This window comes from Fragaria vesca, linkage group LG2, assembly GCF_000184155.1.
Source record: "Fragaria vesca subsp. vesca linkage group LG2, FraVesHawaii_1.0, whole genome shotgun sequence".
Taxonomy (NCBI): Eukaryota; Viridiplantae; Streptophyta; class Magnoliopsida; order Rosales; family Rosaceae; genus Fragaria; species Fragaria vesca.
Window position 1 is genome coordinate 7,456,776 of NC_020492.1, and position 72,089 is coordinate 7,528,864.

General features: G+C 40.1%; 2 non-coding genes across 2 annotated transcripts; one reads left to right on the forward strand and one right to left on the reverse strand.

The window, feature by feature from the left end:
• The first annotated feature begins 38,906 nt into the window (after window positions 1-38,906).
• Window positions 38,907-40,240, forward strand: LOC101293830. Its single transcript, XR_183914.1, has 2 exons — window positions 38,907-38,984; window positions 39,693-40,240. It is a non-coding gene; the product is annotated as an uncharacterized LOC101293830 (transcript).
• A 1,220-nt stretch (window positions 40,241-41,460) lies between these two features.
• LOC101294122 lies at window positions 41,461-43,661 on the reverse strand. The gene is made up of 3 exons (XR_183915.1): window positions 42,958-43,661; window positions 41,876-41,966; window positions 41,461-41,666 (listed from the first exon to the last, which is right to left on the reverse strand). It is a non-coding gene; the product is annotated as an uncharacterized LOC101294122 (transcript).
• Window positions 43,662-72,089: the final 28,428 nt, after the last annotated feature.

The following is a 72,089-nucleotide window of genomic DNA, read 5'->3' on the forward strand; positions in this document are numbered from 1 at the left end:
ATATTGTAAATCATGGTTTAGCAAGGTTAAAAAAAAAACACGTGTCATTCAACTGGGTGGGTGGGCATATAAATGGTAAGTAAGGGGTTGTCGGCAAATTTGCATCCAAACTGATCACGCCACCGAAAGATCGATTTTTTCTCAACATTACAGTGTGGGGGTGGGGCTTCCTTCCAAAATTGTTAAAAGGGATCAAAAACCCTAAATAATTATTGGTGGCTGGTGATCAGTATCTTTCTCATCGCCCGAGTATGATGCTCTTCTCAAGTTCCCATAACATAGATTTTGTCCTCTAGGGTGAAAACTATACAATCAGTCAGTCTCGGATCAATTATACTCCTCGGAATGGTCGTACGTCATTGAGACTGATCGTTGGACCCTCAGAAGCATCAGGATCAAAAGCAAAAGCATCTATATTGGCCACATGAGTATCATGCCATTGCCGACGACGTACCATTTTAGGGTTAACACAGGAATCATCATCTTCAGAAATATTTGTTTCACCGTCACCGGAATCTTCATCATGATCAGAACCATTGCTTTGAGAGTCAGACGTTGTTGTACCCCCAAGCATGTACACTTGGGAACCCACAACAATAGGTTACATTCGCTCCGGAATAGTTGTGTTTGGAAGAGGAATAGTTGTGTTAGGAATAAAGCGCGGTCATCAAGATAATAATCATCATGCACAACTTCAAACTGAGGCTTTGGAGAGTTCTTTTTGCAGAAATCGATATTTAGACGGCATATTCGATCATAGATCATCAGGTACTAATAACTTTGACGTCATGGGTTCAAATCTCATTGACATATGTAAGGTATTTGGACCGATCGTTAATTAACGCAGTGATCGAGGAGATCGAAGAAAGCTGTAGCTAGGGCGCCCTAACAAAAAGAATCGACGTAATATATATAAGTCAAGGTTGAACAGACACTCAAAGCAGTTACCATGCATACACTAGGAAATATGAGTTGTAGACTAATTTGTAACATGTAAACTAATTTTGTGTTATAAGCAATAAACTTGTAGTTGAGCCTCAATGGGTACGTACATGCTTTTATGATTTATGTTTTATTCACGGTTAATTCAAATTTTATAATCTTAAGTATTTTCTGTAACCTAGTTGACAACTCTGATTTAACAATATTTTATCTACCTTCAAGTAAAATGTAGCTACAGTAAGCTAACAAAAGTGCAATGATTTCACAATCTGGGTTCACTCGCCAGCAATCTGGTTAATTTCGCTGTCTTTGTTGTGTTCGAGCGTTCTATTTGGATTAGCTAAGATGAGATATTCTGAGAGCTTTCGTGTTTTAGTTTCTTCGTGTTTTAGTTTCTTGAACAATGTCAAAGCACATCTCTAAAGTAGTAACAAGAAAGTCCCAAAAACAGTCGGTTTGTCATCGGTGATGAAGAATTAGAGAATTAACAACAAACCATTGAAGCTGGATGAAACAGAATCTCAACAGACAAGACTCCGAAAACTTGTTACACCTTATGGGACAAAATAATCGAGCTTTCCCAATGTTTGAGACAAAATCACAACAAACCTCTTGCTTGTCACCAGTGGCGTAGGGAGGGTAGGGCGAGAAGGGTCAATTGACCCTTCTAGCTATTTGAATTAAGCAGCCATTGATTGAAATATCTGGTAATCACATATATAAATTATGATTAATGACCCTCTTCACATAAGAAAATCTGTAAAATTGAAAAGGAACATGATCAAAAGTTTTGATCTTATGGCCCATTCACGCCACAAGTCCAGTGTTTGGACGGGTGTCCACCATGATTTAACTTTTTACTGCATTTTATTATTAAGTGTGGCCAATTAACAATGATTCTGTCTCATAAATCAACACGGTTAAACAATATATATTTAGATTTATACACCCTTTTTTCACTCATGGTCTCTAGCAAATCAAGTCAAAATTAGAAGAATGAAATATAAAGTAATATATCTAGTATTTTTTTTAACAATGGATGTAATTTATGTTATTTGATGAAGTTCATCTTTGTCCAAACCCCACCAATAACCAAGATTAATTGGGTTAAATAATTTATCAAATGCTGATTTAGTGTGAATGATATAGGTTGCTTAAGAAGAGTTAAGTTTTGACCATTCTAAATAATATTTTTGGCTACGCCACTGCTTGCTTATGTACCAAAATTTTGATGGAGTACTCTTTACACATCAAGTAAAAATCCTGTTGTGTAACTATTCTCAATTCTACAGGCTTAATTTGCACAGAACATCCACTGCCATCTGCATTACTATAAACAATTAAGGAGTAAATACTTATGACACCCTGTAGTTTACACTTAAAATCAGTTTTGTCCCTCACTTTTTTTTTAAACTGGTATACCCCTATACTTTGAATTCTCGACTGATTTGCCATTTTCCCAGCTGATTATGACTGTGACATGCTCATTAACAGTCTAAATAACCCTTCACTCTTATCTCTTCTAGCATAGTAATAGGGGGCTTAGACCTTGCTCTCAAAACCCAACCATTGAAGCTCTCACAAGCATTGTTAATGAGCATGTCACAGTCATAACCAGCTGAGAAAAGGGTAAATCAGTCGAGAATTCAAAGTATAGGGGTATACCAGTTTAAAAAAAAAGTGAGGGACAAAACTGATTTTAGGTGTAAACTATAAGGTGTCACAAACATTTACTCCAACAATTAACGAGAAACTTGATTCAGATCCCGGACATGAGCTAGAAGCCTAGAAGCATCCTAGTACTTCAATAAACTAAACACCATCAACAAATAACTCAATGCATCAAACAATAGGCTTGCTCGAAAACTATTAATTCAAGACAACTTTAAAATGATCCAAAGAGCTTTTAACATTGAATGTTATCATGATATGCAACTACAACATCAAATAACGAACTGATGCTAAGGTGTTGGAATTTTGTAGTCATAGTGCATTCTAAACATTCTGCTAAAGAGGCCTGCATAATCGGTGGAAGACATTAAACAAAAGATGACTCAAATTGTTGGCGACATGAACAATTTTCAACCTAGAGCAATTGTGCAGATCATGTTCTTTGTAGTTTGGTCGGGGGAGAAGATGAGATAACTTGCTAACTGTATATAAGATATAATCTGTACTTGTTTGCTTGGTAATGGACTAACATAACTTCAATATGATCCAAAAACGAGAAAAGAAAAACGATTGTTAACTTGGAAGTGATCAAATCATTGGTTATACTCTTCTCTTTATTAGATGAAAAATCTAGTATATATAGTAACTTACATGTTTCTGTTTGGCCGGTGTTTTTGAGATGCTGGCGTGCCAATGCTTCTGGGTTCAGGGTAACCTTCTTGATCTGCTGCTCCATGCTCTTTCTTCTAACTTCTGCTCCAAGCGAACTGCTGGGGCCTTTTACCAAACCTAAGATTGCTCTTAGGGTGCTTAAACAACAAAAATAAAAAAGGATATTTGCTAAGGATTTCTCCTTAACAATAGGGGCGGACTTTTGCTCGCGATGAGGCTTTATGAACTGGGAATGGACTTTTTGCTCGCGATGAAGCTGGTGAGTGAAGCGGGATTTTCTCGCGGTGGTGCTCCCTGAAGAGGCTTTTTTGGTAGATTGGGTGCTCCTGGGGAGGCGTCCAATTCGCAGTGATGCAGAGTTTTGTTGAATTGTCGATGGATCTTGTCTCATTCGCCTTGACCTCCTTATATAGAGAACTGAGCGGCTAGGGTTCGCGAATGACTTGTATACCAAGGCAATCAAATCTCTAATTGAATTGGGAAAGATACTTTCCTAACGGAGTCTTTTGACAATATATCTTCGAGATATCCTGCAAATCTTCTGCCAGTAATTACCCAATGGGAAAGAAAGATATTTATTGAATTAAACCGAATGTATATGTTCGCGTATTAGACTAGATACGATGTTTAGGTAAAGATATTGACCTCAAATATAATTCTTCGAGATCTGCTAGAGACACACGTCTTCTGGGTAATATAATGGAACCTTGCATGCATCTAGACATCTCATATGCTCATATGTATTCCTTAATGGATTAATCAAAAATGATAAGAGCCTTATTGACTACACCACGTTTCTTCCTTACTTGCAAAGGTAACAACACCTTCCTTACTTAGCATGGCACACGTCTAGGACTCCTTCTTGAATGCAAATCCTTCATTCTGGTTCACTTTGTAGGCAAATATCATCTATTAATTACCGAATTCTTGATAACCAATATCTAATCGATAACTTGCCCGATTTACCTCCAAAGATTCCTTAACCTCCAAGTAGGCTTGGCTTAGCCTCGATAGCGAATATCTCCAAAGATACTCGATCATATCCACGACGAATCACATAACTGGTTCGATACGCTACAAATCCAAGGGGTGTAAATTTACCCTCAAACAGTTTCTTGGTTCTACTCCATTGTACAAGCGCATGTTTCTCGATCATAATGGTCCATCACATGTATTTCAAATCTTCATACTTATCTGCCTTCGTTCATATCGTGTTGCTTCATAGTTCTAACGACCGGTGAGAATGTCTGTTTATAGTCCCACATCGACAAAACTGTAGGATATAAAACAAAAAAAACTTATAAATTGAGAGCTAGGGTCTTCTTGAAAAGTTACGCTTAGGGCAATGATGCAGCTAATGAGGTTCTAACTGAGGCGCGCACTGCTAGAATAAAGGATTTAAGTGACGAATAGGTTTCGTCCCTTAACTTAAATTTTCACGCGACAAAAGGTTCGTGGCCTAACAGTCGTCGTATTAGCATGGACCCGTACGAACTTAGGCGACGAATAAAAAAAAATGGTTGCCTGAGTATCCATTTAGGCGACTATTTATGTATCGTCGCACAAGTCTAAGATGAGGGTTGAAAACGAACACATTCAAGCGTCGAAAGTAAACGACGGACAATGATATTCTGTCGCCTAAGAAACCCTTAGCCGACAAAAGAAGTTTCATCTCTTAAGTTCTTAGTCGACGAAAGTTAAAGTATTTAAAATAATTTAATATTTTTTTAAATAATTTAAAATTAATTAATTAAATTTCATTTTTAATATTTAAGTTTCATTTTTTACTTTCAATTTCTTTGCTTTTCCTTTTTATTTATTTTCCTTTTAATTCTTTTTTGATCTGAAACCCATCACGGCACCACCCCTTCCACCACCGCCCCAAATTTCACCACAGAACTCAGTCCTACCTAGAATTTGCTCTGGGCACCCAACTTCCCATATCCGGCAAGCTTACCCAAATTCCACCACACCAAATCCGGCAAGCTTACCCAGTTTACACGCATAAAACCCTCCACCAACCCAATGCCTCCAACCTTGAGCGTTGCCCCGACCGCGCCCCGACGACCCGGTTCTCTTTAGATCCCAAAGCCACCGGTAGCGAACTCAACCGGCGCGTCTCCACCTACACAGCCCTTCTTTCCCCGATCCAGCGCATCTCCACCTTCGTCCACCTTCGATCTAGCAGTGGCGCTCCAACTCCGCGCCTCTAATCCAGCTCTATCGACCCCCTGCTAACCCTCCACCGGCTACAGCCCCAATTCTGATCCACTCTGATCTGCTCCTATTCGGTCCAATCCAGCAGCCCAACCCCGCCTCCACTGAACAAGCGCAACGTCTCCAACCACCACTGACCTTGCTCGCCACTCCTGCTCGGACCTGACCCGGCTTCTCTATCCCCAAGCTGTGCTGCCCTAGCTTCCATGCCGATTGCCGACCCAGAGCTTCGATGGCTTCTCTACGAAATCTGTGGTGACGGTGGTGGTGGGTGGCTTCTCACCCACGGTTGGGGTGTGCATGGCCAGATTTCGGGTTTCTGTGATGACGGTGGAGGTGGGTGGTGACACAGATGGTTTGATGAAAGGGAGAAGAGGAGATGGGTTGTGTTTGTGGTGGGAAGGAAGAAGTAATTAAAGAGGAAAGAGAGAAAGTTTTAGGGATAAGATAATAGAGATCGTTAGATCTAACCATTTAGGTGACAATCAACGGCTTAAAAGTCGATCCGCGCCTTGCAATTCTATTGGATGCTAACTTAGGCGACGAAACTGACTTCTTTCGTCTCGTAAGTATCGTGCCAATTAATTCAGTAATTTAATTATATTCATTATCAGTTTTATTTATAGAATTATATAACTATAGTATTGAATTAATTAGGTAGTTAATCAAGTTAATAATGATATTTTGTCATTAATTATAAGCTAAATTAATTTGGAAATGAAAAAGATTATAGAAGTTTAGAAGATGTTATATGTAGACTAAAGTGGTATAACATTAGTAGGCACGTTGTGGTTCCGATGACTAAATTTCACAAAATGAAAATTCAACCGTATGATATGATCAGTATACTTAAATACGGCTATGGAAAAAAATTCACCTATTTTCGATAAGGTTTGGGTCTCGATCCACACGGTCAAACCTAAACCAACACCATTTATTACGTGAAAACGCTCTTACCTACCCCTATATGGTCTGGTTTGGTTGATTCTTCCACACACAAAACTCTCACATTGATGAGATCTAATCACCCATGTAAAAATTTAGGAAACATGGGTAAAAATTAGATCTCACATTGATGAGATCTAATCACTCACGTTGATTCTTCACCTCCCGACGATAAAACTCCCCATAGGGAAACATGAACGTAAATAGGGTTGACCGCTTCTATCGGAGACCAAATGTTATCGGAAATATGTGATTTTTCAACCATAGTCGTATTTAATCATACCGATCACATCCTATTTCACATGATTTTTGAAAATATTTCTTCCTATATATAGTTGGTTCACAAAGATATACACTTGCATATAACTTACTAAACAAGTTATGCCACATTAGTAGGCACGTTGTGGTTCCGATGGTTAAATTTCATAAAATGAAAATTCAACCGTACGATATGATCAGTATACTTAAATACCGTTATGGAAAAAAATTCACTTGTTTTCGATAAGGTTTGGGTCTCGATCCACATAGTCAAACTTAAACCAACGCCACTTATTACACGAAAACGCTCTTACATACCTCTATATGGCCTGGTTTGGTTGATTCTTCCACACACAAAACTCTCACATTGATAAGATCTAACCACCTATGTAAAAATTTAGGGACGTTCATCTCCCGACGATAAGGCTCCCCATAAGGAGGCTTAAGCATAAATGAGGTTGACCGCTTCTATCGGGGACTAAACGTTACCGGAAATATATGATTTTTCAACTATAGCCGTATTTCATCATATTGATCACATCTTATTTCATAATATTTTTGAAAATATTGCTTCCTATATATAGTTGGTTCATAAAGATAAGATTATAAAGTGAGTTTACTTAGGCGAAAAACTACTTTAGTCGCCTAAGATAAACTTGTGACGAAACAATATGTTCGTCGCCTTAGTGGTTGATAGTTTAGGCAGCGAAACCATATTCGTCACCTTAATGTCTACCAAGGCGACGAAAATAGTATGAGTCATTCTTTTGTCTCTTTGATAATCTAAGGTGACGAACTATTATTTGGTTCGTCACCTAAGTGATTTTAGACGACGAATGAAGTTTTCGACGCCTAACTACTTACCTAGGCGACGAAAATGTTTTCGTCGCCTATGTCCTTTATTCTAGTAGTGGCGTCTATTGCTGGTTGAGAACTATTTAGTTTTCAGCCCCGTCCTGGGCAGTGCCCTCGAGAATTTTTGGAGGACTCCCTCCGGGGTAAAGCCCTACAAATCTAGTTCTAAACTTTTGTTTTTGCATATTAGTACAAGCAACTCATAAACCTCGTCAGCCTGGGTGATGTATTGAACTTTTTTTTTTTTTTTTTTTCTGTTTTGAAAAAACTGATTCTGAAGGTCGTTGAAACAATGTTTATTAGATCTGATTTGATGGACGTTTGAAACAATGTTCAGATATGATGAGTGTGTCGTAGAATCCAGTTTCTGCTTTCTAAATAGAGAACAATGTACTAAATAGAGATGGGAATGGCAGTCTACGTAACTGGTAGAAAATTTTGGTGTAAGAATAGTATTTGGTGATCTAATCTGCATCTTTAAGTTTGAATAGTCTTCAACAATTAACGGCTTCCATCCCATCATTCCCATGCCATTCTTAAGTGATTCATCGCAAACATACTAGGGTACATAGTCCGTACTCCTACATTGTCGAACTTGTACCATGTTTGAATGAAAAATTTCTTGGTCGTCAAGCTTCTGGTTATTGAATTTTCGTTATTGTTGTGGTAGGTAACCTTAACTTACCCTATGATACGAGTATATAAAAAGTGGAGTTTATACTTTAGATCATGATATAATATCATTTTATATAAATGTTGTACATTTGTACAGAATGCATGATAACCATAATTCGGCTGGATATGAGGTAAGGCTCGTACGTCAAGATAATGTGTTCTACTTTTTCTTTCCTATGTTTGATCTGTAGGAAAGCAAGTAAGATTAATATTCCATATAGCCATTTGATGAAGCTGGCAAAGATGTAAGAGGGGCCGATGAAGTTGGCGAAGATGTAAGAGGAGCCTGCAGCCTGACTATAAACCCTAGCTGAGCTAGGTCGATGCACAACCACCCAAGCTTAGCAAAAGCCTCCACCTCCATAAACTGATCGTACTACAAAGCCACCGGTCGCCAACCGTGGAATTTTGACGAGGAGAAGATGGTCCTTTATTGCTCATAGTGTTACAAACTCACCACCAAACAGTAGAAAATAATGATTCAATATGGTTTGATATGTTTTAATGTATTATTCTTCTCTGAATAGGAGCTTTATATAAAGATACAATCATTACGTTACTAGAAAAATATTTCGTACATCTACACCTACACATACAAGGAAAATAAATATATACAAAATATTCTACACTCCCCCTCAAGTTGGTGCATAGATATCGATCATGCCCAACTTGTCAACCGAGTTGTTATTGTCAAACACTTTCCTTGACACTCCTTTTGTGAGAACATCTGCTAATTGATCTTCCGTATACACGAAAGGGAAACGAATGATTTTCATGTCCACGTTTTCCTTAATGAAACGCTGATCTACCTCCACATGCTTTGTCCGGTCATGCTGAGCAAGATTATGAGCAATTTCAATAGCAGACATGTTATCACAATGCAAGTCTATTGGTTTCTTGAGTTTGAAACCCAATTATTTCAATACATTACGAATCCATAGCATCTCACAAACTCCATATGTCATACACTACTAGAAAAAGGTTCTAAGGTGATGAAATATTTTTAATTCGTCACCTAAGAAAACACTTTAATGACAAAACCGGTTTCGTCACCTCAGTGACAATTTTCGTAGTCTAGGTAAGGTAAGGTGACGAAATATTATTTCGTCACTATGTTCGTCATCTTAGAGCTAACTTAGGTGATGAAAATACATTTCGTCATGTAAGTGATAGGATAGGTGACGAAATATATTTTCGTCACCAAAGTTTTGAGCACATAGGTGACGAAAATACATTTCGTGATGTAAGTGATAGGTTAGGTGACGAAATATATTTTCGTCACCAAAGTTTTGAGCACTTAGGTGACGAAAATGCATTTCGTCGCCTTTAGCCAAAAATTACATATACATTAACTGTGAGACCAGTCATCAGTAATTAGGCAGTACATTGATAAGTTAATACTACTGTTATGATATATATCAGAACAAATTTAGGAATGTAGATTAAGTGGATATATGTGTGTTTATGGTATTGTGAAGGCAATTGAGCTTGAAGACAAACATTAACGGGGAGTACATGATTATGCCTAGGCCTAATCTGAATGGACATGTCCAAAAGACGATTCAAGGTGAACCTTTCCTATACACAGCCACTTCCCAAAGCAGGTATAATACTGATGCTTTCTAAATTAGATTGAACGTGACTTACATTATTATGTAAATACCAAGCAATGAAAATTTAAATTCCTCTTTCAAATGCAGTTGGTGTATAATTCTTGGTGACTTGGTTGTTGGCCTAGATGGAACAAAAAGAGGAGCAAATTTTGGTCATGCAGGAGTGTCATTTCCGGGTTGCTCATTTACTGACAATAGAAGAACAAGAAGGTATAGTTATCTTGATCATGCTTTCTTTCAGTCTTGCTATTATACATTATTTACCTGATAGATACTATATCTTTTCCATTTTAAAAATGTTCTCAGAGCTTGCTGCACTCCATTGTATTGTAATGTCTAACTTCTTATTGTGTTATGAATTCAGACAGGTAGCTGCACTTCATTTTTATGAATGCAGCAGAACCTTTTTACAGTCATCAGTATTTTACAGCAACAAACTCTTGCAAACCAAAATTCAGCCACCAAGGGTCATGATTCAAAAGATTCATAAGTTGGCACTCAGACTCCCAAAAGGACAACCGGCTAGTGTGTTGTGCAAAATTTGCAAAAGCTCTTTACCATATCTCATAGCTTTTCGCATTCATTATCGCTACAAAATCAGAATCCATAGGATACTATCTCAAGTCTCAACAGGATAAAATGACTTTTCATCAGATATTAACAAAATTCCTATTTTTTGTAGGTTCCAATTGAGCAGCTAGAAGGCAATTTCTTTGTTCAACTTATTTTCCGTCTACTTAATTGAAGGGTATGTATTTACACTCCCTTTTCTTTTATTTTTAAAAGTTGTGCTCCACTATTTGTAGTTCCATTGTATTATCACAAGTAAAAATATTTACCATAAATAATACTAAGTTACTAACACTGGGCTGTTTTTATCACAAATAAAAACAATGATTCTGTAAAAAGTGGAGGAACTTATGAAAGTCATGAAACTGGTGGTTTATTAGTAAGAGGAACATAATTCAATCTTCAGGTACAGTGAATAAGCTTATTTTGCAACCTGGTGGTGAAAAGTACTTCCTTCTTTTAACACTGTTTTGTCTCACAACCTGCTTGATTTTTGTATGCAGAAACAGATCGAGAAGAAGCTGAATTTTTGCAAGCTGGCAACATAAAATCATCATTGTAATTCAGATAAACATTGATTAGTGTTAGATTGCTCCATTTCACACGTATCAAGCAAGTAGTATCACTCAGGTACTGTCTCCTTCCCAATTGAGCAGCACCATTATTCATTGTTCATTCAACTTTTGTTCACCTTTATAATAACAAACAGGAGAAAGAAGTAGCATCATCATCTTTACCAATGAACAACTAGTTGGAGAAAATGAGAAAGGAGTAATGTTGATGGACAACTCTTACTTTTATGGTTTTTATGATAGCTTCTGCGGGTATACACATTTTTTGTAAAGATTATCACTCTTCAGCAGCAGTCCAGCAAGAAGTGATGGTTTAAACTATTTTTTGTCACAATGATAATGCAGTGCACCTACATTAGGTATTGCAGGGCAACAACCTACATCTATTTCTTGCAGTCCATGTAAATATGCTGCTATTACAAATACACTACAAAAAAACTGTGCATTACCCACGTTTGGTTTTCGTGGGCATAGCTTAGTCCGCCAAGAATATATGTGCCCATTGCTAGACAGCGACGTTGCAGCGACATGTTTACTAAACGTGTCGATTAATCTCGTGGCCATTGGCTGATTATCTCACATCTGCAGTACATTTGTGGGTTAAAGGGACCCACCATGTTTGATGTTTACTATCCCACGTTTGTGTTCTTTCGTGGTTTGACCAAAGGTATGGGACCCACTGACGTCTATGTACATGTATACGTATACAGTGGGTTTATTCCAATATTTCACCAAATGGTATAATCCTTTTCCATACAAAATACCTCATTCTAATCAGTAAAATATCTTTTTTACTTTTACCAGCTAAATAAAATATTACTAAATCTCTCTTTATTTGTTACTTCTCAACCCGTGCTATGCAAACAAATGTAAATAAACTGAATGTATAATTGAACACTATTAAATAAATATGAAAATAACCATTTTACATATAGATGAAGAATTCAACATTTGTCTCTGATTACGTCTTCTCCTGATCACTTAATTACATAAAAAGATTGCTAACCTAAGAGATAAATCCAAGTAGATTCACCAGCAGCAAATAAGGGCACTCTGGAAAGTATCAAACAACTCATGAACTTTGCTGAGTATCAAACATTGAAACCTGTATCAAGAATTCCAGTTTAAGATGAAAGATGTATATGGAACCAGAATATAACTGTTAAAATGATTCACCATCAGGAACAATACTAACTCATGATACTGAAAAAGAATACAAAAATGTACACATGCAATGAGAAGCATGACCGTTGCAGCACCCTATTAGCTTCTGATCAACACCAATACCCTTTTCATTACTTTTGAAACATCACCAGTTCACCACCTGAAACAAATGATTAAGCTGTGTAATTCAAAATTTGTCTAAATCGACTGTAATTACAGAGGAATCTATGTCGTAGAGAGATTTAACACACAATGGGAATTTCAAGTTCCATAACAAATTATGGCAAAGCTTGACCAAGCTTCCAATTCAATTAATGTTGAAGAGGACTCTAGTCACTGATATGGCCGATGAGTTCCATAGAGGTTTCTTCGTTGAATAAGCTAGCCTCAACTCTCAAGCTACTTCACATGTAGTAGCAGAAACAGATAAATATGAAATAATACAGTTAAGGCATACTTGGTTTTGTATGTATAAGAATTACAGGTAGCCAGCTAGGTCCCAACTTCAATAAATAATCATTGCAGCCATTTTGGAAAAAAAAAATTTGATTGCACATACACCACTTGCTCCATGTTTTGGTTTAACAAGTGTTGCTACTGGTAGTCATTCTGCTCTGATCTTAGAGAAAAGAAATGAAATCAGACAGCAGCTACAATGGTAAAAGACTAATAGAACTCAAGCTCCATAGTTCAATGTCAATATGTCATATAGTTAAGACCAATAACACAAACCTTTTAGTAGAACTGAAAAGCAAAGTACCGGCAGCGATACTTGCACTCATAGGTTGCCTATCTGTTACCAGTTGTTCCTCGTCATATATATAAGAACACAACATTAGAAGAATTGAGAACTCACGTTTTAAGGGGCTGTTCATGCCTAACATGTAAAGTCAAATTAGCAAGTATAAGATATGGAAGCATGATACTCAAAAGAAACTTTTAGTACAGTAATGCAAGTAATAAAGGGTGGAGGCAGCTTTAGTTGAAAGAAATAGATACCTTTTCATCATTGCAATCCATATCCCAAGCTTGCGTCAGGTAATTCATATCAGTGTCAATTCCATTGCTTTTTTATGATATTTGTGAATGGCTACTCACGAATAGTATGAATTTTAACACAAAGACAAAAATGTTGATAATACAAAAAAACTTAAATGTTTAAATAAAAAATAGATGGACTCATTGCAGTAGCTTGTGCAAAACAAACTTGAGAAACAATTACCTCTGCTATCCACTTGGTTCTGTTATGCCTTTTTTGTTGTTCTCGCCAAAAATCGTTGCGGCAAACGAAGCAAATAGGCCCTAATCAGCAAACAAAGCCTTCAATGAATCAAATTGATCGATGATCAATCAAGTGTTCATATCAGAGCACACCTCACCACCTACATAACAATACAGATAAAAGAAAACTAAAAGTGGATTTATCATGCACTTTTAGTAGCTTCTATTAATCTGATATGGTTTCCTCCATACAAAGTTCTTTTACATACATCCATCCATTTGTTCTTCCCGGAAAAAAATATATACTAACTCAAATACATGAAACCCAGATGCAAAAAATGATCATATGAGAGACCAATCAGAAGACAGCCCAACCATACAAAGAAAAAAAGAAACAACATTAATCAAATTCTCTAAAAGAGAAAACCCGTTCAAGGGTTTAGCTCCGTTAAGGGGATACGAATTGGTAGTAATTAACCAAATAAGAAGCTTACCTGGAGCTGAATCCTCAAAGATATTGTTAATAAAAAAAAACCCTCAAAGATACCTGATTGCGAATCCCCCGATTGCTCAATCCCAATGAATGAACATATGCGGGTTGAGAAATCTGAAATCGAATAATCAAGGATTGGGGCTGAGAAAGATCGGGGCAGAGCGCAGAGTTACCAGAGGGTAAGGAAGATCAAGAAGGAGGGGATGGAGGAGAAGAGAAAGAAACGAGAGCTTTCCCTCTCAGATTATTGATAAAGTGCATCTCTGAAAACCAAAATCAAAACCAAAGTGCATCGATGGAAATACGTATACCTAATGAATATAATCCAATATGAGTACTCTTCAATAAGAGATCCCACGTTTAAGGTATATTGTGACATACTTGTGGTCTAAATATTGAATACAATTCTCCAAAAGGAATCTCAGAACTGTTTGTATGTTGTGCCACGTTTAGGTTATATGCCTTATATTTTATAATTAAAATTTGACACATTTGTTAAACAAATAATTAAAATCACTGTAGATAGCTCACTACTCACAAATCACGAAAATGTGGGCAAAAAAATCGTGGGCTCTGGCAACATTTTTTGTAGTGATATAAATACATATATATATATATATATATATTATTTTTTTTTGCTACTGCCCAGGTGCCTTTGGCCAATAGTGGGTTTTTGAAATATTGAGTCTTTTTTTTTTAAATTTATTTATGTTAATATTAAATGTGATATTAATATTTTTTAATGATTAAATTTATTAAAAATAAATAGCACTAAGGTGACGAAAGTTAAACTTTCGTGGCCTTAGCCGGATGAAAGAATTGTCAGCAAACTGACCATTTCGTAGTGTTGGTGTTTTGGTAACGACGGATTTCGTCACCTTAGCTGGTCACACTACGTCACAATAGATCATAGACCATGAATGATATTTCGTTACCTAAGTACTATGACGACGAAACATTTTTCGTCAGCTAACCAACTTGGCGACGAAATAACTTTCGTCAGCTAACTAACTTGGCGATGAAATAACTTCGTCAGCTAACCAACCTGGCGACGAAAAAGTTTTCGTCATCTAAGTAATGACTAAGACAAACGAAATACATATTTTCATCACCTAAGTGCTCACACCACCGCCCTTAGGTGACGAAATTTTCGTCATTTTAGTGCTTACATGACGACAGAAGCTCTTAGGTGACGAAAATATTTCATCACTTAAGAACTTTTTCTAGTAGTGATACCTCAAAACTCTGCTTCGGCACTTGATCTGGCAACGACTTTTTGTTTCTTACTACTCCAAGTTACAAGATTTTCTTCAACAAATGTAAAATACCCAGATGTAGATCGTCTGTCAGTCCTACAACTTCCAATTCACCCTTCTATTCAAACAACAAGCCTTTTCCAGGTGTCATCTTAAGATACTTCAGAATACGATACACTGCATCCATATGCTTTTCGCTGGGACAATACATAAATTGACTAACCACACTCACAGCATAAGCAATATCAGGTCTAGTATGAGAAAGATAAATAAGTCTCCCTACTAGACATTGGTACCTTCCTTTATTAGTTGGAACTTGATTCGGATAGATGGCAAGGTTGTGATTCATCTCAATTGGTGTCTCAACAGGCTTGTAGTCAAGCATTTCGATCTCAGCTAACAAGTCAAGTACATACTTTTGCTGGGATAAAGAAATCCCCTTCTTTCACCTTGCAACTTCAATTCCGAGAAAATACTTCAACTGTCTAAGGTCCTTCATCTCAAACTCCTTTGAAAGGTACTTCTGTAGAGCCTCCATCTCTTTTGGGTCATCTCTTGTAACAATCATATCATCAACATACACAATCAGAGCGATGATCTTACCCTGATTACATTTGATGAACAAAGTGTGATCTGAGTTGCTTTATCTATAACCAAATGTCTTTATTGATTTGGAGAATCTTCCAAATCAAGCTCTAGGAGACTGCTTCAAACCATACAGAGACTTCTTCAATTTACAAATATTTCTAACATCGCAAGGTCTACATTTGACTCTTGGGGGCATGTCCATATACACATCTTCTTCCAAGTTTCCATTGAGGAAAGCATTTTTCACATCAAATTGTTTTAGAGGCCAATATTTAGTTGCTGTAAGTGAAATCAAGATTCGAATGGTGTTGATCTTTGCTACAGGCGCAAACGTTTCTTCATAATCAATCCCATAACGTTGGGTGTATCCTTTGACAACTAATCTGGCTTTATACCTGTCAATGCTCTCATCGGCTTTGAGTTTAACCGTAAATACCCAACGGTCTTCTTTCCAATAGGTTTATGAATAATATCCCAGGTCGAGTTTTTTTGGAAGGCTTCTAGTTCTTTATTCATCGCTTGAGTCCACTTCGGATTCGCCATTGCATCTTGTACAGTACTAGGAATAGAAACACTGGATTATTGATTAATGCAAGAGCATGTGACCCAGCTAACCTATGGTTAGACATGTAATTAGCTATACGATATTTAACTTTGGCTTTTATGTCTTGTTCATATTTTTTCTTTGGAATACCCTTGGTAACCCTTTGTGATTTCCTAGTTACAATATTATCTACCCTATATGATTGGTTTGAATTTAAAGGTACATGAGCAAGGACATTCGCAGCAGATTGTTGGGTTGATGGTGTAGAGAAAGGGAAACTATCTGACCCAGAAGAATTCTGAATTACAGTGACGACATCTGAAGGCTCAGCAGTTAAATTGATGGGTTTGTCATGTGGGTCCCCCTGTAAAGACACTGTTTCGTTTCTACCTACACCATCTGTAGCACAAGGCGTGCCAACTAGTGGCTACACGACACGTGGCGAGTTCAGAGTGCCTTCCAACTGTGGTCCAACACATATGTCGCCATCCTCCTTAAGCTGCACGACACATGGTGCCTGTGTCTCTCCTCTGACGCGGCTCGTCTGGCTCGACTGGTTTGACTGGCTCGGCTGGGCATCATGTGCCTGCGCCTGCGTCAGCACGTGGGCCTGTGTCAGCGTCAGCAGCTTCTGTCTCTTTGTCCTTTTCTTGCGTCTCTTTGTTTTTTGTGGTTTCTTCGACTCTAAATCTCGACTCCAATGCTTCTAATTCTTCAAATTCTTTGAATTCAAATAATTCATGAATTCCCTTCATATGCTCTCTCCCCCTGAAGGGAAGACTCTCATACTCCCCCTGAGTAGTAAGACTCAGATTCATGAAAAGAAACATCAAGGGATACATACATGGTGTCTGTAAGAGGATCATACCATCTATATCCCTTCTGAAAATCTGCATAACCCACAAAAATACATTTCCTTGCACGGGGCTCAAGCTTACTTCGTTGTGGTTTTAGAATATGAACATACACTGTACATCCAAATACACGAGGCTTTAAGTTAGGCAACGAAAGAATCCAGAGAAGTTTCTAAAGCTGTTGTAGAGGAATTGACATTCAATAACCCGAGACGGAGTACGATTAATGAGGTAAGCAGCAGATGTCACAGCTTCTCCCCAATATTCTACAAGTACATTCATGCCAAACAAAGACGCACAGACAACTTCAAGCAACTGTTGATTTTTTCTCTCTGCCACTCCATTTTGCTGAGGAGTATAAGTATTTGAAGTCTGATGTTGAATTACATGTAACTGCATAAACTCTTGCATAGGACCATTAATATATTCTCCCCCATTGTCAGACTCAAAAACTCGAACCACCTGTTGATACTGTGTGGACATCATCTTGTGAAATTCTTTGAATCTAGAATAAACATCGCTCTTGTTCTTCAATAGAGACACCTAAGTCGTACGGGTACAATTATCAATAAATGTCACAAAATACCGGGCGCCAGAGAGAGCAGGAATTTCTGCAGGACCTCACACATCAGAGTGAATCTTCATAAATGGAACATGACTTTTATTTAGGCTTGGTGAATATGAAATACGGTGACTCTTGGCCAGTTCACATATGTCGCAATGAAAATCTGAATAATCGACACCCGAAAATAATTGTGGTTGCAGCTTCTTAAGATAACCGAAGTTTAGATGACCCAACCTGTGGTGCCAAAGCCACACATCTTTCTTAGCACTCTCAGCTCTATTGACCTGATTAGCTTGACCCAAAGACTACATATGTTTCTCTCATGTCTCTGTTAGATCTAGGTAGTACAATTTCCCTTTTCTCACACCATAACCCAAAATCTGCCACGTCAGAATGTCCTGAAATACATAGAAAGACGGATAAAATGTGACAATACATGATAATTCTTGAATGATTTGGCCAACTGAAAGAAGATTGTATGACAATGAAGGGACGACTAATACAGAATCAAGGGTTAATGTGTTTGATAGGACAATAGAGCCTTCTCCGGTAACAAGAGTTGGAGTACCATTAGCGGTAGAAACAATATTTTGATAGGAGGGTTTTAATTTTTTCAAGAGGCTAGGATCATTACACATGTGATCAGATTCTCCTGTATCAATAATCCAGGACCTATTCATAGATACCTTACCACTCATACCTGACTGTGCGACGTTGGAGGCATTGGACAGTTGGTCTTCCTCTATTGTGGTTATTTCAGCTTTTGCTTGATTCTTTCAGGGTTTCTTGGTGAAATCCCACCAATCCGGGTACCCAATTGTTTCAAAGCAACGTTGCTTGCTATGACCTAATACTCCACATAACGGACATTTTGAGTTCACATATGAATTTGGTTTGCATGGAGACCGGCATGGTGCGGTGGTATGGTAGTTGATTTGGTGTGCCATTTTGGAGGTTTGGTTTTTGAGATTTAAAGATTCGGGAATTATGATTTTGATGTATGTAACGATTTGTTTATGGTGTGATTCAGGATTCAGTTTTGGTTTTGGAATTTGTGAATTTGTATGTTTTTATAGTGATTTGTGGGGTTTTTGGTACACAACGATTTATGGTGTTTGGGTGTAAATTCAAAAGGATCAAACCTGGCAAGCTCTGATGCCAAATAGAAAATAATGATTCAATATGGTTTGGTATGCTTCAATGTATTATTATTCTCCGAATAGAAACTTAATATAGAGATACAATCATAACGCTACTAGAAAAATATTTCCTACATCTACACCTATACATACAAGGAAAGTAAATATATACAAAATATTCTACACAAACTTATTGTTTTTCGTAATTATATCATGTATGTAATCAACGGGCATTTTTTCCCAAGAGGTAGGAGTTGAATGTGGTAGAAGTGGGCAATATTGATGCGTACGTACGTGATCATAATCGATCCTTTGTGTTATAATGGGTATCTTGATACTCCTCCAGCTCATGTTGAGGCCAATGGCACTCGAAGATATTCAAATTAACTAGAATTAAGGAAGGGTCGAATCCTCTTAATAATTGGAAACGAAAACTAAGATTGGTAATATTGATACAATTCAAGTGAAGCAACATTGGACCAAAAACATAGTAGCTAGAGGCAGCAACAATGGCCAAACTAGCATTACCCTCGAGGATGATCATGTTTTATAATTGTCCCGCACAACTTTGTCTCCTCAATCTCACGATTGTTTGCGTGATGGTACATGGAAAAACCATAGTCAAGATAACATTGTCTCAGCGTTCATAAATAACATTATTGTTCTGTTGTTTGTTACACCATGCCAAGTGAAAATATTTTCCTGTGAAAAGCAGAGAAACTAAAGCAGCATTATTTAAGAAGGTATAAAATCACCCATTTTAAGCCAAGGCGAACCAGAACTAGGTTTACTTACCCATAACGGTAAGGTGATTAAGCATTTAAAGCATATGGTTCATTCTGTGGAGAAGTATAAGTGACATTTTGGCGTCTTCTAGGCACTGATAACCTTGTTTTTCTGTTTCCTGTAGGTATTTGATGCCATAATCTGTGACCCTCCTTGCGGTGTAGGATTGAATTTCAGACTACTGGTGGTCAGTCTGAATTTCAGTATATGGAAATCCATCAACAACAGTTCCAATACCAACTCCAACACCAATCAATGACTCGAATCCCTCAAATATCCCTTTGCAGCACTCGTCCTCCTCGTCATCACACATTCACGCTGGTGACCAACTGAGCATCGCGCCATGGCATAATTGAAGAAATGAGCGACACTTGGCTGATGGTTGCCTTACTTGCCTATCCCAAATGTCATCCCATGAGCTGTGTCAAATGGCTTAGAGCAAATGCAGCAGAAGACTAATTGTAGGGGTTAGACCAAGAGTGCAACAAAAAACAGCTTCCAACGGAGAGAAACTGATCTGGGTTGATTGCTGGCCTCACGGGGGACCTACCAAGTTGGACTGTGATCTAGGTTAATCCTCAACCCAAGTCTCACTCTGGACTGATTTATGAATGGGGCCCACTAACACCAACTTGCACATGGAGGAAGAGATCATGCACATGAGCAGTCAGCTTTTCTTCAACGGGACTTTAATTTAATTTGACGGACCAAATTAAGTACCAATGACATTTTTGAAACAGAAAAAAAACAAATCCATAAAGAATAACGGGAAAATGTTAAGGGCCGTAAGATTGAGATCTGATGGCTTCAAATCCATCCCAACGGATTTATTCCATTATGCAGACAAAACTGAAATTAAAAAAAAAATATAACAAAATTTTTCTATAAATGTCTTACTACTCTTCTTCACATTTCACACTCTTTACCTATCATATCTCTTCCTTCATAAAAAAATAAAAAATAAAAAAATCTCTTCCTTCTCTTCTTCTTTTTCATTTTCCGTTCAACAAATGGGAGAGGCAGGTAGTTCTTGGACCACCGAGGAGGAAATTCAATTGTGTGAATCTGCATATGGTGATATTGGGCAACCAATGTAGCGACTTGAGCATTGTTGGACCGAATCTGCATAATGTGCTCTTCATCTTCTTCATCTCTTGCTCTTAAATAATTTATAATACTATCCATGAAAAATGTGAGAAGTGAAATAGATGATGATATCTAAGTTTAGAAGGAGGAGATGAATGTGTGAATGTAGAATGAGTTTAAAGTTTATTTATTGTGATGACCTAACTAGGCAAGCAAGCTAGTAGGTGCATCCGTTCCACATCGCCCAGGGGAGACAAGTTGCTATGCTTATATGTGCAGAGCTAGCACTTTACATTGAGATGCGTTTTAGGGTAAAACCTCAAGAACAAATCCGTGAGGGCCGGTGGGCCCAAAGCAGACAATATCTCAATGGACTGGGCCGGGCTGTTACAGATGGTATCAGAGCTTGTCTCCGGCCGGAAGTGTGCCGACACGGACATTGGGCCCTAAAAGGGGGTGGATTGTGATGTCCTAACTAGGCAAGCAAGCTAGTAGGTGCATCCGTCCCACATCGCCTGGAGGAGACAAGTTGCTATGCTTATATGTACAGAGCTAGCACCTTACATTGAGACGCGTTTTGGGGTGAAACCTCAAGAACAAATCCGTGAGGACCGGTGGGCCCAAAACGGACAATATCTCAATGGACTGGGCCGGGCTGTTACATTTATTGACGTTTTTAGGAGACAAACTATTATCGTCTACACACGTGGCATGTCGTGGTTTGCTTGAAATCCTATTCGAAATCATCTCCATTATTTCTAAAGATAACAATATCTGAAAAGGACAGATGTCGTTTATTCATTGGTATAACCTTATCGGAAATTTTAGATATTTATGAAAGATAATGATATTGATATGAGCACGTGTCATTTCCACATTGGTCATTGATATCTTATATAAATAATTGCAGTTTAATTTCTTTCCATATATTACATGAGCATCTTGTTTATAAATAAATAATTATTGAATTCAATAATAAAGTAAAAAACAATAATTATTTATCAATAAAAAACATTTTTATAAAAGGTGAATAGTAATTGGTCCTCAGATTGGTCTCGTTGTTGTATCGTTGAACTAAGGACCAAAGACTGATTTGGATGAATAGTGGATTAGCCCGGGTTAAGAATTGGTCCAACCCACCTAAAATGGGTGCATTTGCTCTTAGGGCCATTGTTCTGGAACCAAGTGCTCAAGTAATATCATGGTTTGGTCAAAAAGGGTTTTGCATATAGCCCAGGGTGAGGCTTAGAGCAAGTCCACCGGTGAGAAAAAAATCCAACCCAGGTTGGATCCACATAGACAAAGTGACACAGCCCAAATTTTTTTGCTTCCACCCATGAAAGGGGTTATCTCATTTTCTAGCCCAGGTTAGATTTTTCGGGGGATATCTAGCCCAGGTGAGAGGAGAAGAGTGACCCAGGTGAGTTCTTTCCACTTCAGCCCGAGCCCACACACGTGACTGACGTTAGCGGCCTGCTTCCCTCTCTGCAACGCGCCTGCATGGAGCGTCTCTCCCACGGATGAACGCTAGCCATTCATTTGCACGTGTTCAGTGACATTTTGTCGCGACATGCAAGCTGCCAACCCCACTGACACGCGTCGTCCACTTGTGCGGCTTGGCTCTTCGTTTGAATGCAACTGTCCACAAATCTGGGCCGTCCAAAATGCAATCTAAGGGCTCATAATAAGTAGCCGTTGGTGTTGCAACTGATTTATTTTAAAAAAAAAAGAATATGACCGTTTAGAATTAATTGGGCAAACAAAAATTTAATGGTAAGGAAAAAAAAGAAGAAGCCCTTCAACAGGCAGAAAAAATATTCAATTTTTTTGTATAATCCCTTATAAATACCCATCACAATTTTACACATTCCTCACCTGTCACATCCCGGTCCTTAATTATTTTTACCCTAATTATTTACGTTGTATTACCTTGAGTTTTTACCGTCTTTGTAAAGGGTCTCCTAGTTCAAAGGACCAGAGACGACTTTTAATATAACAACTATTATGGGGTTTGTTCCTTAAAGAAAAGTTGTAAGGACGATAAAATGAAGTAGCAGATATGAGTTACTGGTGTTTTGGAAAGTCGGTAAAAAGCTGGAAATTAAAAGGGGGTAATTTTATTTTGTGGTTGGGTTTAAAATGTGAAACTTCCATTTTAGAAAGGTTCCAGATCGAGAAACTCGTTGGGGAAAAAGAAAAAGGCCCAAACTCTCTCTCTCTTTTCTCTACTCTGCGCTTCTCTCTTCCTCTCTCTTTGCCCAGTGACTCGCCGCCGCCGAGCTCCACCGTCCGGCCACCATCTTCCTCCTAATCATCACCAATCTCTTTCTCTCCTTCTTCTCTACAAAACCCAGCCTTCGATTCAACCGTGCACGAACCCTAGAAGGAGATCGACCAGGAAGAGGCGCGGCAGTCCTCCGGCAATTTCTGACAGTTCCGGCCACGATTCGACATACGGTGGTAGGGTTTTCTTCCTCTCTTCCTCCTCTTTAATTTTGTGGCCTTGCGTGTCCAAATCATGCCTTAATCAAAAACCCCTTTTTCTGTGTTTTTTGGGTTTCCCGGGTTCCTCTTCCGGCGATGGTGTTTTGTGGATTCCGGCGAGTTCTTCAGCGTGTTAGTGGGTCTTGTGAGCTTGGTTTGAAGTGGAGATGGACCTTGGAGTGACTTGTAGAGTTGCAATCACCAAACGAGACCAAGGCAGAGGCTTGGTGCGTTTGACTGTTGAGAGGACCCGAGGTGGTGCGGAGTTGATTCGGTGAAAGTGGTGACTAATACAGCAGCTAGGGATGTCTGGGGGTCCTTCATGTTGAATTTTGGCAAGGAAGAGCTATTGGTTTACGAAGTAGAGCAGATTGAAGGTAAGCTTGGTGTTTTCAGCTTCTGTTTTGGGTTATAATGAGGTTTGAGTCTTGGTTAGGTTATTTGGTGTTGTTGCTTGGTGTTATTCGGAGATGGTTAGTGACTGTTTTGTTGTTTTGGTTGTTGTTGATCGAATGTCTTGGTGTGTAGTGGTTTAGTATGTGGATAAACCGGCAAGGACGAGCTAGTGGGATTGTGGAATTGAGAAGATTAGAGGTAAGGGTTGTATTTTGAACTGTTGTGTGGCTACTATGTGGGTTTTGAAGAAGCTAATTGTTGTTTGGTGAATTTCATGTCGATAACTTGGTGATTCGGAATTTACGAGGAGGCTATGGCCAATTTTCCGGCAAGTGGCGGGAATCCGGTGAAGTTTTCCGGCAAGTCGCAGGGATCCGGTGAGGGTTCCCGCCAAGCAGCAGATCCGGTAGAGAGTCGAGAAGGTAGTTTTTGAGCATCCTTTCTAATTTAAGTCGTAGTGCCTAAAAAGGAAAGTTCGGGTTATTATTGGAAAACTTGCTAAGTTAGGAAAGTTTCTATTTTAGAAAAATTTCCCTTTTTAGAAGCTTCTTATTTATGGAAACACTTTTTAGGTGCCCTTAGTAAATTTTTGGAAATAAATTGGTTGATGTGTTAAAGGCATGAAAATCGATTATGACTTCATTTCCAGGTTGAGGTTTTATTTAGGGGCAACGCTCGAGGAGTATTCCGGACATTTTGTTGGTAAGTTTAAGCCTAATAATGTGAGTGGACTTTGTTTTAATTTTAAAAGCATGTGATGCATTATTTTGTTGATCAGTTATTCTTCTGCTGAGATTTATTGCTTTTTCGGATATTTGACAATTTTCATCATTTTTGAGACTTATCGAAAATGAGTTTTTCGGTGAATATGTATTTAGATATTATGAGAATAGTATGTATAATAAATGTTAGCTAGCCATACGTGTTTTTCTATCATAATGAGCTAATATTCTATCATGGCGTGATGTGAGCGTTAGACGCAAGCGTCGTAGCCGCAAGCGTCGTAGCCTTGTGCGAATTTCTATTTTTCTTATTTTTTTTCATAGAATTCGTACAAGGAATATGACAAGTGTAAATACATACATTTATAAATATATATAGTTTAGCCTGAGGGGCTCTTTATTTCAAAGTATGGGAGACTAGCGAGGCTAGTCATGTATTTGTCAGTTTTGAGTTGAGAGCTTTTGAGCTTATCGCATGCGGTATAGCTTTTCTGAAGAGATTAAATTTGGGAAAGCATAAAGACTTGTTTCTTTTAAACTTTATTTTTGTCCACTCACTAACGTTTTTAAGTTGCTTCTCCTTGGGCCCTTCGGTTTTAAATGTCCAGTTTGCAGGATTGCATAGTGAGGACGGGCGTACATGGAGTCGTGGCGTAGTCCATCACATCGCTTCCGTTATTTGAATTTTCTGTTTCTTTTCTTTCTTGTTAGAATTGCTCTGAACCTATGAATTGTTGGTTATGAGATTTGTTAGATTAGTAAATACTTGTTTTTTGGGAAGTGTTGTGACTTTGGGGAGCACGATGGCTCCAGGAGTATAAGGTTGGATTTGGATTGTTAGAAGTGTTTGCAAGAATTTTTATAAGGAAGGGTTGTCCATTTTAAAGGGAGATTATGCAGAATTTTTTTCGTTAAATTTTCCTTGGAGGTGGTCCCCGCAGGATTTAGTTCGAGTTTCAAGGTGAAATTCGAGGTGGGTCCTGACATCATCAATTTCTCTTAGACATCAAAATTTCTTACTTTTCAAATTCCATAGCTTTTCTCTTTTAGGTTATTTCTTTGTTTCAATCATGGCCGGAGTTAACACAACTTTGGCGAGATGGAGTCCGAAGGAAGACCTCCAATTGTGCAAGTCGTGGAGGTTTATTAGCCAAGATTCATGAAAGGGTAATAATCAAGAGAAAGCTGAGCTATGGGATAATGCCCGCAAACACTACTTCGAAAATTTACCGGATGTTACCGATCGAAGTGCATCTGCATTTATAGGGAGGTGGAGAATTTTGAAACCCGAATTGTTTCAATGGCCTTGTGTATTACGCACTTGATGAGGTATGAATAGTTACTAATTTCGTGTTTACATAATTGTTATGATTTTTTGATAAATTAGTTACTATTTCATGTATCCCATTAATTGTAGTTTTTTTATTTGTAGTATAAGAAAGCACAAGAGATTTGGAAATAAGCCATGTCCAAAGGGAAATCAACCAAGACCCAAAAGGCCAATTTCTCGAGTTTTGATTGCTATGAAGTTGTTCAAGGTTTTCAAGCATTTCACAACATTTCATCTCCGACCGAGATGAGTGCGGCAACATCAATGGGAGGCAATGAAGGGATGTCTACACAACCAAGTTGTGATGAATCTCCTATAAACTTAGAAAAAGATGTTGATGAAGTTGCTCCCGACCCGAATGTGCGACCCTATAGGAAGAAAGGCTGCAAAGGAAGCACACCGAAAAGGGAAGGCGGCCAAAGAAGAATCACCTGTTGCATCTGCTGTCGCGACACTTGCAAATAGCCAAGCATCAATCTTGTTAGCAAGGGAAAAACGAGATGAAGCATATGCAAGGCAATTGCAAGACCAACAACAACGAGAATATATGCGGCTCCAAATGGATATGCAGAATGAGAAATTCAAAATCTAAGAAAGGGAAGAGCTTATCATGGAGATGAATCCAATAAGTACTATCGTGACAGGGCCTAGAAAAGATTATTGGCTAGCAAAACAAAAGGCGATAGTGGGGACACAAGAAAATTTGTTGGGGTCTTTCTCAAGAGGATATCCCCAAACACCTTATCTCGGTGGATGTTGCCAACCACTTTTTCCCGGTTACTATTATCCCCAACCACCTTCCACTGATGAATCTACAAACCCCATCGAATCTTTCAAACATCGATTTCTTTTTTAATGAGGATAATAATCCCGATAATTAGATAGTTATTAGGAAATTTCAAATTATTGTAATTTTTTTTTTCTAGGCTTGGCATGTCAATGAAATGTCATGGAATAGAAAAATTAATTTCATTAAGTTATATTGTTTAATTACTATTTAATTACAACTAAAATCATTATTCACACTTAAAAATCATTTTTTTAATTCAATAAACAGTTACTACCACGTGGCAGCAATCTCACATTTCAAACAGGTGAAAACTACTGCCCAATCAGAGTGATCCAGGTCACTGTGTTCATTATAACCCAACAGGTGAACTTGCTCTTAAGGAAATACTTCTCACCAAGTTATCCTCAAGAGCACCAAGTGTGTCAAGACTAAAAAGATACACAAGAAAGAAGCTATCGAGGGATATGGAATTTAATCAATTTATGAAGCTGTAGATGTAGTTCCATGTATGGGCTTAGGCATATTTGATCAACTCTAAGGTGCGTATCATAGCAAGCACTATGTAGACTTAAGACTAGCCAGATTAATTTATTTAACTTACTTTTGTTTATTTTTGGACCAATTTCAATATTTACTAGTTCAAACAAACCATCATAGAAAATTAAAATCCAAAACTACCGGAGAAACATAAAATCATTTGAGGCTATTCTAGAGTGTGATATCCTCCTACACACCACCCCATGGAGCTGGAAAGCCAGAGATATAACGTATCAAAAACCTGTGTAGACTCGGTCATTCTATCTCAAAAAGCCGTTGTGAACCATTATATACTGGAGGACATTGGGGCTGTTCATGTCACACACAATGGGAAACCACCTCTTTTAGGTTTGTTTTTTTTTTTTTTTTTTTAAAAACGTTTTTATTAATAACTCACACACCCTACATATGTCCATGAGGTTTGAACCCGTGATCTCAAAGTTGTCAGTTAAACACCTTAACCAACCAAGCCACGGCTCACACACAATGGGAAACCACCTCTTTTAGGTTGTTCTTTCTATTCAAACTTGTACATGGATAGATTAAACAACATACATATTGTTTCTGTACAATCCCGGATAGGGTTGTAGAAGCTGAAGGCATGTCTGCTGGGTGACTAGCTTTCCTCCCGTTGACCTGTAAACAAAAAGATGACCATGGGCTTCCGGTCTTTCCTCATTCGATGATTAAGTCAGTATCTGATGGTTGAATGTAATTATTGGGGTAGTTAATGATATCTAACAAACTGGTGGCTAGGCCGTATTTATGGCCCAACGTGGGTTCACTCTGCTTGGAAACTGATGTGGGACATTTACCCTTGTTCCTGTTTCAAATGCAAACCTCCCCTATACCTTCTGCAGTCGTTCCAAGCCTAGTATTACCATCGAGGTTGAGCCCGGCTAACTCTGCTAATGGGCGAGAACCTTAGGACGGCCTCGATTGTGGTGGAATGTCTGCTGGTTTACGGGCTTGGGAGGTTGTTTCATGTACAACCCACTACAAGTCCCCCCAAGTTCCCGTTCAAGACACATCTTGAGTGGGGACTTGCTAAAATAAGCTCGTAGACCAATATATTTCAAATGGGCTCCCGCCCATAGTCCCCCCAAGTTCGGACTCATGATGTGGGTTGAACAGGTGTTACACTTTCCATGGACAAGGGTAGCGAGCCCCCTCCATATCCGGTATTACTACTCGAGTGACGGGGTGGTAACGCCGTTCGTGGTTTATCAAGCCACTTGTTCTATTTTTAAAGGGAGGATGTCTTTCAATGGGTGTTACGATCTCGGTGACACTCATCCGAGATACCGAGATGGGTTTTGATCTCGGTGACATTTACCCAAGATGGGTCTTGCACTTGGTCTTACGATCTCGGTGACACTCACCCGAGATGGGTCTTGCACCTGGTCTTACGATCTCGGTGACACTCACCCGAGATGGGTCTTGCCCTTGGTCGTACGATCTCAGTGACATTCACCCGAGATGGGTCTTGCACCTGGTCTTACGATCTCGGTGACCCTCACCCGAGATGGGTCTATCACTTGGTCTTACGATCTCGGTGACACTCACCCGAGATGGGTCTTGCACTTTGAAGTTTGTGCGTTGCTGTGGTAGGTGCAATAAATGCATGTTCGCTAGATGTCGCTATATTTCTAGAGAAGACTGCCAAGCAATTAATGCACGTCGCTTCATTCTTTCCTTCTTGAAGAAGCTACGACAGAGTAAGCCATGTGGCACCATCCTGCGGTTGATCGGATGGCTAAGGGTGCCTCGTTTTCGGTTTATTGGTTTTTTAATACGCTGTTTCGTGGATCGAGGCGACTTCCCACTTTCTGAGTATAAACTCTTCCCCCCTTTTTCGTCTTCACTCATTCTCACTCATTCTCACTGGTCTCTCTGCTTCTCTTCTTTCGGTTTCCTCTTCATGTCCTGTCGCTGTGACGCCGCCGACCCCTACGATTGCGAGGTGCCATCAGTCCTCTGAGTTTCCGGCGTTGCTACTGTGTTGAAAATCTGGTAAGTTTTTGCGTTGCTTGTTCTTCGTTTTATTGCACTTTGTGTATGCCTCTGCTGTTGTCTTTGTCTGTTTTTGCTTTCTCTGTGTTGTGTTGTTTTTGTGATGGTGTTGGGTAAAAACTGGGGATTGTGGTATTCTAAGGATTTCTGGGTTTAGGTTGTGTTAAGTTGTGCACTTGGCGGCGCATACTAATAGATCTTAGGGTTTGTTATATTAGGGTAAATGGATTCCCGAGGTACGACTAACTTAAGTGGAGCTAGCACATCCTCTCGGCCAATAGTGGATGACGACGAGAGGATGATGGAGTACATAAGTCGACCATCCCGCCCGGGTGAATCGTCTTCGACTAGGCATGAAGAGTTAACCTACGGCGTACTCGCCCGGGAAGTGGACTGGTCAGCTAGAGTTTTACATAGTGTCCCGATGACCAACGTCGTAAGTTCGGTTAGGCGATATATATTGGATGATGGCATCGTGTGCGATGAGCCGGAGAGCAGCATGACCCCGGTCGATATAAAACAATTCCGCCCACGATTACCTTTCATGGCCTTTATGAGGGCGAGTTGGTGTGTTGTCCGAGAGACGGCTTCATTGCTATGCATGACAACATGTTTAGGAACAGTTTCTCTCTCCTGCTTCCTTAGTGCGTGCATTACCTGCTGAGCATGCTTCAACTAGCTCCTGGGCAGATCCCCCCTAATCAGTGGCGTCAGTTGTTGTCCCTTTGCTGTATGTACTACTTGTCAGACATGGGATGACCAACTATCAACGAGTTTCGAGCCCTCTACCGCCTCTCGTACTCGAAAAAGTAGAACTGTGACCGGTGTGTTTCGTTCTCCGCTCGGGATTATTTGCCTCCGGTTACGGATCTTCCTACTTCCATCAACAACAACTGGCGCTCAAATGTCGTGCTTGCCGATGGTCGGTGGCAAAGGAACTGCCCCACGTACGTTGCTCCTAACCGGTTTAGGTACATCTGGGATCAGTCATTCTCGCTATTGGAGATCATTGCTCGGATATTTTTGGCCTGGCCCTCGAACAAGGATCGCAGCTCGTACAACTTGACCCAGTGGGGTGTGCTAATTCACTATGAACTCGGCCGAATGCCTGGTGGGGTTCCCGGTTAAATGTCTCTCGACTGTTGTTTTATACTTGTGCTTTTTTTTCTGTTTTCTTTTTATTGACTGCTGCGTTTGTTGGCAGCTAAAGTTCCCAAGCGTAAACCCTGTCCGTCACACCCGTGCGACATGGATTCAGACTTTGACTTGCTGAGCGACCTCCTGGAGGTTGGGAAGGTCGCTGCACATACTGAAGTGAACCTTGCAGACTCTACCGCCTGAGTTTCGGAGACTCCTGTGCTCCTAGAGATTCCCGATGAAGGATACGCGAGGACTGGTGACGTTGTCAACGTGAATTTGGGCGAGAAGATGAAGAAGCAGTCGTCCAAGAAGTCGAAGTCTCAGCGGGACGATGCTGTGACTTTAACTGGTCTGAGCATGACTGGAGCCTCTCCACCCTTGAAGAAGTAGAAGTCGGCAGGTCCCTCGGCCAGTAACCCTGTAACTTTGAGCGCTCTCGCTCATGCTCTTCCCCAGATCCGAAAGACACCCATCCGGCAGATACTGGATGAGTACGGGTGCGTTGATGTAAAGTACGCCGGCAGCATGGTGGGCGACCTGAAGGGTGTCAAGCTGGATTGTATCAAGATCGGGTCCAACATTCCTCAGCAGAACCGGCAATACGCCCGGGAGGCGATGATGAAGGTAAGCTTCTCCTTTCTTATGCCAACATACTGTCTGGGATGCTGCATTTAATTTATTTTCCTCTTTGCAGGATCTATCTTCGGGTCGAGAAGAAGAAGATGGAGAAAGACTTAGAGGCAGAGAAGAAGGAGAAGCTCTCGCTGGCCGAGAAGTTCGCCAAACTTAGCCTCCACACTAGAGAGCTGGAGGGAAAAGCTGAACGGTTGGTCGCGCCATAAATGCACTTCAGCGGGAGAACGCCAAGCTGCGATCTAAGCTGAAGAAAAGAGACAACCAAATAGTTGACCTGCAGGGCCAAATTCTCGCTCAAGGCGAGCTTGTCGTTGCCTTGTTTAAGGAGTCGGACGAGCTGAAGGCAATGCTCAAAGCAGCCCGAGAGGGTGGCATCATCGAGAAGTTTGGTGAATGGAGCCGCCTTGGGTATCTGGACAAGGCAAAGATGACCGTCGATTTGATGGCTGCCAGGGAGGCCAAGGAGAGGGAGGCGAAATCCAAGTCGGCTGTCGAGAAAGAGCCTGAGAGCTCAGAGGGATTGACAGGCGAGCTGTCCGAGAAGATTGCTGAGAAGGGCGTTGATGGCAACGACAACCTAGCTCAGAGGGAAGAAGACGCCCGCGAGGCATAAGTTGTAATTTGCCTTTTTTGCTTTTGTAAGACAATGGCCTTGTGCCCAACCTTGGTGAAGATACATCCCGGGTGTTTTTGTAAATACCCATTGATACTCCCGACATTCCGGGTTTTGATATATTATGCCTTATCCAACTTTGTTGCTTGCATCTCTTCTGTGTTATATATAATTTGTATTGTTACTGGGGATTTTTATAACTTATGCCTCCTGGTGGATTATCTATCCCGTTCGATATTACTCAAGATTTTATTAACTTATGCCTCCTTGTGGATTACCTATCCCGTTCGATATTACTCGGGATTATATTTACTTATGCCTCTTGGTGGATTACCTATCCCATTCGATATTACTCCAGATTTTATTAACTTATGCCTCCTGGTGGATTATTCGATCATTAGTTTAAATTCAACTTCCTCATTCCTGTATTAAGTCTTTCAAGACAAATGGAGGCATCCTCTGGGATATGTTGTTTTCCCGAGGGCACCAATAATTACAAATATACATTTTACAAAGATGGGTCTCGTCCCCCTTTTACACTGGGTAGAATTTCAAGTGCTCCGTATTCCAGAGGCGCCCAGTGACTATCCCATCATGATCACGGAGAAAGAAAGTTGTTGAGCCGACTTCTTCAATAATCTCGTATGGCCCTTCCTAGGTTGGATCCAAGGCCGCCATCTTGGTCATGATCTTCTTCATTACCCAGTCCCCTAGTCCCAACGTCCGGGTCTTGACTTTACTATTGTAATGGCGTGCAACTCGTTGCGTATAGACTTGGTTGTGCAAGTCTACTCTCTCTCCCTCCTTTCCTCGATGAGGTCCATATTCAACCGGAGGCTTTCCTCATTGGTTGTGACATCAAAGTTCTAGACCTTTCCTGATGGTATTGACGTCTCGATTGGCAAGACAGCCTCCATGCCAGAGGCCATGCTGAAAGGTGTTTCTCCCGTTGCTTCTGTTGTCGTGGTTTTGATTGCCCATAATTCTTCCGGCAGCTTCTGCGCCCACATACCCTTGGCGTCATCTAACTTCTTCTTTAGAAGCTTTTTAATGATTTTGTTAACTGCCTCCACCTGACTATTGGTCTGTGGGTGTGCCACCGATGTAAAGACCATCTTCGTGCCCATTTCCTTTGTGAACTCAATCAGATGTTTATTGTTGAATTGTGTTCCGTTGTCAGTGACGATTGTCTCCGGGACCCTGAATCTGCAATATATGTTCTTCATCAGGAAATTCTTCACGCACTCGGTGGTTATCTTCCCTAGGGGCTCCGCCTCCACCCACTTCGTGTAATAGTCAACGGCCACTATTACGTACTTCAACTGTCCTCGTGCCATTGGCAGTATCCCGATGAGGTCCAAACTCCACTGTGCAAAAGGCCAAGGCAACAGTAGGATTGACAGAGCAATAAGAGGGAAATGTGTCTCGTTAGCGTGCAAATGACATTTATGGCACCCTCCCGACATCTTATCTGCCATGGCGCCCATGTTGGGCCTGAAGAACCCTGTTCGAAGGGCCTTATGTGCTAATGACCGAGATCCAGAATGATTCCCGCACACTCCTTTGTGTATTTTCCCCATGATCACTTCGCCTTCCTCGGCTGTTACACATTTTAGGTTTAGGAAACTGTAACCCCTGTGATATAGCTTCCCGTTCATGAGCGTGTATTTTACACATCTCGATTGCAGTTTTCGTGCTTACCGCTTGTCCTCCGGGCGCACCCCCTCGTTCATAAACTCAACTATGGGATCCATCAACGTAGGTTCCCCGGGTCTCGCGTCTACCATGAATATCTCCAATATGGTTTTGATTATGCTGGGTTTTCCCAACACCTCTATCTTTGCCTTCTTTTTTCCTTTCCTAGGCCCTCTAGTGGCTAACCGGGCAAGGGCGTCTGCGTTACTGTTTTTCCTCCGCGGGATGTGCGTGAGGGAGACCGATGCATGAAGGCTTTGGACAGTGCTTGGTAAGAGTTCAACTAAGGTTCCTTGGCTTCGAAACTCCCGTCGACTTGATTTACAACCAGCTGTGAATTGCTAAACACTTCCACACCAATATCTCGGGCGAGCTGCAATCCGCCAATCAAGGCTTCGTACTCTACAGCATTGTTTGAGGTCTTAAATTGAAATTCCAGGGCTTACTCATACTTGAATCCATCGGGGGTCTCCAATATTATTCCCGCCCTGCTTTTATTTCTCATCATCGAGCCGTCAACAGAAAGCTTGCAAAGTGGCACCGGTGGCTCCTCACTGTGTGCCTTCGTGTCCGCCCCGGAATCACTTTCCTCCAGGCCGACCTCAGATGACGCTCCCGCCACTTTTGTGGGCATGAGGTCGGCTGACTCCTCCACCACTTTCATGGGCGTGAGCTCGGATGACTCTCCCACCACTTTCATGGACGTGAGCTCGAATGACTCCCCCACCACTTTCATGGGCGTGAGCTCGAATATAAAGTCGGCTGCTGCTTGGCCTTTGATAGCTACTCTGGGCCGATAGTGGATATCAAACTCTCCCAGCTCAATCGCCCACTTTACCAGCCTCCCGCTGATCTCTGGCTTTTGCATGATCTGCCTCAGAGGGTAGTTGGTATAAAGGGTTATTGAGTGTGCTTGGAAGTAGTGCCTGAGCCTTCTAGCGGTCACGATGAGCGCTAAAGCTAATTTCTCAACGTCTGGGTACCTGTTTTCTGCGGGTGTGAATCCCTTCCCGATGTAAACCACCGCATGCTCGATGTCGGACTCTTTTCTTATTAGCACTGAGCTGACCGGCGTCTGCGATGCCGCAATGTATAAGTAAAGCATCTCGCCCGAGATCAGTTTTGACAAAACCGGCACTGACGTGAGGTATGCCTTTATCTGCTTGAAAGCCTCTTCCTGCTCAGGTCCCCATACTATCTCCTTACACCGCTGGTCTTTCAACAGCCGAAAGAAGGGGGCACACTTATCCGTGAGTCGCGATACGAACCGTACCAGGGCGACGATCTTCTCGGCTAACGATTGCACCTCATTCCTTTCCTTGGGCCTTTCCATATCCAAGATGGCTTGGATCTTCTCCGAGTTGGCTTCTATTCCCCTCCCGCTGATTATATGGCCCAGGAATTTCCTTTTAGTCACCCCAAACAGGCATTTCTGAGAGTTCAGTCTCATCCCGTACCTCAGTATTACCTCGAAGACTTTCTTTAGATGCCCCACATGCTTCTCGGCCGTTAGACTTTTGACCATCATGTCATCGACATATACCTCCATTATCTTCCCAAGGTACTCGGTGAACATGACATTCATCAACCGCTGGTAGGTGGCTTCCGCATTCTTCAATCCAAAGGCCATGACCTTGTAGCAATATAGTCCCCTGTTTGTCGTGAAAACTGTGTGCTCCTCATCCCCCTGGTCCATCTTTATCTGGTTATAGCCCCTGTAGGCGTCTATGAAGCTTACCAATTCAAACTCGGATGTGGAGTCCACTAGTGGATCAATGCATGGGAGCGGGAAGGTATCCTTTAGACATGCCCTATTGAGGTTTGAATAATCCACGCACATCCTCCATTGTCCCGTTGACTTGTTTGGAACCATGATCACATTGGCCAACCACTTGGGGTATCTAACCTCCCTTATAAACCTGATGTCCATCAATTTTTTCACTTCACCTTTCATTGCCTCATACTTTTCTGGCTTAAACGTTCTTCGCTTTTGCCGCACGGGAGGGAATCCCTTCTCGATCCCTAGCTTGTGCGTCACGACGCCACTCGATATCGCGGGCATATCCTTATACGTCCAAGCAAATGCCCCACTGTTTCTCTTCAAGAATTCCACCAGGGCCGTTCGTACACCGGGTGCCTGTCCCGTCCCATCCCTATGGTTACTTGCCGATCCGGGAACTCATCTGAGACTGACACCGTTTCTGTTTTTCCTGCTGATTCTGGACGTTCCTCGTCCGAGTCAGTATCATCTCTGGGATCCACATATGGATCCGAGGGGGAAACTACGGCCTGGCTTGCCGACATAACCTCCGACATTTTCTCGTTGTCTATTGCAACAACTCCTTGCCGCCCCTTGATCTCCCCGGATCGTAATAATTTTGGTTGGGGTTGGGACTTTCATCATCAACATGTGGCCGGTGACAAACGACTTTAGCTTCCATAAGGCGGGCCTTCCCAAGATCCTGTTGTAGGACGACTCACAGTCCACCACTATGAATTCCACTGTCGCCCGAGCGACTCCCTCTCGGCCTTCCATGCTTACCCCAAAGCTGTCTAATCCGAGGGGCTGAACGACATCGCCCGAGAAACTGATTAACGGCTCATGGTCTTGCATCAGCTTGTTACTTCCTCGATGCAATCCTTTCCATGCACTCCTGAATAGCACGTTGACGGAAGCTCCCGTGTCAACCAGAATCTTCTTCGTGATATAGTGATTGAGTTGCAATGTTATCAGGAACGAGTCCTCGTGCGGCCTTATCCCCTCCTCTTCCTCTTCTAGGAAGGTAACGGACTTCCAACCGGTCGTTACTCGCTGATTATTGCTACTTCCAAAGGCAAAAACCTCTCGGCCATCCCTTCTTTCCGTACACTGTTTTTTTTCCTTATTGCTCCTATCATTTATGCGGGACCCGCCATGGATGGTGTTGATCGTCCCATACACTTCGATTGTCTCTACGTGCCTCTGACCAGGCACGTACTGCTGCAATTTTCCTTCTTTCACTCGGCTCTACCGCTTTCTTCAACTCTATGCAGTTATTTATTTGATGACTCACTTCCCCATGATACCCACACAACTTGCTTGTGTCTTCTTTAGTGAGCCAGGTCTCGGGGGGAGGCGAAATGACAGACTTGTTCTCATTCCAAATTGTCTCGTAGGTGGCGTTGAGCACTGCGAACTGCTCTTTAGCTGCCGGCGCCGTCTTGGCATACCCGGTATCTCGATAGGGGCCCTTTGCCTTCCCTTGCGCGTTATACTACTTCCCTGCCTTCCTCCCGCTCATTTCCTTATGCCTCTTTCCAAAAGAGTACGAGTTCGGCTCTTGCTCTCCCGTCCAAGCTCTTACATCCTGGACCACTTGCACCAGCAAACCTCCTTCTCTCCCTTCACCTTCCTTTTCCCGGCCGAGGTCCCCCCATAAGTATCATGATCTGCCTGGGCATGCCTGATCGCCATTTCCATCAGCTTGTCGTAGCCTTGCGGATTTTCGATTTTTACTGCATATAAAAACTTCCCGGGAAGCAACCCTTGAATGAACGCCTCCTCTGCAACCCTTTTATCAAAGTTCCTGACTTTGACTGTGGCTCATTGCTAGCGGTTCACAAAAGTTTTCAGTTCCTCTCCCCTATCTTGTTTTACTTTGAACTATTGGGCAGTGTTCTGCCCGTCCGTCCGTAGGATGAACCTATTAACAAACCTATCAGCCAGCTGCCGGAAGCAATCAATCGAGTTTGACAGGAGCTCGTAGAACCAACTAAGTGCTTCTCCTACTAAGGTTTCCTGGAACATGTTGCAGCATACTGTGTCCGAGTACCCTTTGGCATTCGTGTGAGACTTGAAACTATCAAGGAAAATATGAGGATCACGATCCCCATTATAGCTAAGTTTCAACGGTTTGGTTGTGTTCGACCGGACGGATTGGATGATTGCTCTTGTGAACGGTCCCCTCTTTCTTCGAAACTCACGCGGGCTAGATTACGTGTCCCCCTTCTCTCGGCATCTAAGATTATTTCAGCTAAACTTGCCACGCTATCCCGGATAGCTCTTAGGGTATCTTCCATATCTCCCGGCCTTTTGGCCTGGACTTCCAGGACAGGCTCAAGTAAGGGTGGCGGTCCCTCATCCCTCATTTCGTCCGGGAACAAGTTCATCCCTAAATGCACCGTCCTACGGTTCGTTCCCGGCCGAGGGCCTGTTTGCTGTGACGTGGCCGCCCAATCCGACTCGGTCACCCTATTCGACTTGATCGCCCGATCTAGCGCTTCCCGATGTTCTATCCCTCGGGCTAGCGCGCTCATGAGCGTGGCGCTTTCCTTTTCTAACTTGCGTTCCCTCCCGAAAGCTTTTTCCTGATCCTTGACCCTTTGTTGCTCCAGTCCAGCGATTTGGGCCCTCATCCCCTCCTACCTCTTGGCAATTAAGATCTCGCGCCACTCCCTCCGGCATTTCCTCTCGAAGGGCTCTCCTTGTGATTCGTGAACTTCCCCCTAACACTTCCGAGGTTCTTCCAAATATTAGCTCCCTCTATTCTTCCCTTCCCACATCCTACTCTTGTTGCTCGCTTAACTCAGCCATATAGTCACGCTGACTTTTAGTAAAGGTTCCCACAGACGGCGCCAAATGTTTTTATACAATCCTAGATAGGGTTGTACAAGCTGAAGGCGTGTTCGCTGGGTGACTAGCTTTCCTCCTGTTGACCGGGGGCTTCTGGTCTTTCCTCCTCTGATGATTAAGTTAGTATCTAATGGTTGAATGTAATTATTAGGGTAGTTAATGATATCTGACAAGCTGGTGGCTTGGCCGTATTATGGCCCAGCGTGGGTTCACTCTGCTGGGAAACCGATGTGGGACATTTACCCTTTTTGCTATTTCAAATGTAGACCTCCCCTATACCTTCTGCAGTCATTCCAAGCCCAGTATTACCACCGAGGTTGAGCCCGGCCCACTCTGCTAATGGGCGGAAACCTTAGGATGGCCTCGATTGTGGTGGAACGTGTAACACCCGGAAAATTTGACGAGCTTAATTTGAGGTAGTTCAATAAATTGTTATCGACCTTGGTGGTTTTAAATGTGCTCGAGGAGATCTTCAGGAATTTTTACAAGGTCGAGTGTATTATTAACGAGTTAGTGAGGAAGCTCGGGAAATTCTTCAGACATACAGGCCAATTGTCGAAGATTAGAGTATGAGAAATTATTTAGAGAAAAAGGAAAATAGGTATGGTGCTGTCTGGGCCTTAGAAACTTGTTACCTCTTAATCACAACCGTGTAATGTTATTTGAGGAAAGGCTATATAAATGAGGGGAGCTGGTCAACCGACTCAGACCAACCTAGAAACTCCAGCGCTCTCCAAGTCGGTTTTGGTTCCTCCACCCGCGAAGAACTCGGTCCGGTGACTCTTTGGGTCTTCCTCGGTTCGTTCCCGAGTTCGGTTCTATGCTTTGTGGCATCGGGGCTGAATCGATGAAGTTAAATTTGTCAAGGTGTTAGCTCATCATCTTTGGCTTTGAGCGAATTGTTATCAAGTGTGGATAGGGAGAGCAGAGGAAGGATTGGTCTAGCTAGCGTGGTGTTCCTCATTAGAAGCAGACTAGTATGAAGGGATTCCGCCTTGAACTATATTAATCCGAAGGTAAAATTCAAAATTGACTGATGGGTTATTATTTGTTGGATCATTGATGTTGAAACCTTGTTGTGCTCTTATACACACAGTCGATCAAGAGAGGAATTGGACAAAGGGAGATTAAAGGAGGAATCTATTCTAGCTACTGCTAAGGTGCTCATCCAGATACAAAGCTGCTATTGAGTTTTTATTTTTGAGCAGAAGTAAGAACGTGCTAAATAGTTCTAAATTGGTGACTGGTGGAGAAGATGAGGAATGGAAGAACTCTCTGTACTTTGCTGTGAGGAAAGTAAAGGCTGTCATTTGGTTGTTTTCAGTTTAAGGTATATACCCGTTTAATCACACTTTGGAAGACTGGTTGTGATCTTTTGATGATTGGTTTAGATTTATTGTTACAGTATACTGATGTGGTAATAGTATGATTGATTAATTGAAGTTAGCTAGATGATAAGATCATCTTTTAAGTCACGAATAAGTTGGATGGTTCTGAGCTAGTACCCTATTATTATAATTTTGGTTCTTGATCATTAAGGACTGAAAATAAAGTGATGTTGGTTGAGTACTGCTTCCTTGACTGTTTGTAAGGATGATATCAGATCGTCCCAAGTAAATTCTATATATATGTATGTGTGTGTATATATGGAAAATTGTTATTTGAGTTCACACATGGTTCATTGATTTTGAAACTTGGAGTTAGAAAAGTTGGTTGCCCTTAGCTGTGGAAAGTTGTAATTTTAATACTATGGTGAAAGGAACTTGAATGCTGGGTGTCCATAGTAATGTTGAGTCAGAATTGCTATGCTGAGTTTGTGAGATAAAATGGCTAATATGCTAGAGACATGGAAATCGAAAGAGATTTCGGTTGTGGAATTGGTTATGAAACTGGTGAAAGAGATTATAAATATTGATCAGTCAAACGTTGGTCAATTCTGGTTAAAACATGAAAAGTTGATTTGACGATTGGTAATTAGTCGTCGTGATTGCTTATACTTGTTCGATAAGATATTTACGGTTTAAATGTCGGACATTAGGGACTCCAGTTACCCGAGGAGCGGAAGGCTCATGGTTTTGGGAGTTCACGAGAAAAGCCTCGGAATCCAGGTAGGGGACCCGAAACTCCCTTGATTAGTGATTTTATTGTTTAATAAAATGTTAAATGCATATATGAGATTGCATGATTTGGTTATCACAAATATGGTAACCGTTATATGAGTTATTGATGGCTTGAGAGTGAGAGGGGCATAGTGACTTCCTTGGGCTTCGATTCCCTAAACCTCCGGAGGGGCTGTATGGACTGAGGAGTGTCTAACATGTTTTGAGGTGTGGCACTTCCTCTAGGCGATATGGCGTAAGTGGACACTCTCGCTACATTTACCTGTTGTACACATATATAGTGAGGTAAGTTGGATAGTGGGTCCAGAAGAGGACCGGCCATCAGGTACAGACTTATGGCGCCACATTTATTTGAAAATTAAATATTCTTTTCAAATGTTTGTCGTTCATTATAAATTTGGTTTTAAGCATATTTTCATACTGGAGCTCCACTTTATGTTTTCAAACCTAGTCATGGGTAGTTTCCTTGAGCAGCGAGGACGAAAGCTCACCCGTACAACAGTTTGTGAATGCAGGTACTGTGCACTAGGACGGGATAGTGGCGAGGAGCTAGGTGTGCATGTTTATGATCGGTATCTTGTTTCGACGCTTACCTTATATTTTTATACTTGAGTTTCTTGTTCCAAAATTCTATTATGTTGGCCTTGTTGTATTCTCATTCGTAATTCTATTTCTTGAAGTTCGTTAATATTTGGTAATTTCTTAAATTAAGTTTGAGAGGAATGAAAGCGTTCAATCCTGTTATAAGTTTGTATTGTGATACTCTTATTGGGAAACTGTTTTCCTTTGAGTTCATTATTTTTAAACATCCCTTATATCATGTTCTTGGTGAATTAAAGTACTTTGAGAAAAATAAAGATTTTACACCTCAAAATATAATTTTACGCTTCTGCTGTCTTTTTCTTAAATGTTTTCTTATATTAACTACCTTGTGTTTCTCCTTTTGAGACTCGCAGCCCTGTGACGTGCCTAAACTGAAAAGGTGCAGTTTGACACGTTACAGAATGCCTGTTAGTTACTGGGCTTGGGAGGTTGTTTCATGTACAATCGACTACACATAAATATAGATTGTAGCAAATGAATGACAGTTTTCTCTCCTTTTTCTTGGAGAAAATGAAAATTATAACGGATAGCCATGAATGTAACCAAACTATAATAAATCTAAACGCGATGCCTCCAAAGCTTGAGGAGGAAGACCCTGAGACCAGACCTTGGTGTTAGGAAGAGAGTGACCGAGCTCCACCATCGCGTCAGCTAAGAAGTTAGCTTCTTTACACATGTGAGAGATAGACACATAAGAAAAAGACTGCAGCAGGCTTCGAACTTCACGGACTAAGGACTTGATGCACCAAGGGATGCTGTATTCATTCTTAACAGATGAATCACCTTCTACCATAATATGCTTAAAATTGAATCTTCCAACAGCAAGGAGACCGTCTTTCAGAGCTGAACACTCAACCTGGGGAAACTGAGTGACAGTTTCAAATTTGTTAACATTGGATTTTCCTGGATAGATAATTTACAAAAGATAAATGGATCAGGGCAGCAAAAGCATGGAATTAACTGTCAAGTCATACATTTACTTCTAGCTTGTATCATTCTCGTTTCACTCTTCACACAACAAAAATATGCTCTATTTTCAAACATCGCCACTCCTAATATCTATATAATTTCTTCTTCTTTTTTCGAGGGAATGAATAACTTCATTGATTAAGCATCATTACAATCCTGAGAAAGTAACATCTCCACTGGCGGAGGACTTACATCAAAAATATCATTGGAATAAGAAATTAATTTGTCCTCTCTAGCAAGAGAATGAGCAACCATGTTGGCCTCGCGTCGAACATGAACAACTTTGGCAAAATTTGCCTGAATAAGAAGTTATCTCAAATCTGATATCAAGAAACCAAGCTTAGAAAACTCAAGAGACTGACCTGTCTAAATCATAATAATTTCTTCTTCTTTTTTTTCCTGATACTTCTTTATTCAACTATTCTTTATACCACTTTCCAAAACATAATTCATATTTCAAACTCAATGTTGCTTAGTATAGATATTAGAAATTTCTTTTAAGCTATTAAAAAAAATAGTTTAACCATACCGATTGTGTAGTCGATTTTCTTCTCAATGCATCATCATAATCAATAGGGCTAACATAAGAACAAATCTCCACTAAGCATGGCTGTGACAATCTTGAATCAACAAGGTCAAAGAGAAACGAATAATTTGTTAATCAAGCAAGTTTAAGCTATACAAATCAAGGCCAAGCATATACACATGTAACATGTATCAGTCAATCGAAAATTGTTAGTAATCATCAATTTAAGATAATCATATATAATTTTCTATACGTGTTCGCCTAAGCTACATTGCAATCTATATATCATTCATGCTTCAACAATTTATTATGAAGATACATGCAAGCCACATCAAGGAAACTATGACTAGCATTACCAAACCCGTCAAGCTAAGCAAAATTCGTTCTCTTTATTTATATGGACAGTACACATACATCTCTCCTTGTAGCCACAAATTTCTTCACCAGCCATCTCTTAATAATCAACTTACACCTAGTTTGTTGGGTCGCTTCTAATTTACCCTAAACGATTGCTCCCAAGCCATTCCAACAGATTTAGGTCACCTGGGAGCATTTCATAGCTTCATTGTTTTCTATTGCAAGCATATCAAATGACCTTCTTTGATAATTCTTACTAAATTTTGATTAACCATCGCTTATAAGGATTTGTACACCAGCCTCGATTAATATGTTCACTTGCAGGTAGAGATACAAAAGAATTTAGAAACATGCCAAGTCAATCTATAGCTATCAAGCGAGTACAAATATGTATAGAGCCCACAGGCATGTTAGAGATATGACTTGCTAAAACGCTATACTAAATCACTGAAGGCCCAAGCCAAGCTGGTCTACAATCCTAGCCAAATTCATAGCACTAATGACAACCTAGCACTCCAAACAAGACTATGAACCATCGTTACCCAAACAATGATGACAATACCAGAAACACCAGAAAGAAAACGAAGAAGAAGCAAAAAATAGAATCAACTGTAAACGGATGTTAACTGAAGAAGAAGATTATACAGCATACATACATGTGATGTAGATTGTAGCAATTGAAAACAGTTTGAAATTTATCCTAACACTAGATAGAAGATGGAAGGTACCTCGAAAACATACACAGCATAGTGGCAGTCAATTCGGGTGGCGACAAGTGGGACAGAGATGATTGATCTGGAGCCACGGGACAATGCAATCTCGATGATAATAATGTGAGCAGGGCAACCTCGTAATGCTGCTGCTATCGTTTCTCTGTGCAAACATTTCCATACAAATAGGACACTTCAGTTCATCATCATCATCAGGTGGATTCATTTCCTCCAAAGCCTGGATGAAGGATTCAGTCGCAGGAATCAGCTTTTCCCTGTAGTAAAAATCATCCAGGTGCAAGTGCAAGGTCTCCTCCGTATCTCTATACTCTATATATAACATGCGCAATTTGAACCTCCATAACTTTATCGGGCACGGCTGCTGGAAGCAATTCCATAATTTCTTCAATAATAGAAGAATGCTTATCTTCGTCAAGACCCACAGCTGTGTGGAGATATCTGCCCAACTTGTTCCGCAACTTGTTGGCTTCCCTGGGAGATCCAGCTATGACCCTTTTATACCATGCAAATCTCTCCATCCTTGTCTTTTCATCGCCACTCGCCTTCTCCCTCGAGAACCGCAACTTGAGAGTTCTCCTGCGTAACAAAATTTGCGGTTCTACTGGCTCATACTCGTGCATTTCTGGATTATAGTTTGCATATGCCTTGAACCAGTGGAACCTGATCGGAATTATGTCCACGGAGGCGCTGCTTCGGAAGGCTATCTTTCTGTGTTTTTGATAAACACGGGTGCTGTATTCATCATGGGTCTCAAACAGAGTGCTCATGCTTGCTTCGGATCTGCGGCGGCGGGTTGTGTTTAAACCTAATGAAGGAACTACCTGTACATAAAAATAAGGAGAGGGGTCTTCTTTTCCTTCTCAAAAACGAATTTGCAATTATTTTTTTTAAATGCGTTTGATATTATGACAAACTCCAAATAAAAATAAAATTGCCACTTCGTAACAAAAAACTATGAAATTTTTTACTGTGACCAATAAAGGTGGTCTAAGAGAGAATTTAATAGAATCGTGAAAATACTGTTGTATCTATCTTTGAGGTATGTAGAGAGAAATCATATATAGTTCTATTCTAACCAGAAAACCTATCATTAAATGGAATCAAGATTCCATATTCTAGTAGCATAAGGTTAATGCACACATAACAAAATATCCTACAACATTTCCCCTTGTGCAGCCCACCACTATGCCGATGGTGCTCCAGCCTCCAGGTGTTGTCACGTCAAAACCTTGTCATGTAACAAAAATCCTGTGGGAGAAACTATTAGTTGTAGGAGAAAAAGAGTACAACACGCCCTTCACATTTGATAGTGACATGTATGTGCAAAACTCCCTCTGAAGTCTGCATCTGCCCCTGATTCTCACATCAATCTTAGAGTTTTTCCTGATTCTTACATCAACCACAAAAGTTTTGATAACTTAGCATATCAATGTTCTTTAATATGTCTTCAAATGTGACATTGGACAATGATTAAGTAAATGTCGTATTGTCCTTAATACTAATCTTTTACACTTTGATCTTGAAGAGAAGGCTGCTTAGGAATTCAAAACATAAGTTTGCGCTGAAAATCAGATTCTCGCGCAGCACGACCTTTGGGTATACTAAAACTGTAACGCCCTATATCTAATTTTACCTATTTACCAGATTTTCTAAGAGTTATTAAAGAATTTAACCGTACTCGGTAACCTAGTAAGGTAACATTCAAGTTTATTTTCGAATTTTTCTCAAAATGTCAAATTCTTCTTTTAAGGCCCCGATGTTGTAGTACGCGTCGACACGAGTTCAATGGTGTCTTCGGATTATTTTTCGGAGCTTCGCGCTATTTTCTACAATTTATGGAAGGTTTGGTAAAAAAAATTAATTTTCTGAAATAAAAATATAATTTTTAATCTGGGCCGTAAGATCAATTAAGGTTTTGATCTCAACCGTTGGTTCAGGTATAAAAGAGATGGGTTGACTCTGTCAAACCCAAACTCGGGCGCTGACCCGAGCCTAGCTCTCTCTCTCCTCTCCGCTTGCCACCGCCATCTCCGGCGCGGCATCGTCGATTCCAGCCGCCACATGCCGCTAAACCACCACCAAAACACTTCTCTCCTTCTCTTCTAACCCAATCCATAAAAACTCAGTTGCAGTTCGATTCAAAGCTAAATCGAGGGGGAGAAGCCTCGGCTGTTTTCCGACCACGATTCCGGCCACAATTCGGCCAATCAACGGTAGGGTTTTCTCCCTCTCTTCCTCCTCTTCAATTTTGTGGCCTTGCGTGTTCAAATCCAGCTCTAAATCGAGAATCCCTAATTCTGTGTTTTTTTGGGTTTTCACGGCGAGTCTCCGACAAGGCTTCCCGACGTCTCTCTCTTCCTTTCCAGCATTATTTAAAAAAAATAAAAAATAAAAAATAAAATTATTTTTGGATTGTTGCTTTGTCTTATATGAAATGCTGATTCACCTACTTGCTAGCTTATGTCTAACACATGATTACATGCAGCCAATCACAAGTGAAAGTCTGAAAACCTCAATCAGATTTGTGGGTTGCAAATAGCTGCTGAGTGAGCATCTTAAACTTGGGCATCAAATTTAAAAACAAATCCGGGTACTTGAAGATAAACTTCAAGTGTTTTTACATTAATAGGTGGTAGCAAATAATTAACAGTTAGATAGATAAAAGTCTAACTAAGATAGGCTAGGGAAGCTACAAGTGACAAGCATAATGATTACTTTTCCTAGTATAAATAGAGGTATTCACCTGAGGAAATAAAATAAAATAAAAGTAGAGTCCAGAAACATAGAGAAAAGTTAGAAGAAGAAAGAAATTAATGGAGGTTTGAAGCAAAGTAAGTACTAGTGTCTTATAGTGAAATTTCAATTTTGGTAAAACAGGTTTGAGGTAGGGGAAGTTATGGGGAATCTCTTTGTTTTATAATCTTGTTATCTTGTTTTGGAATTGTACATGTTGTTTGTTAAAAATGGTTATTATATTTAGTTTTTCATCATATTATTATAAGATCTTATGTCAACATCATATTACTATTTGATATTATGTTGAATAAGAAATTAATGAAGTTATGGGGTTGAGGCTATTACTTGAAATGGACCAGCAATTGTCTGCCTTTGTATACATAGGGAGAGAAGCTTTTTCAATGTTATATTGATAAAGTGATCTCATGGCAATAAGACACTGGTGACCAAGGATAGTACAAGAGTATCAGTTTGAAAACTTAACCTATATATGTGCATACACTATTTGTTTATTAAAATGACATGAGATTTGCTCTACTAAGTTTATGACTCACCCCTTTATGAATTTGTGCAGATGTTACTCTTTGAGGGATAAAAACATAATACCTAGAAGGGATGAAGTCTAGGAGGAGTAAATTATGGCTTGCTGTTTTTAAATTTCTATTTGTGTAATAAGGCTTAGTCTTTCCTGTTTGTTGTAAGAACAATATTTATGAAATAAAGTTTACTCCTTCATTAAGTTACCTCTGATTTAAAGGTTTTCATATAATTTTTACTTGTCCAAGGTTCTCTTATCCTTGACAAATTGAAGTTATTCACACCCTTACTCGGAAAAGAACAATATTTTTTTAAAATTTCCGAGTTGGGGTGACATGGAGGGAGGTTAGAAGGGCTACTGTTGTGTGTTGGAGGAATGACTGAACCCAGAATCCGGCAAAGGAGTTACTGTCGGCGGTGCAGGCGTGGTTTCTCATTAGAAGGTAAAAATCTTCGTCTTTGTGATTGCTGCTTGAATGGTGATGTTTGTGGTGATGATTAGAGGACTAACTTGATCGTTATGTTGCATACTTGTGAAAAATCTGACGAGGATAAGCTTTTGGGTCCACGCCCTGAGCAAATTGGAGCTTCCATGTCGAGAACTAGGTAAATTAGAGTTACGGGGAGGTCATGACGAAATTCCGGCAAGTGGCCAGAATCTGACAAAATATTCCCGCCAGTCGCCGAAATTCGGCGAGGATGCATATCCGGCCGAGAGCCGTTAAGGTAGTTTTCGAGGTTATTCTTTCTAATTCAAGTCATAGTTCCTAAATAAGAAAGGTCGGGTTATAATTGGAATACTTACTAAGTTAGGAAAGTTTCTATTTTAGGAAACTTTCTATTTATGGAAATTGATCAATTGGTCAACCTAGGAAACCCTAGTCAAACTAGGAAAGAAGACGAGGCAATGGTTATTTCAAAGATCGGTTTGACTGATTTGTTCTACAGCTTTTGGTCAGGCGTGGGATTGACTCAAGAACTTGGATATTTGGAGGCGGATGGAAAGCTTAAGCTTAATACTATGAGTGGACACTATGTTTTTAAATGAATAAGCATGCATAGTTTCTTTTAGAAATTATCGTTCTATTTTCCGAGCTTATATTATAAATTTTGGTTTATGATATGGTCTTGAAATTTATTTGAGTTTGATACATCGATTAAGTGTTGGTCATGATTTATGGATTTGAGCTCGGATCATTAATTTGGTATTTGAGTTTTGATATTCTTTATGATTTCCGGATTTAATTATTATTATTATTATTATTTTGACTTTGAGATTTATAAAAGATTTCCGAAAATGAGATTTTCGGTTGTTCTCTATTATAATTTTATCATTTATTTGTGGAATATCGATTTTGACCTTGAGAATATTTTAGCGAGTATTTCAGATTGAGATATTAATTACTATTTTTACTTGATAATTAAATCTCGCTGATAAATATGGATTTGAGAATATTTTGACGTGTGAGACACGTCATTGAGTTTTATTTTAATTTCTTATGATAATTTTCAAGTACGGGTCATTGAGTTTTATTTTAATTTCTTATGATAATTTTCAAGTACGGTTGGGAACCGTACCATTTTCATGATCTTGGGGAAGCTTTATAGATTTAAGTGATTTTGTATGTTTTTAGTCACCATACTAGGGTCACTCTTATTCATTACTAGCTAGCATTTATTAGCAGTCCTCACCATAGGTGAGTCGAGTACTTAGCGTTGGATGCTACTATTGCTTGGGAGGCTTTGATCAGTTTTATTCATTGCTAGCTAGCCTTTATTAGCGGTTCTCACCATAGGTGAGTCGAGCACTTAGCGTGGGACGCTACTAAAGGCTGAGTGTGGGACGCTACTAGAGCCTGGGAGGCTCCTCTTACATGGTGATATCTCTTCCCCTTGTATTATTTTTCTCATTTATATAATTGATTAACAAACATGGCTGGTTTGTCTCTTCTTATGAGATTTTAGTCTTTGATTATCCAGCGGGGCTGGTTTGTCCATTCTTACGTCACTACCAGGACAAGCACTTTAGCCGACAAAAAAGTTTCGTCGGCCTGTTAGCTTAATTCGTCGGTTAAGATCTTAGCTGACGAGCCTTCGTCAGCTATGGTTTCGTCGAGAAAGGGTCGTCGGCGATGAATTTAGCCGATGACACTAGAAGACGTCGTCGGCTATTATCTGGGACAATAGCCGACGAATATCTTAAATGTTTCGTCGACCATAGTCTGAGACTTTAGCCGACGACGATATTAAAAAATTAAAAAAATAACTATAGCTAACGAAATATAGTCTGTTTCGTCGGCTTTAGAAGTGTTTAGCCAACGAAACATGCCATAATTCGTCGGCTAAACCTTATAAAAAAAATTAAAAATACTATAGCCGACAAATATCTTTGGCTAAAATATTTAAATATCGTCGGCTAAAGTTGCTGGTTTTTGAAAAAAAAAACTGCATAAACTTTTGGCCACCTCCAATCACCACCAAAATTTGATAGAATCTTCCTCTCAACATTTCGAACAACTTTCTACAAGGAGTCGAAGCCCAATTCTAAGCCTAAACAGGTCAATTAAATCAAAATATAAAAATCCTCAATTTTAAACCCTAAAAACTTCAAATCTTGGATTCTCCTCATACACATCGAATCGAGCTACCAAATTCTAGGAGAATGTAGTACTAATCAGACTCAACTTATCCATATATAGAACTCACCAAATGGTGACCTGAGGAAGGAGAATTTCGATCGACACCGAATCCGAATCGGCGGAGTTTTGGAGCTCGATTTATCCCTCACGGCAGCGCCACTCAATGCACCACCTGTCCAGCAACGAAGAAGAGACAACGGAGAAGCTTTTGGGACAAGTGTGGCTGTCTCCGGTGGCTTGACGGCGGAGCTAGGCCGAGAAGAAAATCCGGCAGGCGAAACAATAACTTTTTCTGATTTTCTGACTTCTTACCATCCAACTCCGGTAAAACTCCTATATAAAGAACTTTACCCGACGAAATTCTTTATTTTCGTCGGCTAAACTCTTTTGAAAATTTTGGTTGACAGCCAAAATTTTTTTGACAATAGCCGATGAAATCATATATTTTCGTCGGTTCAAGTCCTTTGAAAATTTTCACCCAAATTTGGTTTGCCGCCAAATTTTTTTTCGACTTTAGCCGACGCTAAAGTCCTTTGAAAATTTTCCTCCAAATTTGGTTTACCGCCAAAAAAATTTTGACCTTAGCCGACGACTTTTTTAATATCTCGTCGGCTAAAGTCTATAAATTCACGAAAACGCTCATGTCTCCCTCTATATTACGTAGTTTGGTCAAACCTTCCACATGAAAAACTTTCACGTAGATGAGACACAACCGCCTATATAAAAATTTTGAGACATTTACCTTCCGACGATAGGGCTTCCCATAGGGAATAATAACGGTAAATAGGGTTGACCGCTACTATCGGCACCGAGACGTTACCCGATTTACGTGATTTTTGAACCATAGCCGTATTTTTCCATTCTGAACACATCATTTTTGATAATTTTGCTTCCTATGTAGAGTTGGTTCACAAAGTTGTATAACCTACTAAACAAGTTATACAACATTAGTAGACACGTTGTGATTCCGATGACTAAAATTCACAAACCAAAATTTTACCGTCAGATATGATCATTATGACGAAATATGTCTATGGTAAAAAATTCAACTGGATCCAACAAAGTTAAGGGCTCGATCGAAACGGTCAACCCTAATCCATCGTCACTTATCACACGAAAACGCTCATATCTCCCTCTATATTACGTAGTTTGGTCAAACCTTCAACATGAAAAACTCTCATGTAGATGAGACGCAACTGCCCATATAAAAATTTAGAGACATTTACCATCCGACGATAGGGCTCCCCATAAGGAATAATAACGGTAAATAGGGTTGACCGCTACTATCGGCACCTACACGTTACCCGGTTTACGTGATTTTTGAACCATAGCCGTATTTCACCATTCTGAACACATCTTATTTCACAAGATTTTTGATAATTTTGCTTTCTATGTAGAGTTGGTTCATAAAGTTGTATAACCTACTAAATAAGTTATACAACATTAGTAGATACGTTGTGATTCCGATAACTAAAATTCACAAACCAAAATTCCACCATCAGATATGATCATTATGACGAAAGATGTCTATAGTAAAAAATTCAACTGAATTCGACAACGTTAAGGGCTCAATCGAAACGGTCAACTCTAATCGAAAATAAGAAAACTGCATTTTGAAGCCCTCAACGGAGTCGGATGGCCAAAAAGGCCCATATGTCATTGCTGAGCTATGAGTTTGACTCGTATGGCCGTGACGCTTCTGGAAGGGTATCACAATAGTCAATCGGACACTGAACGTCAAATCTGCAGCATACCGGGTTTCGACTGTTTTACATCAGAGACGTTACCCGATTTACTTGATTTTTGAACCATAGCTGTATTTCACAATTCTGAACACATCTTATTTCACGAGATTTTTGTTAATTTTGCTTCTATGTAGAGTTGGTTTACAAAGTTGTGTATTTGTTTAAAACCTACTAAGCAAGTTATACAACATTTTATTGTTTTTCTTTTAGCCGATAAAATAATAGTATCATCGGTTAAAGTTGTGAATAGCCGAAGACTTTTTTTGATAATAGCCGGCGAGTAAAAACTTTGGCCGACGAAAAAAAAATTTCTTTAGCAGACGACTTTTTTCGATAATAGCTGACGAGTAAAACTTTGGCCAACGAAAGAAAACTTTGACTGACGAAACAAAAATTTCGTCGGTTAAAGTATAGTATAGCCGACGAAATATTTTTTTTCGTTGGCTACAGTTGACCATAGCCGACGAAAATTTAAATTAGCCGACGAAGGAAAATTTCGTCGGCTAACGTGGACTTTAGCCGACGAAAAAATAATTCGTCGGCCTGGTTTTTTTATTTTCGTTGACTAAAGCCTTTCTTCTGGTAGTGCGTGATTCTGGATTTAAATTTTTATGGATGATCAAAGTTGCGTGCAACTATATAAGTTTTTAAAGTTTAAACATGGAAAAATATTTAAATTATGTTTTTGTTAAATTATTTAATTTAATTTTTTTCACTCACTTTAACGTTTTAAATTACTTTCCCCTGGGCCTTTCGGTTTCAAATGCCCAGTTTGCAGGCTAAGTTTATTTGAGGTCGAGCGTACATGGAGTCGTGGCATAGTCAGAGGTTGCTTCCGCTTATTCTTTATTCATTATTTTTCTTTCATTATTATATATGCTCTGATAATCCAGTTAGTAACTATTGAATGTCTTTGTTGTTGGAAGTAAGATTCTTTTAGATTAGTATTTGATATTTTGGGAGATATGATGAACTTGGGGAACATGAAGACTTCAGGAGTACAAGGTTGAAGTATGATTTTAGAAGTGTGTTTGTAGGTGTTTTTAGGAATGGTTGTCCATTTTCAAGGAAGGTTATGCCGAATTTCCGATGACATCTCTTTTGGAGGTGGTCCCCGCAGGGTTCATTCCGGATTTCAGTGAAATCCGGGGTGGGTCCTGACAAAAAGAGTCCTAACTTCCTATAGGAAATACATATGAACAAACTGTAAACGGTTTTGGAAACTAGACTCGTGTATCTTTCCAACCATAAATTAGAAATATTATGGTTCGTTCGAAGCTATTCACAAAGCTATGTCGAAGTCAGGTGATCAGAAAAGGCAAATTTTCTGATTTTGCTTTTGATGCTTCATTCTTTGTAGCGATGACGTGGATAGCGTCTATTCTATCATGGCCTAATGTAGGGATTGAATATGACCAATACCTTTAAGTATTGAAAGGATGTCATTATGCCATTCATTTGGCATTGTGTGGGCGTAGAGCTACACTTAATGAGAATTAATGAGAAGTCAAGTCCTTCATCTTTCGTCCTTCGTATCGTGTTAAGTACATTGATGTGTCTTATTGTACTTAGTTAAGAATTTCATCTCTTAACACATCTTTGTCATCTTCCTTTAGACAAAATAACAGATCTCTCTTTACAATAAAGACTTTGACTAATCATGGGAGCATATGCATGTCTCACCTTTTAGAGCGCCTAAGCCGATTGTTGGAAATCATCATGACCCAACAAACACTTTGTTATTAGCCCTCAAGATACTTACTAAAGCCTTTCTGGCCGGTAGTGTATGTAATACTCAACAATTGGTTATGATCTTCATAATCATTTTTATCATAGCAAGCTCGGTATTAAAAGGGACTTCATATACCGAAAGTGATTCTAAATATATAAATATATATACACACACACATACAGAGAGGATGTAGAGCGGACGTCCGCACTCGGCTTAAAGTGCGGACGTCTGTCCACCCCAGAAGACTCCAGCAGCGTTCCCGACCACTTCCCCTCCCCGGCGAGTCCGTTTTTTTTCAGTTTCCGGCGAGATCGACTTTGTTTGAAGTTTTGGGTGATCTCGCCGGAAAACTGGAAAATAATGGACTCGCTGGGGAGGGAAAGTGGTCGGGGACGCTGCTGGAGTCTTCTGGGGTGGAGGTGCGCTGTCGCCGACGCCGGATGGTGGAGAACGGACGGACGTCCGCACTTTAAGCCGAGTGCGAACAGTCCGCTTCACATCCGGCCTCGTATATATATATATATATATATATATGTATATATATATATGTATATATATATATTGACCCTTAGTGTTACATCGACGAGAATAACGTTCTACCCATTCATTGATAAAAAAAAGCTATTAATTTATAGACATTACATAGATCTCCCGAAAGATTTAGAAGTTCTATCAACTGTAATTTATTCTAATAAGAAAACGATTAGGTCAAGACACATAACAGAAGGACAAAAAATGCCTATTTATAGGCATTACATTCATTGATAAAAAGACCTTTTGTATTTTTTAGAGACATTACATAAAGTCTCTTGAAGGATTTAGAAGTTTTATCAACTGTAATCTACTCTAAGGGCATCTCCAACAATGGTTGCTATACCCATACCCATACTCAAAACCCATAAAAACCCATCTCCAACAATCAAAACCCATACCTAATTATGGGTTCCTACCAACCTCCCGACCCAAAATGGGTCGACTGTGAAAGAGGAAACCCATTTGCAACTTGCGTGGGACCCAGACGGCAGCAGCTGCACATGAAGAGTTGGCAGATGCAGGAGCAATGCGCGTCTCGTCTCGCCTGTGAAAAACGCGCGCAAGCCGACAAAAAAAACGGGCCGAAGTTGACGACGCGCGACGCCCGCTTTGAAGGGGAGCTGGACTAGTGCGGGTCATCCCATGTGAGCTCAGCTGTGTCCTCCAACGGTCAAAAAATGTATGGCCCAGATTTGATTCCATTCAAAATGCGCGGTCTAGATAAATTCAATTGGAAAAAGAAAAAATGAGGCCGAAAATCTTGTTTTCAAATGAAAAAAAAAACTTGAAAAATAAGAAAAAAATTTATGGGTTTTGACATAAAATGATTAAAATGATTATAGAAATGATTAAAATTTGGGTATGAGTATGGGTTTTGATATAATGGTTGGAGATGGAATATGGGTTTGAATAGTAATGGGTTTGGGTGACTCAAAATATAGGTATGGGTATGGGTATAGAAATGATTGTTGGAGATGCCCTAATAAGGAAACGATTAGGTCAAGACACATAACAGAAGGCAAGAAAGTAATTTCTTTAAACACTCCCCTTTATGTCGCGTGCCTAATACGTCATGATGCTTATGGTGTTGCCTCGGTAAAAACTTTGCCAGTAAAACAAAAAACTCATGGGTAAAACAAAAGACTTGGACAAAGGGAGAAAGAGCACTACAATTGAAGTTAACATGTGATGTAGACTCCCACTCCCCTGATCTCGGAGTTCAGATAAACGGCACAAGCTAGTGCTCTTCACATACTTCAAAAGTAGACTTGGGCAACGATTTAGTCATTAAATCCAGCCACATTATCCTTAGATAAGACCTTCTATACTTAGCATTATTTTGATCTTTAAGGAGAAGGTTGTCTAACAACTCGATACATAAGTTCGCGTAGAAAATCAGATTCACGCATGGCACAACCTTCGTGTACTTAAACAAACATAACTTCTTCGATACAATAGGTATAGACAAACCGTAAAAAGTTATGAAAATTAAACACCTGTAGCTTTCCAACCATACATAGCCCATAACCTAGTTCATCATGAGCTAATCACAAAGCTCAGTCAAAGTTGACTGTTTTGTAAAAGCATATTCTCGGACAGATCCGTTCTACTTTACGAAAATAGCCATAACTCACTCAATATGATAGGTGTGATCAAATGGTTGGTGTCCCTGGAAAGTAGACACATAGACCTTTCCAATGATACCAATTTTACCATTTTCCAACGAGTGAGCTATCATGTAGGACCCGTGGAAGTTGACCTACGAACTGGGCATATTATGATTTCGTCTTTGATGTGTCTTTCTATAAGGATAGAATAAGCCTACACCTTTCATACCATTGCATGGGCGCATCTAGCTATTACCTTGATACTCTCACACTCATCTAAGAGGGAGCAAAGCTACTCAACCGTTGGGAAGAGAGTTGAAAGACTATAAAGGAGAACTTGGCCTTACAAGTTTATAGTGAATGAGATGTCGAGTCGAGCATACTGTGACAAGTACACGAATGTGCTACCGTACTTAGATGGAGAGTTTCTCCCAAGACTTCTTCATCATATGAACGAAACGGGTCTTCTCAAGACTTCGATCGATCAAGGGATACAGATAGCCATAACGGTGCTCACTTTCCATGTCATCGTTGACAATCCACCATTACCTACTCCGCTCTGTTGCTCTGTCAGACCGTCACCCATCCTCCGCCTTCGTAGCCACACCAGCCTACGCTACCATGACCAAGCCAGGCGTCACCACCACCACAATTTTCCCATCTCGAATCTAGATCTCTAGTCCCAAATCAGGTCAAAACACAACAACATATCGACAACGACATCACGACAGCCAGCCGTGCCCACTGGCTCACCCCTAGCCCATTGTGTACATGCTCTTATGATTTATTCACGGGGTTGATTCAAATTTTATAATTTTAATTATTTTTTGCAGATTCGTTGATAATTAAGATTTAACAATATTTTAGCTACCTTCAAGTAAAATATAGCTATAGTAAGCTAACCAACGTGCAATAATTTCACAATCTGGTATTCTGGTTTCACTCGCCCGCCATTTGGTTTCGTTGTCTTTGTTGTGTCCCGAGCTTTCCATTTGGATCAGCTGGGAGGAGATGTTCCGAGAGCTTTCATGTTTTAGTTTTTTGTCGGTCTCGACATTAGTAATTTTTGTTTTTTTTTTTGAGGTACTTCTTTGTCATACTCCCTTTCCTTAATTTGTAGTCTTTTGGTTTCGGTAAGATATCCTGTTTCCCAATCCTGGTAGGTTTGGTAGTTCGAAGTTTCGAACTCCCTATAAATAGATAACACCACAGTTATGTTCCTTCCACTTTTCTTAAAGCTTGTCGGCCAAAAAAAAACACGCCAAAATGTCCGACGACGCCATCGCGATAATCTCCAGTACGGATGAGACGGTTATCAACGGTACATATATCAAGGTGAAGCAAGCAAGTGTACCCTATCGAAATAAAGGCGGAGTTGGCGATGATTTCATTCTCGTCTATATTGGGTTGTACAGAGGAATCGGCGCTCTGCATAGCCCTGTCCCTGACTGCCCATATATTCTCGACTCAGAAACCCTTGTAGCAACTAAAGCTTATTGGGTCAATCTCCCACGGATCAAGAAGGTTCTCTACTGCAGCAGGTTTGCAATATCACTTAAGAACTATCTTTCATCCATGGATGTCACCCAAAGAGAACAAGATGCTACAATTCATAAGTTATTCGAGGTTCTTGACGTGGTTGTCAACACGGATCTGCCGATTACTGTCAAGATATTGGACCTGACTCTTGGTGTTACTCCGGAAATGGCAACCAGATTTGTTCCTGCGACAAGGGAGTCGATTGAAGGCTTGGAAAGAGTGAGGCTTGTTGGATTCGGAGAAACTTGTGCCGTTTGTTTGGAGTGCTATGATGATGATGAACCTCTGGTTACTAGGTTGCCCTGCTCACACTATTTTCATGGGGATTGTATTCTCCTCTGGCTGCACATCCATCATACCTGCCCTATGTGCCGATTCGCAATGCCAACACAACCCTGAATGCTAAGAGGTGCTACTGCATGTCCTCTTAATTTATTTTCTGCCATTCAGTTTCTGCCGAAACAAGTGTAGCTTGTTGTATCCAGTATTATCAAAGGGGTGTCTCCCCTTTTTTTATCTTTATTTTCTGAAACTCTGGTACTGCCTGAAATAGTGCAGCTTGTGTATTTGTTTCAAAGAATCATGGGACATGAACTACCCCCCCCCCCCTCTCCTATATTCTAATGTTCTAATGATTTCTTTTATTCTCTTTTCCCAGGACATGAACATGCAAAAGCTTCCAAAAGATATGAGAAGGTACCATGGCTGACATCTTGGTTATTGAACCTGATACCTTGACCTATGTTCTTATGCTTACTGAACCTTCTTCCATGCAGGCTAATAAATTGAATATGATACAGCTTTTGCTGAAGAGGAGAAAAAATAGGCTAAGGCGTTGAAGGTTGCTTGCAATTTCAATGATGGCGCTTCCAAACTGAAAGAGTACAAACAGGCTGAAAAGCTGTGTACCAAGGTAAGCAATCGTTACTTGAGAATCCTCTCTAGGTCCCTTCTGTTCGTTGGTTTTTTTATTTACGTATGCCTTTGACAAGGTTTTGGAGCTTGAGGGTAGGAACGTGAAGGCTATGTACAGAGGGTCGGGCATATATCCAGTTGGCAGATCTGGATTTGGCTGAGCTTGACATCAAGAAAACCCTTGAAATAGACCCTAACAACAGTTACACACTCGTTAGCGACGACGGTGCTTCTACATAAATTAATTACACACTACCAGGACAAGCAATTTAGCCGACGAAAAAGTTTCGTCGTCCTGTTAACCTAATTAGTCGGCAATGACTTTAGTCGACGAAACTATAAGACGTCGTCAGCTTTAGTCCCAAAATTTAGCCGACGAAAAAGAGATCGTCGGCTTTTTTCCCAGAATTTAGCCGAGAATATCTTAAATGTTTCGTCGACCATAGTCTGAGACTTTAGCCGACGAAACGTTTAATATATTCGTCGGCTATAGTATGTAATAAAAAAATAAAAAAATAACTAAAGCCGACGAAATATAATTTGTTTCGTCGGCTTTAGAAGGGTTTAGCCAACGAAACGTTCCATAATTCGTCGGCTAAACCTTATTAAAAGAAATTAAAAATACTATAGCCGACGAATTATGGCGTATTTCATCGGCTATAAGTCTATTCCAGTAAAAAAAATAGAAAATTTCATATAAGTCCTCTTCTCAACATTTTCTTTCATGCAAGTCTACCTTAATATTTTTACCCATACAAGTCCACTTTCAAACCTAAATCTGTCTTTTTGCTTTTATGATGTACCTAAAATACCCTCTTGTCTTTCACCCTCCCTTTCCAAATCAGTTTCTCTCTATTTAAAAAAAAAAAAATCTCTCTCCAAACCAGATCTGATTCATCATCGTCCTATAGTACCTCTCGATGACAACACCTTAACGAAGCCGCCCCTCGCCGATTCAACGTCGTCGGAGCTCTGTCGCATCTCTCCCGTCGACTCTCTCACTCGAGACTCACGCGCGTTTTCTGAGGAGATTTCAGAGGAGTTGGACCGCGGCGACGCCTCGACTCTGATCCGGCAATCATAGCTCAGCGAGCCGATGCCTCAACTCCGATCCGGCGATCATAGCTCAGCGAGCCGACGCCTTGACTCCAGAAACCCCGCCGACACCTCGACTCCGGTGCAAGGCGACGGACGGTGCTCTCGATTATTGGTGCCGAGAATCTAGTTTTTTCTGATCTCAAAGGAGCTCGTGCTTCGGATTCGTCTAGTTTCTCTTAGATTTCCTCTCTCTGTTTCTTTCATAACCATCTCAATTCCTCATTGGAGATTTACGTTTTCCGATCTGCTCTCGATGACCACAGCGAAGCCAACCACTACGTTCTCCGGAAGTCGCAGGAAGTCACCGGAGACTCTTGCCGGAGGTCGACGAAGACGTTGCTAGAGAGGAGGTCGTTGGAGGCGAGAGTAGGTTTCGATGGAGGTGAGAGTAGTTTTTGCTATGGTTGGTAGTAGGTTTCGAGGGAGGGTGAGAGTAGGTTTTGGCGGAGGTGAGAGTAGTTTTTGTTTGTGTTTGGTAGTACGTTTGGGTGGAGGTGAGAGTAGCTAGGTATCGGCGGAGGTCAGAGTAGTTGTTACTGTGTTTGGTAGTAGGTTTTGGTGGAGGTGAGAGTATGTAGGTTTTGGTGCTTGGTAGAAGGTTTTTTTTTTTTGATACCGTGCTTGTTAATAGTTTTAGCTCTGTTTTGTAGTAGGTTTTGTTATGTTCAGCAATAGCTTTTATTCTGTTCAGTAGTAGCTTTTGTTTACTGGCTGTAGTAGCTGGGTAATAGTTTTTGTTATTGGTAATAACTTTTATAGTTAGGGGTAGTAGCTTTTGTTGCCGATGATAATATCTTTTATTACTGGTGGTAATAGCTTTAATAGTTGGGGGTAATAGCTTTTGTTGTTGGCGGTAGTAGTTTTTGTAGATGGTGGTAGTAGTTTTTGTAGATGGTGGCAGTAGCTTTTGTGGCCGGTGGTAGTATTTTTTGTGTTCGTCGAAAACCTCATAGTAGTAGCTTTTGTAGACGATGATAGTAGCTTTTGTGGCTGGTGGTAGTAGTTTTTATGTTCATTGGAAACCTCACAGTAGTAGTTTTCGTAAGCGGTGGTAGCAGCTTTTGTAGCTGGTGATAGTAGCTTTTGTGGCTGGTGGTAGTAGTTTTTGTGTTCGTCGAAAACCTCACAGTAGTAGCTTTTGTAGGCGGTGGTAGTAGCTTTTGTGTTCATCGGAAACCTCACAGTAGTAGCTTTTGTAGGCGGTGATAGTAGCTTTTGTAGCTAGTGGTAGTAGCTTTTATAGCTGGTAGTAGTAATTTTTGTCATCGTCGGAGGTCGGTCGGAAATCTCGCCAGAGGTCGGCCGGAAACCTCGCCGGAGGTCCGCCTGAAACCTTGCTGGAGGTCCGCTGGAAATCTCACCGGAGGTCCGCCGGAGACTATTCCGAAATGAGAGTGATTGTTGACTTTTTATACTAGTGGCATTCTTGTAAATATAAAGGAGAAAATCTAATTTTTTTTGTTGGATGGCAGTCTGTAATTATGTTGAACTTCAATACTTAATACAAAACCTTATTTAGACTTGGGTGGACTTATGTGGGTAAAAATGTTGTGGTGGATCTATGTGGGAAAAAATGTCTCAAAGTGGACTTATATGTAATTGGCCCTAAAAAAAAACCCGAAATTCCTAAATTACCATTTCATGCAAGCTGCAAAATACACCAAAACAATTTCATATAACCAACAACAAGATTCATCAACTACACAAAATCTAGATCGTCTAAATTAATATCCGCTTCCGGGGGTTGCTGCGGAGGTTGCGGCGGCTGGGATAGCGGTATAGCCGTAGGCATGGGCGGAGCCGGAAGTCTGAAGCTGAGCAGCTGTAAACTCTTGCATGTACTGGAACATCTGATGTTGCTGAGCCTGCTGGATGGCATATATCTCGGCAGTATAGGCTGCATGCGCGGCATCATAGGCAACCTGAGCAGCTTGCTGTTCCCGTAGTCTCTGAACTTCCGACTCTAGCTGAGTCGTCCTGGTGGTCGTGGTCCTGCTGCTGGTCGAGGCTGCATTTTATTGAAATCCTGGAGTGGTCTTCAGGACCCCCTCGCCCTTCTTTCCTAGACCCCGGCAGTAGAAGTTGTTTGCTTGCGGTGGGAAGGCTGTGCCCATGATCCTCGCCCCAACCGTCGGATCCGAAGTGTCGATCCGGGACATGGCTTCGGACATCTTTTCCTCCTGCGTGTCCGGCCATGTCTCCCTCACTATAGCACTTACCACCTCATCACTAGCCTCCCTCACCTTCGCCTAATTGGATAGGAAAAAAATTATTAATTAACATTTTGACATATATATAAATAAATTAAAAATTTAAAAACGTAAGATGACTTACAATATCCTCCTGGGCGTCAGGATATGTCTTCTCGTACGTATAGAAGTACCAGTTGACTTCTGGATGTTCTCTGGCCGCCTCGTCCATGAAGACAGCGAATGGTCTAGAACCGGCATGATGGTTCCTTGTGTTGAGTTGCCGGTTCTGAGCGTTCGCCCAGGAAATGGCCTTCAAAGAAAAAAAAACTATTAGTAAATTATTTTAAAACACACGTACTTAATGACAAATTAACTAATTAATTTTTTAAATACCTGTTTACGAGGGTTGTTGAATTCTGATGTCAGAAGCTAACGCCACTCGTACTCCCTGTACTGGAACTCAGCAGGGGTACCAGAACATGCATTTCCCTGCGTAGTCTAGTGGGTCCGCAACTCGTTCTTCCACTCCTTGTATCTACAGATACAACAAAAATATTATAAATATTATTAATATCACATACAAGTTTGTTTTTTCATTAACTTCCCAACGTACATTCCCCCATGCACAACGTCCGCCCAACTGTTCTTCAGGTGCTCGGGAACCTCAAACCACACATGCATTTAACCGTTTATTAGTTTAGTTTTTCGAGAAATAAACAATGTAATACATAATATTATTGAGGCATTTTGTAAACTCACCGACATCGCGTTGTGGACCATGTCCTTAACCTCCTGCGAGACCTCGCCCCAGTCTGACCACAACATAGGGACTCTATCCCTAATGAGCGCTCCCACGCGGCCGGAGTACGTCCTCGACTTCCCGCCCGATACTATGTCGCCATCCCCGTTAGTAACGATGACGATCCTCCCTGAGGTACTGACGGTCTTCTCAAGAGTCTTCCCTGTGACGAGGCCTCTCTTCTTCTTTGTCGGCTTCGCTCCGACGGTGCATATCACATGATAAACCAAATTGATTATTAAAATCGGAGACCATTTATTATTAATTATAAGAAAACAAATCATTCATCTTACATATCACATGAGGGTGATGCGGCGGACGTGACGGATTCCGTCTCTGTCGCCGATGATGATACCCTCGCGGAAATAAGAGGCGTATCAAAAGGCACGAACCGGTACGCCGCTGATGGAGCCACTGGCGGGGGCAATGGATAAATCGGCGTCCCTGAGCCATCGACTGCAGGTAAGGCCAGTATCATCAGCAGAAGGAACAGATGAGGCGGCGGCATCTGTACCCCAGATGACCCACTATCCGAAGAAGCAGGACCCGGAGTGGGCGCCCGGTATATCTCAGGCATACGGGGTGCAGACACCTCCGTCTGGGTCTGAGGCCACAACTGCTTCGAGGAATGAGGGACGTCCCGCTGCCTCGATGAAGGGGGCACCTCCGGCTGCCTCTGAGCCGTTTCTAGAAGGGTCGCACGTCTGGCTGTCATGGGGCCCCGAAACAATGTTTGAGGGTTGCTAGAGGTTCCCTTAGACGATTCGGACCTTTGACCCTTCGAACCCTTAACAACGTTTAAGGGTTGCTAGAGGTTCCCTTCGTCGATCTAAAATTACCGCTCATCCTGTTTAAAATATTAATTTGAATCAAGGCTGAGGCATGGGCGGATACACTCATTCAATGTTGCTCGTTAATTCAAGGCTGAGGCAACATTGAAAAAGTAAAAATTCAATCTTATCCTTCTCAAATCTAAGGCTCTAGATTATTTTGTCTTTATTCTATAAAAAATATTGTTGAAACCATTTTTTTTTCATTATGTTCATGCTTAAATTTAAACACTTAATATAATGTGAAATATATATATTTTTGAAATTAGACTTGTTCAAAAATATGAATTCAATTAAATATATATATATTCAATAGGATTTGATATAGGTTTTTCTATTTTGTATTTTGTATCTTATGTTTAAAAATTCGATGAAGAATATATATATTAATATATAAGTAAAATAATAATAATTATGAATTAAAAGGTTTAAAATTGAACTTTGATTCTGCAAAATGTAAGGTAGAGTTGAACACTAAAACACAAAAGCACCCCCAAATATGAAGTGAGCCCACGATGAATGCAATACCTAGTCATGGAATATAACAAATGCACAGTGCAAGCTTCAAGTTCATTATCAACAAAGCATTTGTACCCGAAAATGGGGATAATTAATCTCCAAAACATAAATTAGGGAAAAATGTAACGTCTTTAGCCATCAAAATTGGACCGAAGATTACAGATTTGATTAGGTTACCCATATGAATTCATGATCATAACAGTAAAATGGGAGATTGGACAGTAACAAAAAACAATGGTGAAAATCAATTCGAAATCAAAAGTAAAAAAGAAGAAAAACGCTAACCTTGGAGAAGAAGAGGAGCTGGAGAATTTGGGAGAGGAGAGGAGACCGGGAGAGGAGAGGGAGCGGGAGCGGGAGACCGGAGGAGGAGAGGGAGAGGGAGGAGGTGGACTGATATGGAGGAGGTGGACCGGTATGCAGGAGGCAGAGGAGGCGAACCCGGGAGACCGGGAGAGGGAGAGGGCGACCTGGAGACCGGGAGAGGGAGAGGAGGCGGAGGAGGCAGACCGGGAGACCGGGAGAGGGAGAGGGCGACTGGGAGACCAGGAGAGGGAGGCGGAGGAGGCGGAGGAGGCTAGGGTTTTTGAAACGTGCTGTGGAGGCTGTCGAGCGCTGTGTCTTCGTCTGTATACCGTATAACTTTAGCCAACTAAATTTTTACTTCGTCGGCTAAACCTTTAAATTTGTCGGCTAAAATTTAAAATGCGTCGGCTAATCTTTGAAATTCGTCGGCTAAACTTTGAAATTCGTCGGCTGACCTTTGAAATTCGTCGGCTAAAGTACTTTTATACATTCGGCACATTGTGATTGTGATGATCAAACTTGAGAAACGAAAATCCGACCGTCAGATCTGACCATCATGATAAAATACATGTATAGGAAAAAATTCAACTTGATCCGACAAGGTTAAGGGCTCGATCCGGACGGTCAATCCCATAAGTCAAACTCCTAAACGCACGAAAAAGGTCATTGGACCGTCTAAATTACGTATTTTGGCCGGACCTTCAACTGAAAATAGTTTCAAACCGATGAGACCCAACAAGTAATATAAAAATTTTACTGAAAATAACCACCGAAGATAGGGCTACCCATAGGGATAAAAAATGGAAAATTGCATTGACTGCAACTATTGGTACCGAGACTTTACCGGAATACCATGATTTTTCAACCGCAGACGTATTTCACCATTATGGTCATATCTTATTTCACGACTTTTTTGCATTTGAAGGTTCTACGTATAGTTTGTTTTTGAAAAGGAACATTACTTATACACTTGGTAAACAAGTTATACAACATTAGTAGGCATGTTGTGATTGTAATGATCAAACTTGAGAAACAAAAATCCCACCGTCAGATCTGACCATCATGATAAAATACATGTATGGGAAAAAATTCATCTCGATCCGACAAGGTTAAAGGCTCGATCCGGACGGTCAATTCCGTAAGTCAAACCCCTAAACGCAGGGAAAAGGTCATTGGACCGTCTAAATTACGTATTTTTCCCGGACATTCAACTGAAAATAGTTTCAAATCGATGACACGCAACAAGTCGTATATTAGGGTATTCGTCGGCTAAGGTTTAGGGTTTAGGGTTTAGCCGACGAAATATTAGGGTATTCGTCGGCTAACCGCATCTTAACTGACGAATTATGACTTATTTCGTCGGCTAAGATGATTTAAGCCGACGAATTATGGTATATTTCGTCGGCTAAAGTATAAAAAATAAATTAAAAAAACAGAAGGTTTAAACCATACTAACTTCCTGTTCATATATCACCAAAATTCATATAAAATAACATAAATATGAATTTAACATATGTAAACTATAAAGGTTATACATTCTTTTTTATTACAAATTAATGTAATCGGAATCAAAACTAAGACGCGTAATCGGAATCATCCGATGAGTCTTCTGTGGTGTCAGAATTAATTTCTGGTAATCTATGTCTTTCCTCATCGCCAGAGTCTTCGTCTGTTTCTTGATTTGGATCAATATCAATAAGCCTTGGCTCTTCATCACGAATTCGCACCGAACGACCCGTTTTAAAATTACTAAGGCGAACGGTAGAGGAGTTAGGAATACCTATTGCGCTGGGCTCTTGATACGCAACATCTTCCTCGTCTTCGGACTCTCCAAGTATAGCCGCCCGGTAAATGTTTCGAGAGTGCACAAGGTTGACTACTTTCCACGCGTTACCCTTAGCAAGATCATCAAGATAAAACACTTGTATTACCGATGTGGCAAGAACGAACGGGTCATCTTCGTAAGAACTTGTAGCAGTGTTCACCGATAATATTCCGTACTGATCGGTCTTCAATGCGTGCCTAAGGACCGTCTTTCGTCTTCCCCTCCAAGTTCAGCACTGTGCCCACCACATTGTCGCAAACATTCTTTTTTATGTGCATCACATCTAAGTAGTGCCTGATCAACAACTTACTTCAGTATGGGAGTTCCCAGAATATGCTCTTATGTGTCCAGAATTTGTACCTGTCTGGTCTTTCAGGTATTGCCGCCACAATATTGGGATGATTGCGGAGCTGCCCAAAATCGTACTCATTAATCACTGCTAAAATTTCTTCCCCCGTCCATCTTCTAGGAGGCACACCGTTTTCTACGGTCCCATCAAATGCCTGTGCATCAAACCGTCATTCGTGATCATATGGAAGAAGAGTACAGTGACTCAATTTGCATATCTTGTTGCAATGACTGCTGCTCCCCTCATCGCTAAGGCACTCTAGACAAGCTTTGTATCCCTTAACAACGTTGCCCGACAACATCCCACGGGCAGGAAAATCACTGATGGTACCAACAAATATGACATGCATCTGGAACATCTCGTGCATGTACTTGTCATAAGTGGGATGACCAACATCCCACAAAAACTTAAGCTCTTCAATCAAAAGTCTCAAATACACATCGAGACACTTCCCTGGATAACCGGGCCCCGGAATCAACAAACTCAACATATTGTATTCCTTCTTCATGCACATCCATGGAGGAAGGTTGTACGGTACCAAAATCACCGGTCATACACTGTATTGAAGACTCATGTTGCCAAAAGGGTTGAACCCGTCGGATGAGAGCCCGAGCCTCACATTTCGGACCTCTGACGCAAAATGAGGAAACTCCATGTCTATATGCTTCCAAGCCTCCCCGTCAGCAGGGTGTATAAGGGTATCTTCGTCATGCAATTCCCTATCAGCGTACCATCTCATAGCTTCGGCCGTGTGTGAAGACATGTACAACCGCTCCAGCCTATCACTAAACGGGAAATACCGAAGTACCTTAACAGGTTTCCTATTGCCTGCAGGAGTCAGCTTATACCTGTCAGTGTGACATACCGGACATGCGTCAAGGCCACCAAGGTCATTCCCTTCTGGATCTTTACCCCAGAAAAGAACGCAGTCATATCTGCATGCATGGATCTTGATGTAGGAAAGCCCAAGATCTTTCAGGATACATCGGACCTTATAATGAGTGGTAGGAAAACGATGACCGTGGGGCAGCATTGAAGCAGTGTACTGTAGATAATCATCAACAGCCTTCACGGTCGATTTTGTCTCAACTTTAATCTTCATTACGTCCATCACACTTTCAAGAACGGTCTTCTGACAACCGGGGTACACAGGGGTCTGTTGGAAAGCAAGCAGTTTGTTGTACTTGTCAATACCAGCAGTGTTGACAGCTTTAGGGAAGGGCTGCACCGACTTAGGCATATACTGTCCTTAAGCGCATACACTGCTCTCATAAGGAAACATATCGTTGATGAAGACCATTGTTGGATCGTTGGATGTACTGCCCGTCTCAGAAAATTGGCCATAATCATGCGGACCCCCTGATGATGTTTCACCGTGATATAACCAACATGTGTACTTCTCTCAAAACCCGTTACTCTTCAGGTGCTGCCAGACTTTGTCAATCACAAATCGATGTTCACTGCGACACTGACATTTCGTGCACGGGCAATAGAAAATTGTATTCCCGTTAGCATTAGCCAGCGCATATATATTCCAGAAAATTCATAACTCTTTTACCATATCTTTTGTCCCATTTTGGAGCGAAATCCAACTCTTATCCATATCCTGAAAATATAACAAAATATATATGTATAACTCTAGCTAATTATTAATTAAATTCTATATATAAAATCTAAATTCATTTAGTATTCTACGTACTACAACTAATTAATAACAAATTAATTAACACATATATATACTTAATAATTACATAACAATATTATATATCAACATCATCACAAAATCATCATCAACTCATATCATCAACAACTTTATACCATCAACACAATATTATAAATTAATTAACATATATATATATATATATATCTACTACTTATTAACAACAACTTCATATATATTATCAAATCGATCAACACACATATATATACATCCAACGTACTCAAAATCGATCAACTCAAATAAAACTCAAAATCGATCAACTCAAATAAAACTCAAAATCAACATATATACACATATACGTACCTATATATAGCTCCACAAACTAATTATGGACAGATTTCGACAACACCCAAACTTTTTCTCCCGTTTTTTCTTCTCCCGTTTTTTTTTTCTCAAATATAAGGCACTTTAGCCGACGACATTTTAATTTCGTCGGCTAAACTTTTATATTTTCGTCAGCTAAAGTTTACAAACTATAGCCGACGAAAAAAATTCTTTAGCCGACGAAATTAAATTTTCATTGGCTAAAGTTGACCATAGCCGACAAAAATTTAAATTAGCCGACGAAGGAAAATTTCGTCGGCTAACATGGGCTTTAGCCGACGAAAAAATAATTCATCGGCCTGGTTTTTTTATTTTCGTCAGCTAAAGCCTTTCTTCTGGTAGTGACACTAGAAGTCCAGAAGTACAAATTACATGGATTCGGCCCGACTAAGCCACCTTAATTCATAGTTACTAACTACTGATTTTCTAGTACCAATTTCAAGTTCAAATTACATTTAGATTCATCCATGATTTACTATCCCAAAAAAAAAATATCCATGATTTTTAAACACCGCAACGCCGGAATCAACCTTGAAATAGAAATCATGTGTATTAGTTTTCTCCATTATCTTAGTGGCTAAAAACTGGTGATAGAAGTATGAGTTAGCTTGGTTTAAATAAAAATGAGCTCCAGAAGCATATATAGCGGTGTTCTCATACAAAAAAAGTAACAAAAGTCACAGAAAAAATATTCCCATCCTGCATACAAAAGTATGCCCTTTTTTTTTTTTGATGGAATTTCAAAATTAACGTAAAGAAACAAAGCAAAAAACGTGACGATATTAATTAATATCATCAGCATGGAAAAAAATTTCTGCAGCACCCACCCAGTCCAGTATTCGTATTTGAACTGCAATTTAAAAATGTTACTCTCTTTTTTCCTAAGAAGACATGAATTGAGTAAAAATGTTACTCCCCTGCATGCATGCATGATTTGTAAGTCTTGGTACAAAAGACAAATAGATATGCATTTTAGGTTATGTTCATGTATCATACGCTCTCTCCCTCGCTTAATTCTAGAAGATCGAGAGCATACATATGTATATTGAAATGATGCATGATTGCCCCAATTTGCGCCGAAACCGTAGCTGCTTAACTTGTCCAATATTTATCCTGGGGGCCTCGATCTGGTGTTGCATTTGAAGTTTTGACTCATTCCAAGACCATACCCTAGACTTTTCTTCTACATCCAAGACTACTGCAATTTAGTGCTGGGTCCTGACTCCTCACATATAGTGCATCATTCAAGCTTTTCATGATTACCATGGATCTATAATATAGTGGTGGCAAACCCGAATGAAGTGCTGGAAGAGTCCACTATATATTGTGTAAAACCAGATAATGTAGTTGTAGTGATTATCAAGTGCAGCCTTTTACTAGTAAAAGAAAACTGGTGTCCCTTAAGTGCTAGACTCTGACTGACCCATGAACTACAACAAGCAACAAGTGGATTAATCCATCTACCCATTTTCGTGCAAGAAAACTTGCGCTGTAATTTCTGGGACAAATGACTTTGACAAATGACTTCATTAATTTATTTGTGGAAGTCATTTGTCCAAGAAAATTAATGACTTTGTTAGAACATCTCCAACAATTTTTTTAAAATTTCTTCAAAATGGGGAAGCAAAAGTCAAAATCTCCAAAGAAAAATTTACTCTAAACTTCAACTACTTTCCTATTTTAGAGATTTTGGCATTTATTACTACAATTAAATATTTTACATCATTTTTAATTATAACAAAAAGAAATATTCTATATCTTATTATAACAATAAAACACTTAATAATATATTTTATATTTTTTCTTCTCATTGGAGCATGTGAGAAATTTATGACAATGCGAATTTTGATAATTTAAGGAATGAAGGTTTTGCTGCAAATTTAGAGAATGAGTGCTTCTCTTTCTTCTCTATCTCCATTTTAAGGAATGAGATGGGGAAGCTGTTGGACCTAAAAACAGCTCTATATTCCCCAAAATTGAGAAGTTCAAGAAAATAGGGAAGCTGTTGGAAATGCTCTTAATTAACAAAATTGTTAATTCAGATTACAATTTTGTTAATTTAGACCATAATCTTAATGACTTTGTTGTCTGCAAATAGATCACTCTATTCCATTTTCTGTTTTAATTTTGATCTTCTAGAAATTGGTGTTTTGTTACTAGTTCAGCAATGAGAATTAGATCTTTTGTGCTCCAAAATGACTTTGCTGCTCCGCAAAAAAATTTATTACTAGTTCAACAATGAGAATATGATCTTTTTTATTTCTCTCTCATTTAGTAATTATTAATTTTAATAATTTATTACTGCTAAATTAAGGAATGACGGTTTTGTCCTTAAAATTTTAACAGAAAACACACAAGATAACGGAAAACATAACGACATGTACATATTTTTGGTTGAGATTAGAACATGTACCTTTATGATTGTTTTGAAACTTGAAACACCAAAATAAAGACCATTTGTCATGTACTCACTACCAAGACAAGCACTTTAGCCGTCGGCCTGTTAGCTTAATTCATCGGCTAAGATTTCGTCGGGAAAAGGTCGTTGGCGATGACTTTAGCCGACGAAAAAAAAATTTCGACGGCTATAGTCCCACAATTTAGCCGACGAAAAACATGTCGTCGGTTTTTTTCCTAGACTTTAGCCGACGAAATAATTAGGATATTCGTCGGCTAAACCTTATAAAAAAAATCAAAAAAATAACTATAGCCGAAGAAATATAGTATATTTCGTCGGCTAAACCTTATAAAAAAATATAAAAAATAACTATAGCCGACGAAATATAGTCTATTTCGTCGGCTAAACCTTATAAAAAAAATAACTATAGCCGACGAAATATAGTCTACTTCGTCGGCTAAACCATATAAAAAAATAAAAAAATACTATAGCCGACGAATATAGTATTTAAATATCATCAGCTAAAGTTGCTGGTTTTTGAAAAAAAAAACTGCAGAAACTTCCGGCCACCTCCAATCACCACCAAAATTTGACAGAATCTTCCTCTCAACATTTCGAACAACTTTCTAGAAGAAGTCGAAGCCCAATTCTAAGCCTAAACAGGTCAATTGAATCAAACTATAAAAATCCCCAATTTTAAACCCTAAAAACTTCAAATCTTCGATTCTCCTCACACACACCGAATCGAGCTACCAAATTCTAGGGGAATGTAGTACTAATCAAACTCAACTTATCCATATATAGAACTCACCAAATGGTGACCTGAGAAAGGAGAAATTCGATCGACACCGAATCCGAATCGGCGGAGTTTTGGAGCTCGATTTATCCCTCACGGCGGCGGCAGAGCTAGGCCGAGAAGAAAATCGGGCAGGCGAAATAGACTTCTTACCATCCACCTTCGGTAAAACTCCTATATAAAGAACTTTAGCCGACGAAATTATTTATTTTCGTCGGCTAAACTCTTTTGAAAATTTTGGTTGACCGCCAAAAAAATTTGGTTGAAAATTTTGAAAATTTTTCGACTTTAGCTGACGAAATCATATATTTTCGTTGGCTAAAGTCCTTTGAAAATTACCGCCCAAAAATTTTTAACCTTAGCCGACGACTTTTTTAATATCTCGTCGGCTAAAGTCTATAAATTTACGAAAACGCTCATATCTCCCTCTATATTACGTAGTTTGGTCAAACCTTCCACACGAAAAACTTTCACGTAGATGAGACGCAACCGCCTATATAAAAATTTTGAGACATTTACCTTCCGACGATAGGGTTCCCCATAGGGAATAATAACAGTAAATAGGGTTGACCGCTACTATTGGAACCGAGACTTTACCTGATTTACGTGATTTTTGAACCATAGCCGTATTTCACCATTCTGAACACATCTTATTTCACGAGATTTTTGATAGTTTTGCTTCCTATATAGAGTTAGTTCACAAAGTTGTATAACCTACTAAAGAAGTTATACAACATTAGTAGACACGTTGTGATTCCGATGACTAAGATTCACAAACTAAAATTCGACTGTCAGATATGATCATTATGACTAAATATGTCTATGGTAAAAAAGTCAACTGGATCCGACAAAGTTAAGGGCTCGATCGAAACGGTCAACCCTAATCCATCGTCACTTATCACACGAAAACGCTCATATCTCCCTCTATATTACGTAATTTGGTCAAACCTACGACACAAAAAACTCTCACGTAGATGAAACGCAACTGACCATATAAAAATTTTGAGACATTTACCTTCCGACGATAGGGCTCCCCATAGGGAATAATAACGGTAAATAGTAGACACGTAGTGATTCCGATGACTAAAATTTACAAACCAAAATTAGACCGTCAGATATGATCATTATGACGAAAGATGTCTGTGGTAAAAAAATTCAACTAGATTCGACAACGTTAAGGGCTCGATCGAAACGGTCAACTCTAATCGGAAATAAGAAAACTGCATTTTGAAGCCCTAAACAGACTCAGATGGCCAAAAATTCCCATACATCATAGCATTAGCAATGAGTTTGACTCGTAGGGCCGTTACGCTTCCGGAAAGGTATCACAATAGTCAATCGGACACCAAAAACCAAATCTGCAGCATAGTGAATAATAAGGGTAAATTTCATTGACCGCAACTATCGGCACCGAGACTTTACCGGAATACAGTGATTTTTCAACCATAGACGTATTTCACCATTCTGGTCATATCTTATTTCACGAGTTTTTTGCGTTTGAAGGTTCTACGTATAGTTTTTTTTCCCAGATGAGTTGTTGTCCAGATCTGCAGATATTTAAATACTTTAGCCGATGAAATTATATTTTTCGTCGGCTAAACTTTTAAAAAATTTTGTCAGCTAAAGTTCACAGACTATAGCCGACGAAAAAAATTATTCAGACGACGAAATTTTAATTTCATCGGCTAAAGTTGACCATAGCCGACGAAAATTTTAAATTAGCCGACGAAAGAAAATTTAGTCGGCCTGGTTTTTTATTTTCGTCGGCTAAGCCTTTCTTCTGGTAGTGACTGTTCTTAAAATTTTCCTGCAATTTCTTCGGCATTGTGGTGCGATCGAGGAATAAAATACTAGAAATTAAGTTTCCCTCGGCCTTTATTTTCTTGCATTTTAAACAAAACTTTCTGACAATCTCCGGCCTTATAAAAATTTTCCCTTAAAAAATTTGATTTTGTTAGTGGGAATAAAATTCTTAAAATTAGGGTTAGT